Genomic DNA, 68,377 nt, shown 5'->3' on the forward strand with positions numbered 1-68,377 from the left:
ATGGACAATAATGGTGAAAAAAAGAGAAAGGAATTTTACTTCTCAGAACAATGACTACCCCCATTTTGTCTTTATTTCGTCTATTTTTTTGGAAGGGAGGGGCACACACACAAGAGCAACAGGAGAGAAAATAGCACAATTATCCTACACTGCCCAGGCTGATCCATTGATCAGAGCCAACATATCTTCAAGTTTTGATTAGGAACTTATTTCTTTTAAAGAATTCTTTTCTTAGATTCTATGCAGAATGGATAGGTTCTGCATTAGCTGTTGACTCAGGCGTCCTTGGTCCTGGTTCTTTAAGACGTTTCCACTTTTTGAACACTTACGCCAATATGAGGCCGGAGAAATTGCAGAATGACAATGCCATACTGGTATATTACAAATTCCCGTGCAGAAAGGCTTGAAGCAAGAAGAGGGACAAGTTCTCCAGATTTAGGAATCACCTGAAGGTCCAGTATATCCTGGAAAGAATTGTCAGTATCTGCCAGAAAATGAAAGCAGGCACTATATTCATTTCTGTTCAATTTAAAAAAATAAAAATAAAATATTTTTAAAATTTATTTATTTATTTATCTATTTGAACTTATTGGCCACCCAACTCCAGTGGACTCTGGAGCACCTATAGTACATTAGCACTCAGCAAACTCAACTCTCTCCTAAAATCCTCTACTTTATGATGATCATTGCATATCTTCACTTCACAAAATAAATCTTGGTGCATGGAGATCAGATAGTTCCCAGTTTAACCCAAAGCCTAAACTCTTTCCAGATGAAATTAAAAGAAGTGTTAAATCCAGCGGTATCTGTAGGATAGGGTAAGAAAAGTTAAGATGGTGGTCACGATGTTGCCATCACAGCTCTGCCCTGTGATTGCACCATTGTTGCTACCATTTTTACTTTTTTGACCACACCCTATGGACACTTCTGGTTAAACCTAAGTCCATTGGGTTCATACACTGTATTTCTTTCTGGCTTGACTACCAATTTATTTTGGAGGCAACAGAATCTAAAACTGAGTATGTTTCACCTTCAGGGTCCCTCCTAGTCCACAAAGGATCCAAAACTAGTAGAAAATAAAAGCAAAATAAAACATGATGTTGGAAAAATAAGACACATATTAGGTGTCAATGCGTAGTCCAGCTTGCTCCTCTGGGTTTTGAGAAGACAGACTGGCTGAGGGGAAAGGGATGGAGGTAGAACAAGCTGAAGAGAAACTGTGACTTGTATCCCCATGAAAGGACCAGGCGTTCCTGCTAGAGAAGACAATGTCTGTGATGCTGCTGACTGTAGGTCTTTGCAGATAAGAAGTAAACTAGAGGGAGAAAGCAATGAAATGAAGTCACCACATTCTTGATGGTGGGTGTCTTGAAGTCCCAGGTTTACAGCATACTTTTGGAAGTAGCCATTCACATCTTTCAGAAGAGTCAACAGCTGAGAGGAGGTTATATTGCTGACTTCATCATCATCTACACAGTAAGGAACAAAACGCATGTGTTGTGTTGGTTAGCTGTGACTCACAAAAGGTAATGTTAAAAAATAAAAACAATCTCTGGAATGCAGACAGATGTCCAGTCTGTTGGTACCTGGCCCCTAAGACATGGACTACTCTGGAATCCTTACCAAACTGAAGTGGTCTGAAATGGGGGTTCAGGAGAATGAGTCTTAAGGTCACCAGCAATTCAGTTTGCTTCAGGATCTTGGTCTCTGGAATGCAGAAGCATTCATCTAAATTTATATGATAACAGGCAGAAAAATAGCTACTTGTACTAGCTCTGTTCACATATCTGCTTATCTGGATCTACTTCTGGGCGGGCTAAGAGTGTGGCATGAGCTCTCTAACTTGCACAAATAAGCTGCTTATCTAATCCAAGGGGGTTAGATTTAATCCCAAACTGACCAGGTTTGTTTGAGGCTAAACTAACTTCCCTTACTTCCTTGTGTCAGAATCCTCGCAAGATTTTATAATAGATTATTAGATGGCTAGTTTAAAAAGAAAAAAAAATGGTTTTTTACATGCTGCGGTTCTACCATTGTAAAAGGGGGGGGGAAGTAGGGATGAGAAACCGTTAAAAAGCAGATGGCTCCTTATCACAAGCTCTGGCATGCTCAAGGTCATACCAGCAAGAGAATCAGAGGACCAAGAACTAAGGGCGATGTAGGGGGGGGGGGGAAGTAAGAAAAACAGCTTTTGGTGCGCTTTTGATCAGTCTTAGCAATGCTTTGGATCTGTACACTTATTCTCAATAAATGAACTTTCTTTTGAATCAATATTGGTTGCAAGGAAAGTTGCTGGATTTGGGATCAACAGGTGGCAGCTCGTTACACCTTGTTTGTATAGGAACTACTTATGGAGTTCGTTGATTCTTCTCATTCCTGAAATAGGTGAAGTCTCTAAAGGAACACCCCATACATGTTTCCTTGACAATTCCCCCCTGCAGTGAAACATGGGAGAGGGGTGGGCTAAAAAGGAGTCTGAAAGGGGGTGAATCTGTCCATGGGGGCACCAGTCCTGGTCACTAGAGATTTGGGGGAGGAGAAATATAAAAGCAGGATGGAGAGAGAAAATTGGCAGTCTCCACATCTCCTTTGCAGTGGTTGGAAGACTGAACAAAGAGCTGCAGACTCATCCCTTCTGTGTTTGCGCAGGGGTGAGTTTATTTCCTATATTATGAGAGAGCTGGATCATTCATTCAAATGGCTTCTGATGAAGCCATCGTAATTCCTCCCATCTGGGATGGAAGAGATGGTTCTGTAGCTCTAGGTAGAGCCCAACGTGGCCACGTAGGCTTAGCTTTTGCTCAGTTCCTCTTGCTATGGATATTGCTAGGACAGGATGTCCTTGGATGTAACTATCAGGAGGTTCACAGATAAGTGAGAATATCTTCTTGATTTATGCTACCAAAATACACCTTGCCTACCATCACTGTATATTATTACACTGGGTCATAAAGGCATGCCAAATTAACTTTGCAAGGAGACCTACTTTCTGCCAAGAGGGAAAGAACTCTGTCTTCTGCCAGGCTGGATTTGTCTTGTCCCTGTGAAGAGGAAACCTCAGAAATCAGAGAAATCAGGTGGATTGAAGCTTGTGGTCTTCTTCTCCTCCAACCTCCCACTAAGTCTACCCAAATCTTGATCGCCTTGCTCAAGAAGATCACGGTTTTGTCAAGCTCTCTCATCACTTGCTAATAATAAGAAAGAACATGGGTATCACATGTGTGATGCTTGTAAAAAGGGGACTGGGGTTTGATCATGGCCACCAACTTGATTTTTCTTACTCTGCTCGCCACGGACACTCCAGATTCTGTCTTTCAGGAAAGGGCTGGACATAAAGAATTGTACACAAAGATAGACAGTGGAACATTAATACAAAGATATATTGTCTAAGAACATTTCACTATGCAGAAGAACAGTATCTTGTCTTCTCCAGTCCTACCTGGAGCAGACGGGAATCTTCTGAAGAGTCTTCTCTTGTGTTTTGGCCAGTTGGAAGCAACGTTTTTAGCTGCTCTGCCAACTGTTTGATTTTCTGTTGCCTAAATTCCTGGAGGTTGTTTGCTATTCGGTAAGTATCGTCTGGATCCTGCAGAATCATATGTTTGAGGTGGGCAGCCATATACAGTGAACAAACAAAGTAGCATTGAGTAGCAACCAAAGTGAGGAAAACTAGAGTATAAAAAGGAGGCAGGGATGTACAACAGCCAAGAATTTAGAAATACTAACCACTGACAGATCTCTCAGCTCACAGCAAATATTTTCCCTTCAGTTTTGAACTCTGTGACTTTCAGCAGAAGATATATGGGACACTTTCAGGGGAGAAAGAGGTTTATTGGCCCCTTCTATTTGGATATCAGCCTTCGAATTGTTTCAGACATTGTATTAAGCTAGAGTTGGGTTGACTCATACCTGGCATGAGCCATAAACCGTGTGTATGATCTATAGAGGCTAGGTTCTAGCTAACCCTAAACAAGATTGCATTGGTTGCACACAGTGTGTGAACCCAGGCCACAACTAAATGCCTTATCAAACCTGTAACCTGACTGATGTGCTTTTGGATTATAATAAGGCAATTTTCATCCTCTTGTTCTTCACAGCCTTCAGGATCCTGTTTGAGACCGCGTTGCCAATTTCTGTTGCACAGAGCACAATTTCTCCCCACTGGAATTTTGTGGGAATAGGATGCTCCATCTCTGGCCAAAGTGTGTGTGTGTGTGTGTGTGTGTGTGTGTGTGTGTGAACTAGAGAGAGATTGCATGCATCAACAGCCAAAGGAGATTCATTGATTACTGTGGGGCTGCTAGAAATACAGCAGTGTTGTGTTTCTAGCAGCACTAGGAATGCTATGTCTGTGAAATAATGTGTGTTCTTGTCTATCACAGATTTCTCCGAGAGTGAAATGGTTTGATTCATTGATAAGGTCTCTGTGACAGCATCCATCACTCTCAGCTCAAATGTTTTATACAAAACAGTATATATTTTAAAAAGAAATTTCCCTTCCTCCCCAAAAAGCAGATGCTCAAGGACACAGTGGACCGAAAAGGCATCTAGGGAGCAAGTTAAAATCAGTATTTGTTAGGGAAAACTGCAGATCTCATTCCACTTATTGGGGGGGGGGGGTTGCATTTAAACTGCATCCACAAGGAATATTGTAGAGAAAATGGCCTAGGAGAAGAAGGTGGAGTTTTCTCAGTTTAGAAAAATGCAAAAAGTTGGAGAGAGGGGAATCCTAAGTGACTAAATAGGACCCTAACATGATCTGAAGTTTGATGGATTTGCACTTCTCTACGCTTGCTTGCAGTAAGGTGGAACTCCAATCTCTGATCTGTCGGTTCACACTCACCTCCCTGGAGGACTCCGCTTTCAGCAACCGGACCATCTCCCGGAACTGCCTCTCTTTCAGCTGCAGCATCAGGGTGGCTTGCTGAAGCTCCTGCAGGGAGTCCTCCCACTCCTTCCTCCCCTTCAGCAGGTGGAGGATAGTTTCCATATCCTCAGCCAGCAGGACCTGCAGCACAACAAGGACGCTCTGCATTACAAAGCTACCGTCAGAAGAACCCAGCCTTGCTTGGCTCCATCAGCTGAAGGCCTCTGGGAAGATGTGACAGTGACTTCCTTCCCTTGTCATGGTCCCCAACATCCAGGGATAGACTGCCTCTGATCATGGAAACTCCATATTGTTATGTTTTAGTTAAGTGGCATTCCTGGAGGTGTTAATGGAGAGGTACAGTCAATCTCTGACTCCCCAGGGGAGAGCTGGCTTGAGTTATGATTATTCCAGTATGGTGCATGATCACAGAGGGATTGTGGCTTTGGGATTAGCAAAAATTTATGGAAATCCCATAATCTGAACAGGCTACCTTGAGCAGGCCTAATGTATTCCCAGTGACCAGCCGACCCTTGTCTTTTTCACAGAATTCCTTCTTGACACTCTTTTTCTTAACCTAGATATCTTTTAAAGACTCCCTTTAAAGGGGACATACATGTTCTGTTGGCCACAGCAACCCCTTCCATCAAGTTAGCATCGCCCAGAGTTCTTACATCCGTCTGGGGGACTTTAAGGCCACCCTCCAGGAGCAGAACTGCTTGCCGTACATATCTTTGAGACAGGAGGAAAAACGTCACGTGTTCCACTGGAAATCCAGAGGGCAACTTGGCGGCTTCCTGAATTACTTCCATCTCTTTGGATTCCAGCTGCAGAGAGGGGGAAAAACAATTGAATCATTTTAAACCAGCCTTTCCCAGCCTAGCACTAGTCTAGCCATGCTGGACTACATATCCTATCCCTCCCAGCCAGTGGGTGTGGATCCTGAACTTTGAGAAGATTGTTTGATAGATGTAGGCCAGCTCTTGTACCTTCTCCTCTATCTGCACCTGCAGTTCTGTTCGGATCTGGGCCTGCCATTCCATCAGTTCAGCTTCCTCTGTTTCTTTGAAAGGAAGGGTCAGGTCTCCATCCAGGTGGGACTTCAGGAGAAAAGACTCGGCTTCCTCCACTTGATGCCTTTCAGCCCAGTGGAGAACATCCTGGCTCACAGTTTCCCCCATGATAGCGTAGGGTAGCCGCTCCAGAGCTTGTAGGACATCTCTGGGGCAAGATTGTTTCTTAGGACAGAAAGCAGAGAAACGTGCATCAGCATTCATGGTGATGGCGTCCCCTGGCTGAGCTGCAAAAAAGGCAGCAGCGATGAAATACCACGGTTCATTCAGTCAAGGAAGAAAGAGATGCTGGGGCAGGTGGGAACCCACATGTACCTGCAGGCTGATGTAAGCATCCAGGACCTGGTAAACCCGCAGGAGTTTCAGAGCTTCTTCCTTCACTATCTTGACTGCTGTGGCTTGAATCTTCTGAGCTACTGGGTCTGTGCAGAGCTTGGCCTCTGACCTGGGGGCTTCCTGCCAAGCCAAGGAGGGAATGAAGTTCAGTGAGTAGGAAGCTGCTCTGAGTGGTGAGTGGTGAGAAATCCAAGCCCATCAACATTTAATTGGAGGGTTCAGTCCACCACAGGGCTTAGCGTGTCTAGAAGCTTTTCCACTCTTAAAATTCAGGACTTCAGGTAGTCCTGGTAGTTCAAAGCCCAGGACATCTCATGGAAGGAATTAAAATGAGACACGATTACGATTACCTATACAGGTCTAGCAACAGAGGCTGAAGTTCATTGAATAAGCAAGTCGGCCAGGTTCAACTGTCACTCCATGCCATAAATCGTTTTAACCTACAAGGGCTGGGTTCACAGAGCTCACTAAGCCAATGACAAACAAACCATAAAGTAGCTTAGCAGGATATGTGAAATCTCCTATAGGTGCATTAAGTCACAGTTTAGTTAAATCATGTTTTACAATCACACTCTGGAGCAGGGTGATCCGTGAATGCAGTCATAGGTTGGGCTCAAACCTTGCACCAGCCCAGAAATCAAAGCCATGGCTGATTTCCACTCATGGGCCAAATAGATTCCAGTTCACCACAGACTAACCCACATCATCTTCCCTGCAGTGACATGGCAGAGGCAGAGTAGGATGGAAGTAAGCATGTGTAGGGCTGGGAAACCTGCATGCCTCACTGAAGCTCACCACACTTCCTTTTGCAGATTCCTTTTGGGAAAGGGAACAGGCCTTTTGCAAATCAATACTGAGCAATGAAAAGCTCTGCAGGATGTCTTCAAGAGGAACTGAGGCACCATCTTTGAGGTTGACGTCTATGGGGCAGAGCCCTGCGTGTTTCACTGCTTCCCGCTGCAGCTGGCCAAGATCTCTTTCAGCGTGCTGGTGGTATTCAATGAGTTCCTTCAGAAGATGGTCCCACTCGCTGGCCAACTTCTGCTTCCCTTCCTTTCCCTGGAAAGAGAGTCCTTAATGTCTCCACAAAGCATCAGCCTAGCCTTACATCAAAAGAACTAATAGGAGTCGCCCTTGTTTTACAAAATGCCAACTTTCAAACAACAGTGGAAGAATGTTTCAGACTTGTTTTTCTTCCTAGAAAAAGATGGGAGTTTTGCCAAGGAGACCCAGAAATCGAATATTATTTAAGTGAGCATAGCCCTATTTCAGTCAGGACCCTGTGGCTGTAATTAAGAAAAGGATTATCAAAAGCATCTAAACCAGTGTTTCTCAACCTTGGGCACCTGAAGATGTGTGGACTTCAACTCCCATGGCTGGCTGGGGAATTCTGGGAGTTGAAATCCACACATCTTCAAGTGGCCAAGGTTGAGAAACACTGATCTAAACTAAGCATACATGTAATCTGATCTCTACCTCTTAAACGTTAAACCTATTCCAGTCCCTTTTCTCTCTACCAGAGTGTATATGTGTGCATCTCTGCTGATGGGCAATTTAAAATTTGGAGGGGACAATCTTTTCAGGGTCTAGGCCCCCAGATGTTTTAGGAGGGGAGAAGAGGGCCACAGCGTGGGTTATATAGTTGGGGGATGGAGGGGTTTTATGTTGTGGGGAGAGAAGGGGTGAGTTTTGCTTTGCTTCTTTAAAACTGTGTTAGGTTTATTTTAGGCTTATGTTAATGGTTTTTCATGCATTTCTGATCACAACATTGAGAGAAGGTAAAATGTGTTGATGCACTTTAGCGGGTTCAGACAGGCCCTAACCAGATTATGACAATTACTACAGTTGCTTTGATATTCAGAGATATTGATAATTTGCAAACATTTTATGAGCCTTGGAAAGTACTAGCTCTGGGCACCTTCATTTCTGCCACCATAAATCCACCGGTCTTTTTGACGTCACCAACCTTTTGTTCTTCCTGAAATGGTTTTATTTCACCTAATTCCAAAACCAGAGGGGGAAAAACTTTTCAAATGTCCGGGACATCTGGACGACCCCCAGTCCATATTTACAGCATCTAAGTTTTGCAAAAACGAGGGGAGTCTAAAAATGAACCCTCTTTGTTATGCGGAATTCTCTTCCTCACCTGTTTTGTCTTCAGTTGGGATGATTCCCAGAAGCAAGAGATCATGTGGATTTCCTCACCCATCAAGGACAGTTCAAGCTGCACCATTTCTCTGGCGTGCTTCTCCAAGAAGACCCTGCCCAAACAAGAACACGGACAGATTGGGGTGGTGGTGGTGCTGGTAGACCTCTTCCTTAAGAAGAAGAGAAACAAAATCTTCCAGCTACCAAGGAAGTGAAATAAAAAGATGGCAGCCAAGACCTAGTCTACCATGTGTCTTCTCCAAGCCCTCCTTTTCCTCATCTTCCATAGTCTCTTGCTTCCTCCAAACTCCCTATGGGCTTGGAAAGAATTAGACCGTCTCATTTTACTTAGGAACTGGCAGCTCAGCGCTGTTTCCAGCCATTCAGTTTCAAGCCAAGCTTGGACAAAGTCCCCATCTCCACAACTCACCTAGTCTGGATTTCTTGCAGTAGCTGGGATTTATTCATCGCAGGGCGATGCAGCAGCACTGGCGATGGGGCAGCAGCAGGAACCCTAACCTGCCTTGGTTCAGCCCGGAGTGTTTTCCCGGGAGCCCCAGACACCTTCAGTGCGCTTCTGGATGTGTAACCTTCTGAAGAAACCAGAAGCTACTTTTAAACTGTTATGCAGAGGTCACCTATAAACACAGTTCATGCCAAAAATACACACCAGCGTTAGAGAGATTTAAAGAATGTAATGTCCTTATCTTGTTTTCCAAAGAAATCCAGCCAGAAAATATAAAATATCTGGTTGTTTATTGAGAAAAATGCAAAACTACATAAAATACAAGTTTCATGCAAAAACATAGAAAAAAATCACTTCTTCTCATATATCCAAGACTTATCCACTACACAAGTTTAACAAAGTCTCTAGCCAAAAACTCTCAGAGAAGAGGTACACTACTTAGTTATTAGTTACTACTACATAACCCATAAAACTGATTACATGATGGCTGAAATTCTGAGTAGCTGGGCATGTAATCCTCCCGTTTTATTGCCACCCCTTGAGTAACTAGCATACAGACGCCAATAGGTGGCAGTAAAGAGCAGTCTACGTGCACACTAACAATCATAATTGCACATGACTTGCTTTTCTAGCCTAAACAATATTTTGAAGATAGCGAGATGCATTTCTTCCCATGAGAAAGTCCTAACATAAACATCTGAAGGATTCTGGACATGGGTCCTCTTTGCTTGGTGCCACAAATATAGTGTATGGATAAATAAAAAGGGTTCATAGAGTATATATGTTGGTTGCTGGAAACTGATTGCCAACAGAAGGTACCAGTCTTGCTTTCCTTCTGCTGTGGGTCTCCAGCTGGGTGGGCAGGTCATCTTTTGATAGCTGAGGGATTCAGTTGGAGGGGCAATGTTGTAGAAGCGGGGGAGGCTACATCAGGTGTGTTGTGAAGATGAGGTTTTTCATTTCCCTTGTTTATTTGAGGGCGTACAGAGTTGATATTATTACCCCTAAAAGTCAAGGCTTTCAAAGGAATAGACATTAAGTGTTTCCTGTTCCCTGTTTCAAAATGGCAGGAAACCACACTGCCAGGTTTTTACAACTGGAGTTGGAGGATTTGCCAACTTATTTTTGTGGTGCAAACTTGGGGGATTTTGGGAACCATAAAAACAAGGTTGGGGGACCTCAGGTATCTCATGGTGTGCTCAACCTTGGCCTAAAGGTAGGATTGGTAATCAATCCAATTAATAAATTGGAGACATTTTCTGTCCCCATAGTTTAGTGTATTTGCTTAACAAACATTGCAAGCACAAAATGGCCTCGTTTACCTCCTGATTCCAGGCCTTCCTCAGGAGATGAGGAACCTCTTTTGTTCTCTTCCAGGGTCTGGGCCACAGATTTGAGCAAGGGGATCAATTTTCTGTTGATGACCTCCCAACTTCCACAGGGAACAGCAGCCATGCTGTAGAACCTTGCACCTGGGTAGTTCATAAAGCATTGAGAAGATCCAGAGAGACGGTCCTGAGACAGAGAGAAGAGGTTATGTTTCTGCAAAATATGGCCTGTTTTTGCATTTTCCTTCTGGACCATCTCCTGATAGAAGAATCACTAGTGGGAATAAGCTCACAAGGAGAAATAGAGTCTTGTGCATGAGCTTTGGTCTGGGGAGATACTGATTTTCATAAGGGATGGTTCATCTTGGATGAACATCTTACTATCCCTGGTGAATGGCTGATTCCAGGTTGTCATCCCCAGTCTGACTGAGGAACATCATACCTTTGTCTGGAAGGCCACAATGTCTGACAAGAATCGCAGATATTCTAGTCTGCAATATTCAGTCTCCACTCTGGTCTGCTGTTTTGCAATGTGGTCCTGGAGTTCTGCCAAGAGATGCAGTTTTGCCTGGAAAAAAATTCAGTACGCTTCTGTCTCGTTTATAGTAGTCATGTCTACATTTTTCATTCACACACTTAGAATGTGCATCTCTTTCTGGAAGATGCATTCCCTGATCGTTTATAATAAGTAAGTGGCTGTTCCACTTTGCATTATTATTTAATAAATAATAATAATAATTTATTATTAAAGAATTAAAGAATTATTTAATCCACTTTATGGATTATCCTACCACTGAAGTGACTGAATAAACTGAAGAGAAGTCATGTATGAAAAGGCATACTTGAACATCTTTTGAGATACTATGCATCAAACCCAGATCCCCATAGATCAGGTTGCAGATCACCTTTCTGAACTTCTCTTTGATGGCTTCCTGGGCGCAGAAGTTCCTGCTCCAATGTCGCTCTGCTTCCTTCAGTTGCATCTGGATCCGCCCTTCTTCCAGCTGCACTTTCCGAATAAACTGCACCAATTTTTCCAGAGTCCTCCTGAGCAAAAGCTGGACTCTGGCCTCCTGGTCTTTTTCATCCTTGTCAACTAGAGCCACCAAACTCAGCATTAGGAGGAGGGTGAGTTTAAATCCATCTCCTGGACTTATGGCAGGAGTGGAACTCTAGACAGGAACTGAGACCAACCTCTTTACCATCAGTTCTTCTTGAAAATCCCCACATACAATATGTAATATGGGAATTTTCAAACCCACTGGAATGGAGGACCCCAGGAAATGTCTATCTCTTTAAAACCATGGAAATTGTGTCCATCTTGGGGGTAAAATCTAGACTTTACATTAACTCCATGAATGCTGTATTTATAACTATAATTGTATCACTTGGGTCCCCAAGTGTGAAAACACCACCGTTGATGAGCTTCTACACACCCACCCACGCACACACATATGAATTTTTAAAATGAGAAGTTGGAATGTTGCAAAATGATGTGACTACCTCCAGTAGCACTTTCATTTTCAGGGATTCCTCTATGCTCCAAATGGGACCCCTAATTTTCTTAAAAAATTAGAATATGGCATTGCCCCAGCCCAGGATTTGGGGAAGGGGCCCATTGATCCAGAAAAAGGGTAAATATGTATCGGGGCAGTAGGGAAAATTCTGGATGATGGGGCTAGAAGAGCTGGCAGGATAAAAGAAAGTCTCCCTTGAGCTCAACTCATGGTGACTTACATGGAAGAATCTGTAATTTTCTTGGAACACCACAGAAGTGGTTTGTTGTTATCCCTTCAGTCTAGTCTAGAGCCTATCCCATCCAAATATTGACCACACCTGACCCGGCTTAGTTTTCTTCCCCAAGGAAATGATAAATGAGCGCTGGGTAGTGAGATCCCTCTTCCATGGCTACTATTTTAAGAATATGCAAAGGTCTCTCCAACCATTATTTTGCAACAGCACCCACAGCACGTTCTCAAATTTCCAAATGTGTCCACCGGTTCTGAAAGGCTGTGGCCTCCTGCTATTTGACACAACGCTGAAATATCATTTAAACATCATGGAAGTTGCGTGAATGTTGTGTATATTTTGTAAAGAAAGGCCCAGAGGGAGTTAGGTGCATTGAAGTGGGACAGAAGAGGAGAAGAAGTGAAAAGGTTAATTTTTCATTCCCTGGTTGTGGTCCCTAAGTGACCCCCACCAACCCACCAGCTCTAACTGGCACAGAAATTAAGCCATCATTTGATCATGATCTCCTCTCCTCACTCCCTAGGTTTCAGTGTTGCTCTGATCCAGTGTTTCTCAACCTTGGCAACCTTAAGATGTGTGGACTTCAACTCCCATGGCTGGCTGGGGAATTCTGGGCATTGAAGTCCACACATCTTCAAGTTGCTAAGGTTGAAAAACGCTGCTCTGATCTAATCACGCAACTCAGTTTCATTTGTACAATTGAATCAGCCTCCAGTTCTGCTCCAAGTCTGCACAATGCATGCAAACAATTCCCAAAATGTTCCTTTCTTTCTTTCATCAAGGCACAAAGCCTATAAAAAGAAGCCTTCAACGGTCCAAGTCCCTGCAAATGCTCCACCTCATTTATGTAGAATTCCTTCCTTACCTCTTGACCATAAAGACTGTTCAGGGTTTCCCAAGGCAGTCAGGTCTCGATCGGCTTGCCTTTGACTTTCTTGGGCTGAAGACAATTCCAGGAGGCGGCAGATTTTGTCAGCGGGTTTTAATTTGTCCCTGAACTTTAATGGCAGGGGAGGAAAATAAAGGAAGAGAAAATGGTTGCTGAGACCGGCCTGGGTAGATAGCACAGAACAGCCAGAGCTCTGAGGTCAAGCTTCTGCCTGAAATACTAAAGTTGCCTGTACACCAGCATCTGCAGGTGGAGTCAGGAGAAATCTTCCTCTGAAATCTGGAGGGCTGCTGTTACTCAGATGTGTTTTATCACAACAGTCTTTTTTATCCTGGATTTTGGAGACTTTGTATGTCTTCTGCCTAGAGAAAGCCCTTGTCCTATACTAAATAACCTAATGAATAATTGCACTCACCTGTTCCATCTATACCAGTGTTTCTCAATCTTAGCAACTTTAAGAGGAGCGGACTTCAACTCCCAGAATTCCCTAGCCAGCCATGCTGGCTAGGGAATTCTGGGAGTTGAAGTCCACTCCTCTTAAAGTTGCCAAGGTTGAGAAACATTGGTCTATCCTCTCTAGCTAGTGTGGGGAGGGGAGGGATTGTAATCCAGGGTAAGGGAGGGTATATGGTTGGGGAAAACTGGACAGCAAGTGCTTAAGTCTTCCTAGCAATCGACATCACAAGAAGAGCCCAGCCGCACCTCTCTCATTTTTCCTTCTCCGGCAGCATCTAGCATATCACGGCACAGGCAATTCACCTCCTTAAAGAACTCCTGTTCTTTCTCTCTTTGGGACCGCCAATAAACTCGCCGGGCCATTCGCTCCTTGGCCAGGGCGGCCAGCTGTAAAGATGGTGCATGTTAGAAAGCGGTTGGGGGAATCCATACGAGAAATCTCTCTTTCTTAAGAGGGTAGGAGAGCATTACCAAATCTGGGTCTACATTTTCTCTTGGCAAGCTTCCTTGGGACTGGACCGCAGGAAGGACTGCCTTCGTCCAAGGGTTGATCTGAGCTCCAATCACAGGACCCATCTCCCCTGTTATGGGGTCAATGGCTCTGAAGCCTATTGTGATTGGAACCAGGCCTACAAGTGGTGCAAAGAACAGAAATCAACACTGGTGAGTTTTATAAATGCAAGGTTAGGCATTTCAATAGCAGTTTTAAAAAATATATACTTGAAGTTGGTAGATTTCCACTTCTCTCCTTTCAGATTGAGATTTCAACCACAAAGGCGCTCAATTTCCTTTCTCACATTCACCACTTAATTACTCCATTTCCTCTTAGGCAGTTGTGAAAGTAGGAAATCTTTTGCAATACCCATTTCTTCTCATCCTTCACTATTCCTCCCCCCGCCACTTTTTTTAAAAGAAAGTCAGTCAGTTACAATACAGTTAAGATGGGTTTTCTGGGTATGTATAATGTGTTCTTCACAACTGGTTGTAGCTTGGCCCAACACAATACATTTACACATTATGTTTACTGTGGTTTCCTTGGTTTTGAGTTAAGGTGTGGTATGAGCTCAGCCTATTGTGGTTTATTGAACAATAAAAGTTAGCAAAACCAAGGCTTTAACACAATAGGTGAACCAATCGTGCGGCCCAATCAAATGTGTTTGCTCAATGAATTTAGAGGAGAATAGTGTGGACCTGTATTTCTCAACCTTGGCCACCTGAAGATGTGTGGACTTCAACTCCCAGATTCCCTAGGCAGAATCCCCCACGCTGGCTGGGGATTTCTGGGAATTGAAGTTCACACATCTTAAAATTCCCAAGTTTGAAAAACACCGACCTAAACCCACCTCTTCAGGGACCTTTGAAGCTAAGCTGAGGGCCACCTAAAATTGGGCCAAGAGTTCATGATGGAATATGAGATGTGAAGTCATGACTCAACAAAACATGGTGAATCGTGAGAACCTTGCATTCCACTATTTAAATCTTAGAGCAATGCTCCAAAAGCAATGGCCCTAGCAGGTTTTACCTTTTCCGTCAGCATCTTCTGTCACTCCAGCTAGTGGCATTGGCTGTCCTGTTTTCCAGTCACACTCCACTCCAAGGATGGGAACCATCAACTCTGAACCTCCAGGGTCTGGAATTTTCATCCCAAACACAGCAGGGATCCAAAGTTCTGTGCCGGGATACTTGATCATTCCTAATTTGATTATAATAAAGACAAGGCACACAACCAAATCAGAACTGCATGAAGGCCAGCGAATGACCAAGTTTTTGAGAACCCACCTGGGATGCATATTTGTGGTTAGGTTCTTTCTTTCTTTCTTTCTTTCCTTCCTTCCTTCCTTCCTTCCTTCCTTCCTTCCTTCCTTCCTTCCTTCCTTCCTTCCTTCCTTCCTTCCTTCTCATATTCTACTACACCAAATCTATATTTGTTTCACACTGGCTTTCTGCAATGTACAAAACCAGCTATTGTGGTTCATAAACAAAGATCTATGAATAAGATCTATGAATAAGAGATGAAGCGCAGATTGTATTTAACTGTTGTATTTTAAGTTGATGAATAGATGAGTGCACCATTGGAAGACCTGAAAGACCAGGTTAGGAGTAGATCCTCATGGAAAAAATCTATGTGGATACTAGGAGTCGACAATGACTTCATGGAACATAATCAGTCAATCAATCAATCAACCTTAGATTGTTCCAAAAAGGCAGAATAGCAACTATTCAGTTATAGAAGAAGAAGAAATAGACTTGGGCACCCAGCTGGGGGGAGAGGTGAGCTTTCCTTCCTGCTTCCCACCCCCACTGACCAGTGAGTCCATGCCAAACTCAGTAGCTCCTCCCATCAACAACTTAATCCATCCCAACACCTACCCAGCTTTCCACCAGTTCTCTTGACACTGGAAGCGCTGTCTCGTTGCTTCTCCAAGTTTTGTAGCTGGTACATCAAATAATCAAGCTTCTGAGCCAATGCCATTTTCATGGCTTCTTCTGCCCCGTTGAGAACTTTCTGCAAAGTGCCCATAGGGCATAGATCCTTGCAAATGGAGTCTTTATATTCTTGGAGGGCTTTCACCATGAGGATCTGAGCGATGAGAACATTGGCCTCCAACAGTACCTGGTAGCTGCCTGCGTGAGGCACTACTTTGTCTTGCTGAAGAGAGAGACCTTGCATGCGAGCCATCTTCCCACTCAGGGGCTCCACAAAGGGATCTCCAGGAAGCAAAATGTCTCCAGAAGGGCCTTGTACTCCTCCTATTGGAACAATGATTCCTGTGTTCAGAGGACAGCAAGAAAAGATGAGTCAGTCTCAGCTTCATTTTTGACTTCAGTGGTTTTTTGAGTGGGTGAGTGAACTGATGATAGATGTTTTCACTTCTATTTCCACACATGATAAATCATACAAGTCACAACAGGGAGTCAACTGACGTGGACTGTTGTATTGTGTGAAATGGGCCTCAGTTCACCTGGAACTGGAATAAAGGAGGACTCATTAGATTTTGGGGTGCCTCCATTTAGTCAGTATCATAGAGCTGATTGAATTTTCAGAAAATCATAAGGAGGTTGATTTTCATTTTTAAAAACCAAACAGAATCAGAGCTTAGAAGACTGAAGCACACCTTTTTTAAATGCCTTGTTTATTATATTTATTGATTTGATAAACTACTTTCTGAGAGAGTCAAAGCAGCCATGACAGCTGACTTAATGAATAGAATCGTTTTGTTACTTTTCATTACTTTCTTCAAAGTAATCTATTATATTGTTAATTTCATTCTCCCTCTCTTGAAGCTGGATTTGACAAAGCAGGAGATGTTGCTGATTTTTTCCTTTAGCTTCTGAAATGATATTTTGAAAAATCCATGGCTTTTCTCTGTGGTCTTTGAGCGTAGGCCATGGCCCATGTAAAGGTCTACATCTTAAGCATCTGGACTTATCATCAAAACTTGGGGACTTTTAAGTTCCCTTGAAAGGGGTGTCTTGTTTCCCCTTGTCCTTGCTTGTCCACTATTGCCAAACCATAAAGGTTAAACGAGTAATTAAGGAAGAACTCAAAATGTGAATAAACTAAATCCTCAGTGGGAAACACCTGGAGATCAGTACCACTGTAGCGCAAGAAAAACAATTCAGAATTCCTGGAAAATTGGTCTTTGGGCAGAAAGTTGGACCAGAAGGTTTTCATGCACCCTCCCAGCCCTTCCATTCTATGGTTGCAAGACTAGCAGTGAACCTCCAAGATTTCAGGTGGAGGCTAGAGTTTCCAATTCCATGCAACCAATTATTTGGAGGCATCAAGGAACAAATTAAGAGTTTCCTCCTTGCATGCCATGTACAGGAAAGGTGTGTCCTAGTTTATAGTCCTCTAACTCCATGGGTGCCCAGTTCTGATCGCAGAATTTTCCATTGGACAGAAAGACCAGTCCACCCAGTTTAAAGATAAGAAGCCCTTAGGAGGAGAACAAGACTCCTGGAACTGCTAACTCCCAGGTAAGTGACTGAACCACAGACACACAGGTAAGCTGCTCTTTGTCTTTCCCACAACAGGAAAACGGAAGGTGGTATTTTAAGTTTACTGCAGCTGTATATCTTAGCATATATCAATTAGATGGTATTTTCTGGAAATGAAGCTGCTCCCTTTTTCAGGGACCATCTCTTCCCACCAAGACATGCCCTCTCCTCCCATTTCTTTCTCGCACAGGGAAAGCTAGGCGAACAATCGAGCCTTTTCTCTACCTGTATTATTATCCAAACTGACGCCAAGGATAGGAATGATTTTTCCACTCTCTTCTGCTTTCATGGGCCCTCCAATTTCGAGCGGGGCCACCATCCCTGTGAGAGGATTCAGGTACGTCCCACCCAAGGTCAGCTGTTGGCCAGTTTGGGGATGAGCTGTGATGGCAAGGATTGGCACCTCCATTCCAGTAACTGGATCTTGCATCAGGCCTCCTAACTTAAATACCTTCTCAGGCTGCAGAACAGGTAAGTTAACTCTTCCTGGAAGGCCAGTTTCAGGACAAACAGGATATGGAACAAAGGGGAAGATCGGGAGCTCCGAGTGATGTTGAATCTCTCCTAAGGAGAAACCCCAAAAGTGAAACAGAGCAAACAAGAGCGACTTTGGATAAAGCATTGGAGGGGATCATGATGTATTAGTTGGTGTTAAAACATGCTGTTCCAACAGTGGTTGTCCCCAGCTTGGTACCCTCCAGATGCAACATGGCCGATGGGTTTGGAATTCTAGGACTGGAAGTCCAATGCACCTGTAGAGCACCAAACTGGAAAGGCTGTCCTATAGCAAGAATGATCATGGCGATGGACAGTAAAAGGCAGTTAGATCTGACCAAGAGTGATGAAGAATTCAAACTGCAGTTTAAAAACAGAAGATATTAAATAAAATTAGCGCAATGATAGGAGTCCTTGAAACACCCTGGAGCAACTGAAGTGCAAGAACATTAAGAGGCCAGAGAGAATAAAAGGATTTTGGCTTAGAGAGGTTTTGATGTAGAGGTCTGCTGGTAGTATGCACAGCACCCGCTAAAAAAGGTTTAGAGAAAAGAGAATTTGGGAGGATAATTGTGCTTAAAGGTCTATCTTAGTCTGAATGTACAAAATTAGGCATTTTTGCATTATGAATGTAAACTGAATGACCTTCCCCCTACCCTCCGCTTCCAACTCCCCATAAAAAGGTGAGCAATGAGTTTAAAAGGACCATGAAGGCATATTCTTACCAGATACTAAATCAACCACAGGGATCAGCTTGGATCTGATTGGATCAAAGCCAACATTCCCAGCTATTGGGAGCAATTTTCCTGTCTCAGGATGCAGGAAGAGATTTGGAGATGCAGACCTCATGGACTGATTGGCTAAAAGCATGGCGGCATCTTCGCTGGGCATTATCAGTCCCGTGACAACATCCTGATGCAGAATCTCACCTGTCTTCAAAGAGCCACCTGGTTCTAGAGACAGCGAAGAAGACAGTGAAAAAACACAAATCCTCCGTGGCTCAGACATTTCATTTCCAAATCCAGTCTTCAATTCGGTCTGATGTCCATCAGGAATACTGATGAAGAACTGAACTTTTGCAACTTTCCTGGCCAGTTGGCTTTCACTTAAAAAAATGAATTGTTTGTTAACCTTGTAAATCATGTCTTCCTACTAACATGTTTTAACATGACTTAAGAACACCAGAGCAAAGACCAGAATATCCAAGACTCAGCACTACTTAGTTTCTGAACCCAGACAAGATTATCAGATTCTGCCACTATCCCAACAAATCCCTTGCAAAGAATTATGTTCCTAGGGTTCTTGGAGAAAGACATCATACACACTGTGTGTGTGTCTGTGTCTTCTCTTTCAAATGGATAATGCACTGTGCAGAAAGGCCCTTATCAGCTAAAGTTCTAATGACAGCAACATTGATAAAGCAAGTCCCACTTTTTTATTAAATCAAACTTTTAAGGGGTTCACTTTTACCAACAAGCTTCTCCTTGGTGAGCACCATGGTTTTCTCTTTGTTAAGAAGGCCAGCTCCTGTTCCTTCTCCAAGAATGCCCCACTGCATAAGCCGATGGCTCTCCTTTATCACAATGTGGGTGAGCTTCTCACTTGTAGCATCTATGAGGCTTAATAACCTGGAAGCATCATGAGATGAAGACAGCAAACCTGTCACCCAGACAGTCTCCCCAAACAAGTAACGTTTCAAAGAGGGTCCCCCCCAAAGTCTTGCTATTGACCTTACTGGCTAGAAATTACAAGCAATATGGTCAAGCAGACAAGGAGGAATTGGGTTGGTGCAGGCAATTGTTTAAGCATTGTTCTTACCCCTGATGGTCAGGTTTAGAATTTGAGCCAAGGTCTTCTCTAGAGAGCACATCTTCTAACATCTCCACCTGCCTCACAGCTTCCTGGAGAGCAGAATTAAAGGCCACCCAGTGTTCCTCCTCATGCTTCAGATAGTGAGTCAATAAGTCGATCTGTCTGTTCAAACTCTCTTCATATTCTGCTGCCCGGTGCCTTCTGCACCCAATTTCCTCCTCTGCCTAATTGCAACATAAAATAGGGGCATTTATCATCTGGGACCATCATTTCCAACATTCAATCCTTTTGATACACTCTGTTTTGGTGGAAAATATGGCTAAGTCTAGAGGAAGGAGGAAAATGAGAACTCTAAGCTCCCTGCAGGATGTGCGATCTTCTGGTTTCTTGTCTGGATGAAAAAAAAGAAAAAAGCAAATGTTGGTCCTTTCTAGCTAGTCTGTTACAGCCAGCAGGGTGTTTTGTAATTTTGGAGCACTCCAACTAATGTATGCCTATAGACCAAGTCCAAGGAGCCAAGAGAGAGCCTTTTGCCAGGCAACCAGACATAGACAAAAACTACATTTAAAGATGTAAAGGAACTTCCTACCAGTTCAGAGGTAGTGAAAACACTAATCCTCAAAAATATCAAGGATCAACCTTTCACTTCTGATTTCAGCTGGCATCTGTGGCTGAAGTGTGTTTTGAGTGTGTCAAAAAGTCAAGATATGTCCGCAGCCACATGGTTGAAGCTCTCCTTTTCAACCTGTGGAAAGGATTAAGGCTGTTCCTGCCCCACCTGTTTCTGCTTGGGATCATGGGAAGTGAAAATCAAAATGTCCACAAAGCCAAAGTGCCTGAGGATTGTCTACAGAATGAAAATGGGCTTTTCTGGGACATCATCTTTGGGAAAAGGTTGGTGGTCCCCCAGATGACACTGCTAACCAGGCTGTTTAGGGCTAAATTAACCCCTAGGGGAAAACTGGGGATAATTGGCCAGGTCACCCCCCACCCCCGAGCTCATAAAGGGCCCTTTGATTCTCCTACCTGTTCTTTTGCTTCCATGTAATCGCCCATTAGAGTATCATTGCAAAGTTCTCCTCCATCAGGAATGCACATTTTTGCTACCCAAAGATCTCGGAGGGAGGCTGTTTCCTCCAGCAGTTTGAAGTATATGGTTTTCACCTACAAAAGAAATGAGTGTAGAGAAGAGGAGAAAAAACAGGTTCAGTTTTCCAGTTCTCTGAGGGAACAGCAATATCCTTGAATGCAATATTTCAGTGACCTTGAAGAATATAATTTGAAAGTAGGTAAATTCAAGGAAAAAGGCAAGACAGTCCTTTAAAGCAAGATAGTGAACCTTCAGCCACCTTCCTTCCTTATCCTACACCCCTGCAACCATGGGGCCTCTTTTTCAAGGAGATATGCAAGTGAACTCTTTCTACTTTCTCATTGATCTGCTGGTGCACATTTATAACCCACCTTTGTAAAAAAAAAATATTCCAGGGCTTACAGAAGGCGATCAGGGCTTCTCCATTGGAGAGAAGAATATTAACTCTTCCTTCCTCTACATCTCACACACACACAATCATTTGCTGCTTGGACATGAGTCTTTAGGGAGAAAAACTCTAATTTCTGCATGGGAGACATTCACAGCTGCAAAGAGCTGAGTAGCTCTGGAATTCCTTGATGTGCACATCGCGATAGCTCACCTCTTCTTTAAATTGACTCAGTTTGGTTGTCACGGCCAGAGACTGTGTCAGCAGAATTTCAAAAAACACATTGGTGTTGAATGAGTCTAGGTCTATACGCTCTTCAGAGTCCCATATTTTGCACTGGTCTAAGAAGAGAGTCACACTTAATGCACACTTCTTAGGGCAAATAGTAATAGTGGTGACAGAGTATGCTGTGAGATGTAGGCTTCTTAGTACAAACAGTAATCATGGCTATAGTAATAAGAACAGAAAGCTAGAGGTGTAGAGATAAAGAGAGACAGACTCAATCTATGGTTAGTATATGACAGTATTAAGTCCACATGCCTTAAAGTTGCCAAGGTTGAGAAATACTGGTCTATAACCTGGCTTAACAATGTCAATTAACTACATGTTTATTTGCTCAAGTCCCATGAGAAGCCTAAGCATGGCTAAAACTGAAGATTAAATTACTACTCTCATACCCTAAGGCTGAAATATAATGATTGAGAGAAGCCAAAAGCCATCCGTTAAATACATGACTAAGAAAAGGGCTTTGGGTCCAAGTCTTTGTAGTTAAGTTACAACAAGCCAACCACTGGATCACACCAGCTTTCTCATATGATTCAGCAGATATCCTCCAGTCTGTGCTAATTTCAAAGTGAGCTATTTGCAGGGCGATAATTACAGTGCATTTTGTCTAGCAGCATTCAGTGGAAGCGTCCATCCAAGCAAATCCTTTGCCAACGTGCAAAGTATTTTTAATCACATCTTTTTCCCCTTTCCTTTTTTTAAAATAATGTATACCTTCTCTCCTTTCCACGTGGTTGGAATTTTTCTCCAAACATCCCCTTGCCTGCATGCCCAATTGATGTTTCTGGATGACCACAACCTTGGATTCTCTGGAAGCGTATTGATCCAGATTGTATTTCAACTGCAACTTTCGGAATCGAGGAGAGGAACTTTCCTTCCCTGCCCAGCCGAACGCTTGGCAAAGAATCTGCAAAATTTGGGGAGGAAAGGGCTTACAGAAGCAAGAAAATGTCTAAGAAAACGTACGCACAGAGACTTGTTGACATTGATGGTGGTGGTCCTCATTGTTCTGAACTTACAATCAGTACGAGATAGGTGAGAACGAGAAAGATGAGGGCGATTATTATTCCAACGATCGCTGGCCAGTCGGGTTTGAGAACTAGGTCTGAGATCTTTGCAATGCCTACTTGGACAACATAACCAGGAGTTGTTGGGTAGAATGGTCCTTCTTCATAACATTGTCCACCGAATGGCAGGATTCGGACATACTTCCCAAAATGAGCACACAGACAGGAAAAACCAAGTCAGACTGGAGGTTCTATGTCGTTATATGCTCTAGTAATTACTTTATCTCTGCTCCTATTCTTTCATGTTTAGTTTTACCTTGTAATGCTTTGGGCCCTTAAATAAATGAATTAAAAATTATACATATCCCTTAAGAGGTCCCTCGTGAAAGGTGCTGCTACAAACTCTATCAATGAAGAATTGAATCATTACAACGTTGGATAACTCGCCTGCCCCACGGTAGGCATGATAACATGCTCATCCCAGGTGCTCCCTCGGTACTGAAAACCAGCATGCTGTGACCTGAAACCCACCATTTTTTTGTGCTGGTTGCTACTCAGCCTCAAGACATAAGTGCCAGGGTCATGAAACTGGTAAAAGAAGAGGAAAACGTTGGTAGAGCTGGAAGCCAATTGCATTTCCTCTGCTAGTTTCCGGAAAGTTCCCCAGTCAAAGTCTCGGTTTGTGTTGTATAAATTATTGCTAGGAAGAAGCACAAGATAAAGTGACCAGCTGTGCAGAAGACCTCCAGCCCCGAAAGGAATTTTCTGTAATGTTGGATCTCCAATGCCATCCTAGAATGATGCATCAGTCAATGCAACAAAACCCCAGGGTGGCTTTAGGTCCAGGGTGGTGGGAGTTGAGCAGCGTTTCTGAAAGGAAGTCTTCTGTTCTGGAGAAGTTGAAAAGGCCACGGGTCCCAGAAATGGGCGGCTGATTGTTTGACACTGAGTCGGCAGTGACTTATTTTAGCAACTGCTAGCAAAATTAGCCAGAATTGTTAATCTATAAATGTCACCATTTCTTTTAAATAGCACGTGAGAAAGACTCACTGCCAACGCATTTCTCATTGCAAAGCACCGAAAAGCAAGGGGACCTAAATTGGCAGATAGGAAAACACACCTCACATCGGTTCAGAACCGGTACTTACACATCATAAACAGGATAATGATCTTTAGAAACAACGAACATGAGAATCTCATGCCTTTTGAGGCACGTGGTTGGGTTAAGGATGCCAGTAAATGTGTTCCTCTGTGTAGAGTTGTCAGGTTCTGGCTGATAAAATCTAGATCCATCTTTGGCAGAAGTCCCTGTGAGAACAAAAAAACCTGATTGAAGTAGGGCTGCATTAGTCCACACATGGACAGAGCATCTTTTTATTTATTTATTTATTTATTTATTTATTTATTTATTTATTCATTCATTATTTTATTAGTAATAATAATGTTATTATTGTTCATTAGAGTTTCGCATTGTGGCTCCCCTTGCAAAAAGGAGCAGCAAGGGCATATTCCACTATAAGGAGAGGCAATGCGAGGTCTCCGGTGGCCTCCAAGCCCCTCTTTTCACAGACCGCCCCCCGCAAACATGACTGCTGAAAACTGGTGATATGGTTTGCTGCCAGTCCAAGGTGGAAAATGCGCAAAACGCATCATGTAAACCTGAAGATAGGTGTAATACAGTGAAGTTAGGGCTGTGCGGCGCTGTGGAGTGAAAGGCTAGTGCATGGAAGCACACAATCCTCGTCGGCAACTCCTTCAGACAGCTGCACCTTCTCCTGGAGTTGCACAGCAGGGCAGCTGATCATTCTGGGAAAAAGTTGCACTTGGTTTAAGGAGCGGTAGACAGGCGCAACATTTGCACTCCTGTATGCCCTGAGGCACCTTTTTGCCTACAAACCCAAGCATTGCACAACCCCCTTAAAAATACAAAAACATCCCTGAAACTTTCCCCAAAATGTGGTGGTGGGGGGAGAGACCTACCTGTGGCTATGGGTGTGATGGGGTCCTGTTCACTTTGCATAATTACTCCACCCACTTTGACCCTCCCCAAAATGTTAAGTCTGTCTTCTCACCGCCAAAGAGTTGCCACCTCTGATGTACACATCTACAAGGGCACAAACAAGAGGCCTACATACATGAAGTATCCGAGGACTTTGCAGACCATGGTACATCTTGGGAAGCCGGTGGGATCTGGCTTTGGGCAAAGAAGTGTTGTAGCACCTCTGGCTCAGGATCGTACACCCCTAAAAATCCTCTTCCTGAAATGATGCAGAAGAATTGGTCATCCCCATAATCTCTTAACCTAGATCCACGTTTCCTGCCTTATTCCAGCCTCCCCTTTGCTCTCTGGTGTTTCAAGGCCGATGGGTGAACCTCTCTTTAGAATCGAATCACGAAGCCAACCGAAGTTACCTGTATCCTCCAAAACAATAATGAGGATTGTTCTTCATTAAAGACAGATTGACTCCAATCAGGACAGTCTTTTTCAAAGGGGGTTGAAAGCTGTTTGCATTGATGTTCTGGAGGTCAAGGAGTTGGAAATGAAACCAGAGGGAAAAGCTGAAAAAAGATAAATATGGGCCATCTCTCTTCTTTGGTCCTTACCGTTTGCCTTTACCACGTAGACCGGCCGGGGGTCTTGGTTCTCTGGGGCACAACCATTCCAAGCATGGAAGTTGAGTCCTTGCAGAGAGGCTGCTAGCCCTTCCCAAAAGATATCAACCTAGGAAGAATGTGAAGACAAGGCATCCTTAATCCCAGATCCAGGTAGCAATGCCATCAGGAGCCTAAATCTGGGTTCAGACCTAGCAGGAAGACCTGCCTTCTCCGGGTTCAAACTTGCAAGAAAAGGAAGGATGTCACTGACCTCAGCAGGCCCTTTGGGAAGATGCTCAGCCAAGGCACCTCTGGCCTTCTGGCAAAACGAGCAGCTGGAAAAGGTCATCTTCCTTCTTGCTCTTCATTACCTGCCTACCATTTCTGTACATCAGGGAAAGTCGGGCTGGGCCTTGTTTGCAGAAGAATTTCAAAACGCCTCTCTGCCGTTGTCGACACGGGAGATTGCACATACTTTCCAGACTGCCCACTCGACAAAGGCAAAGCCCAAGAACTTTGTCATAACCTCGATAATCTTTGGAGACATCACAAACCTAGCCAGAAAAATAAGAAGAAAGTCAACGCTTCCTTGGATGAAAATTTACGCTGTAAAGAAGCATGCTAGAAGAGGCCTATTTGTAATGGGCAGAAGGAATAACCTTGAGGAACAGGTGGAAGAGTTGTAACCAAGGCAACGGTCAGATAAAAGAAACTCAACTCTGAGGCAGAAATGTAATTTGAGAAAGCGTCTCTGACTTGACCCTCCTTAGTTCTCACGAAGATAAAAGGAGGGAGGGGAAAGCTCATTCAGACTTGCAAGATTCTGTTACTGTAAGCTTATAATAAAATTATCACTAGCATGTTTGACTTTGGTTTCCTAGCCTGGTCTACCTCAAAGGGCTGATACTACTGCATGCTGGGAGGGCAGGACAACACTGTTTTTCTATTTGGGTAAATGTTGACTCCATGGTTTAATGGGCTGTCAGAGAAACTTTGTTCAACATGAGCAGGTTGGCTCAAACAGAAAGCCTTGGAAGAGCTCAGATCAGAGCTGTGCCTCCCTTCAGATTTGGGGGGCTAATCCCCAAGGGAGCTACAGCAACTGCAAAACATGCTATGAGTTGGATGATCTTTAGCAAAGTTTAGCTCATGAGACATTTGAGAGCCGCTTGGTTAGGACCCTTTGAGCGAATGAAGGAAAATGCTATCCCACTGGAAGGCCAGTTACCAAAATGGGGGCCGAAAAGCCAGTTGGACCAGCCCCAAACCATGGTAGACTTCTCACACAATACTCCTTCACCTGGTCTGAACAGTAGCGAGGCCATTCCTCCTTCGTTAAGCACCGGCCATCTTGGTTCCGGACAGCATCATCCCTACAAATATCATATGTGTCTTTGACACAATCCCACCGTCTGTCTTCTGTAAGGCTTTTATACCCAGGAGCACACGGGCACTGAGCATCGCTGGGCTATAAAGAAAAGAAAATTAAATCCATTCTTTTGGAATTTCCACCCCAAATAAAGACATGACTCAAAGAATCAGAAGGGGGAAGGAAAAAGGGATGGTGAGAAGGTCCAACTAAGTTGAAAACTACTCTTCCAGGTTTGGATGAAGCAGAAAGAGAGAAGTTGGGGTAGGGTGTTTAAGGTTTCTGGAATGGGTGCTCCATGATGTGGCAACCTCCCTGAGTTTATAAGGATTTAAGGAGATTTGATCTTCCCATTGAGACAATGCTGCCATAGGACAGTGGAGCGCCTGGTCTTCCTTTAGGATCAGCAGGTTCACATGTGCTTAATGGCAACCATGCCCACTGATCATTTGAACACATGAATAGAAAAAATCCACATCCAGTACCTGGAAAACACGACCTTGTCGAAGGCACACGCAGGTGTTTTGACCCTCTTTTGGCTGCACTGCCTCAGAGCCACATGGCAAGCAAGCTACTTGGCCAATTTTAGCACTGAAGAAATCCGCAGGACAGGCCACGCAGGAAAGAGAAGAGGACAATCCCGCTGAACGGAAGGTGCCTTCCGGGCACGGGATGGGGGATGGACTACTATCTGGACAGAAAAAACCTTGAAAAGAAAAAAAACACGAGTGGAATCTATTGGCGTCTGGCGCTGCTGACTACAGAGGTGTTTGTCAGAAATGGACACTGAAAACGAAGTAAGCATTCACAAAATATCCAGCTGAAAATTCTTTTTGAAACATGAAAAAAGCCCTTTGACGCGGAAATGAGAGTTTGAAAGTGAAATTGCATTAAAAATACACATAAACTATACAATGTATTTACTCAAAACATGCATTTATATTACATTATGTGTTGGAAACCAATCTCTTTAAATTTCACAGAAGTATCAATATATTCAGCTACCATATCTGGGTTGCAAAACTTGAGAGGATCTTCTTTCCTTCAGCAGCCTGGAGCTGTGTAATCCAATATTGTAGCTTTAATCAAGAGATTGTACATACATGTCTACTCAATAAGTCCCACTGACTTCAGGACCACTTACTTACAGGAGTCTACACAGCCCAAGTTAACTGAATTTATATCTCATTGAAATCAACTGAATCCTTTAATCATATATCTGTATTTATCCAGTTCTAGTTCTGATTATTTCAGCCCTAGTTTAACTTAATATTATATTTCACATCATTCCAATGCTTTGATTCCTGTCGTTTACTCTTTGTAGCAAGGTTGATTTAAACACCTTAATTTTCACAGATGATTCAACCTTCCACAATCTCCACAATCCGTAGAATTTCCAGAGCCTTTCATGTCTTTAAGATCATCGGTACTAAGTAGTATCTGTTCACTATTAAGCATCATGTTCTGCTTAATCTATATAAATAACAAGAAGTCGCTATCCATACAAGAAGGCATTTACATTGCAACCACTATATGGTATTTGTTTTCTTTTAAATTAGGAAGTTCAATTAATCAACCATCTAAAGAAATGTTCAGCCAATGCAGAAAACAACTGCAGATCGAAAAGCCCATGAATTGGGGGTTAATACATTTTGGAACCCTTCCTTGTACCTGCAGGGCACACAGATGTGTTCTCTTGTCTTCTCGTACAGTTCAATCCATTTTTGCATCCGTCTTTCTGCAGAGGTGAATCACCTGCAAGGCAAGCTGTGAAAGCAGAGAAGAGAAAGAGGAAGACAAACATAGCTCTAGATTCGAGGATGAGCACTGTTCAGTCCTTGAAGTGTTCCCGGATACACGGATTCACTTCCATTTTTAAATATTTCATCACTAGGGAGTGAAAATGCAGCCACAGGCCACCGGATCCCTTTGTTTTGGTCTGAGGTTCAGATAACACAAGGGAACGGCAATGGAAGATCAAGGTGAACCCAGAGCCGGGATGTTCATGTGAAACCAATTTGTGGAATTCGTATCCTAGCTGCTTTGCGTTTCTCTGGAGCCCCGAAGCCGTGCACGTGCAAATTCCTGGATGCTTCCCCCCCCGATTTTTTCTACCCTCTCTGCTCCCATTCCCCCCCCCCCCCCCCCCACGTTTCCTGGCCTTGCTGTCTCTATTTCTACAACTTCAAGAATTGCACAGAAGGAAAGTTTCCTCAGCCTCCCATTTTCTTGCTGGGAGAGCGCTGTCTGTCCAAAAAGTCAAAATGGCAGGTGTGTCTGTGTGAACAAAGCCCTGGCCCCCTTTTTTTACCCGTGTGTCACGCTTAGGTTCTCTAGAGGTGACACCTGAGCAATGTGCTTGAGAGACTGGCAAATTCAAAACCAAAGCGTGTGTCTCTGGCTACCGCTGCAGGGAAAAAACAGCACCCCAAAACCCAGCTATCAGGCCTGTGCCTTGTCCAACTGAGAAGTGGGTGGTTTCACTTTCCGATGTGAAAAGCACACTCACATTCCCCAGGTTAGATTTTTTTACCCATCCCAAATGGAAAGTGCCCTTTTCTTCCCAGTAGGGGGCAGCACCGCTTCTTGTATGGCGAAAGGGAAAGTTTCTTTCAAGTGGAATTGGATTCCTGGTGACTGATGGACAAGCCCATTTGTTTTCTTGACAGTAATGCAGAAGTGGGTGGCATGGCTTTCTTCTGGCGTTTTTGTTTCCTTCCCGTGTGGGCTGACAGCACTGGGATTTCCTGATATTGACCAGGTTCCCCCCACCCCCCACCCCCCACCACCTCCAGCTTAGTGTTTGCAGATCAGCCACATTTGGTTTGGGAACTGCAGCCCATAATATTGTTGGGATAAATTCTCCTTGATTCTAACAGAAGCTTTTGACCAGCTCTTCTGCAACTGCCCAGAGGTGTGATCTCTTGGAAGGATACATCTGGCACCACGTTTTCCTTGCAGCTAAAGCTTGAATAAACTGGATTTGACTGGGAGAAAATTTCTACAGCCAAGCTGGCTTCGGGTCATAGAAGAGTTCACCAGGTTGGGGAAAATTAGCAATTCTAAGCAGGTCCCCTTTAAAGCCCTTTTAGTTACCCACCATTGCCATAAGTTGCTTGGAGAAATGTTTAATTATTTTTTTTCTAACTTGATGCAAGCATATCATTTTTACTCCTTCGTTTACTTTTTAAGCTTTCTTTTTCCTCTTTTCACACCAGTTTGCATCTTGGTTCATGTCTGCATAAATGAATTATAACATTCATAAACATTTTTATGTGCATTTCTGCTAACGTGTTTTCATCTTCACTTCTCTGATTTGCCACATGACACAAGCAGTTGGCTGTCTGGTATTTTTTTAACCATATTTTGATGAACATATGCATTTGGGGGGTGCCTTTCCCCAAATATATACCTTTCCATTTTTGAAAATGGCATTAGAAAATGCAGGAAAACATCAGTGTCACTGAATCTCATGTGACATTTCTGCTTTTCAAGAGCTCTGACTTACGTAAATCAGCCAGGCTTCTGGTCCTCATGGTTACAAAGCAGAGTGTGGAAATATGTAAACAAGTTAATGTGAACTGGTTTATCTACTCCTGTGGCTCCCTCTGCTTATCTGATTCACATCTTTCTAATTCGATTTCTTGTGTTTGTCATACAGTACCTCATTTCTTGACAACTGGTGCTGGGCCAGAAAGATAAGACTTCCCTGTTCTAAAATCAAATCTGGCAGATTAATTCTTCCTTGTGTTGCTAACAAACATATCAAGCTCCTTTTCCTCAGAATAATATCACTCATTCCAAACAATCATTCGGCAGCTGGTAAAATGAGATCCAGGCACTCCATTCCACTGAATCCTGTTTCCTTCACTGAGTTTTGCTTGTTTTGAGGCACTTCAGCGCCATCAGGTTTCTGGTCCTCCCGGTCCTCATGTTTGAAGGGAAGCACACAAGCCATTTCAAAAATGTCAGGTGCCTCCATAAGGGTGTTGTGGGGCACCAGGTTGGCTGCAAAAATACAGAGATGGCGATCAAGGCTCCACATGCTTTGCATTTCTCGAGGGTCGTTTCATGGTCTTCTGGATTTTGCAGCCCAGATATGGTAGCTCCAAACCTTCGCCTGTTGTCCAACTTGGGTCCAACTATGGCCGCTGTCCAAACGGGGTTGTGAGGTCTGGATGAGATGAACATTTCCCACTCCAGCCATTACGTCTGCTCCTCTGTGTTAGAAAAACTTGACTGGTTGTGCTCCTATCAAGTCATCCAGAAGTCTTACTGCTGCATAGAGACAAGAGACAGGTTCACATGAGTTGCTGAGCGAGGGGTGTCTCCAGAGTGTGGTCCAAAAAGTCAAGATGGTGGCCACCAATGCACATAAAAACCAGGTGAGCTTTGATCACACCATCACATGCCTATCCTGCAGGCCCCCCCTATGCTGAGTCCAAGTGGACCTTGCTTGATTTGGACTCAATTCAGGTTTTGTGGTCATCTATTCATGCATTCTCATTGTTGTCCTGAGAAACTTATACAGTAATACCTCGGTTCACGACCACTTCTGTTCATGAACAATTCGGTGAACAATTTTTGCTTCCGTTCGCGAACTCCGCATCGGGTGACAAATACGACCCACAGCCATTTCCCCTGCTCTGACACGTGGTCGTGGCTTCCTCTAGGTGAGATCGCGGTTGCAGACAGACACTTGCTATGAAGCTTTTTGGTGTCGCCTCAAGCAAGGTTAGCGTTCTCTCTCTTCATACTGTACTGTACTGTACTTTGCTTCATATTTTTGTGGTTAAAAAAAAAAATACATATGGTTCAGAATGGATTAACCTTATTTACATTGAACCTTATGGGAAAATTTGATTTGGTTTGTGACCAATTCGGTTGGCGACCATGTTCGTAGGGGTCAGAACGGATTAACTTTATTTACATTGAACCTTATGGGGAAATTTGATTCGGTTCGCGACCAATTCAGTTCGCGACCAGAATCGTGGAACGAATTAAGTTCGTGAACCGAGGTACCACTGTATACAGGTCAGGGAGCCACAGTCCAGACCAAACAGACTGGCCCCAGTTTGCAACAAGGCTATATAGTCTCCCCTTATTTATTCAACCTCTATGCTGAATATACTTTAAGGGAAGCTGGATTGGAAGAAGATGAGCATGGTTTTAAAATTGGAGGAAGAAACCTGCACTATGCTTATGACACTACCCTGATAGCCAAAAATGCAAAGGATCTTCCAGCTCTATTAATAAAAGTCAAGGAGCAAAGTGAAAAAAATGGGACTAAAATTAAATATAAAGAAGACCAAGCTAATGACAACAGGTAGAACAACCAGCCTTAGAATTGGCAATGAAGATATTGAAGTGGTGGAGAGCTTCTGCCTTTTAGGATCAACCATCAACAGTAAAGGAGTCAGCAGTGAAGGAAGATGCTGCAGACTAGCACTTGGTAGAGCAGCCATGAAAACCTTGGAAACATTATTCAAATGCCATGATGTGTCTACACCTACAAAGATCAGAATCGTGCAAGCCATGGGATTCCCTGTGACACACTATGGAAGCAAAGTTGGACTTTGAAGCAGGATAAGAAGAGTATTGATGCTTTTGAACTTTGGTGTTGGAGAAGACTCCTGAGAATACTGTGGACAGCCAAGAAAACAAATCAATGGATCATTGAACAAATCAACCCAGAGTTCTCACTTGAAGCACAAATGACCAAGCTCAAATTAGCCCACTTCGGACACATTATGGGAAGACCCAGCTCTCTGGAGAAGGTTCTGATGCTGGGAAAGATGGAAGGAAAGAGAAGAAGAGGATGACCAGCATTAAGGTTATAGTGGCGATGGGGATACTGTTGGAAGACCTGAAGGACCAGGTTAAAGACAGATCATCCTTGAGAAAACCTATCAATATAGGTGCTAAGAGTTGGCCCTGACGATGGCACATAATCAATCAATCAATCAATCAATCATTCAATCAATCAATCAATCAATTCAATTGCTATCCAGCCAAGCTATACAAGCCTCATAGAAGTCCATAATACTGGGAAAAGTGGAAGGAAAGAGAAGAAGAGGAGGACTAGCAGCAAGGTGGATGGACTCGGTTCCAGTGGCAATGGGGCACTGTTGGAAGACCTGAAGGACCAGGTTAGGGACAGATCATCCTGGAGAGAAGTTATCTATATGGTTGCTAAGAGATGATGCCAACTTGACAGCACATAATCAATTATCATGAAGACCTAGCTATCTTGAGAAGTTTATAACATTGAGAAAAGTGAAAGGAAGGAGAAGAGGACAACCAGCAGCAAGATGGATGGACTTAGCTACAGTGGCAATGAGTGCATCACTGGAAGACCTGAAGGACTAGGTTAGGGACAGATCATCATGGAGAAGATCTATCTATGTGGTCACTAAGACACATAATCAGTCAATCACTAGATCAGGTGCTGATATCAGCCTAGCAGCCTTTTCTTGGTTTGGAAGTTAACCAGGTTAATACTTGGATGCAAGTCCACCAAGGGATTGTATGGTTATAGACTGGGACGTAATACACACACACACACACACACAAACACACACACTTCTATACTGGTGCCAAGAAAGTGGCCTGGCCACATTTATGAAGGCCCCAAACTTGAGCAGGATGGGAAGGAGACTTGACTTTTTTACAACACCAGGGGAAAAAACCCATTTAATATTTCCCTTCTGCCCCTTCTTCAAAAACACCGGTGTGTCCCCTGCAGTCACAAGTCCTGAATGACCGGATGCAACACCCAGGACTGGCCAATCCTGAGTGGGGAGTTTCTTCATAGTCTATCTTCCCAATCCTGGGTTGTTTGGAGCAGACATTGAAGGCACCACCTGACCCTCTTATGAACAGCCCAGGGTTCTTTCCAGGCCACAAAAGAAACCTTTGAATGGTCTGCATCTGCATGTAGGAGCTGCCCCTTACTAGTAAATATGTTGATCTTTTTGCTGAACACAAAATAGTAAACCTTGCCTATCCCCACAAGGGGCATTATCTCCTCTGGAGTGGGCGCGGTTAGATCTCACACCTCTTCAACCAGATGAGTGTGGCCAAACTCACAGGACCCAGCATGTCTTAATCCACATTACTTAGAATTTCTGGATTTCACATAAATACTTTATCTAATGCATCATCAGACCGATGGATGCTTTTCCAAGTGAGTCATCCCAGCGCAAAGGTTCCTCTGTTTGTTTATGACTCAAACTCATGCATACACCAACGTGCGCCGCGAATCAGCCAGATTATTGCTTTGAAAGATATATCAGGAACCCCTGCATGGCTTTTGGGTGCATGGAAGCTGAAAAAGTCAGTGGCAACATTAGAAGCTGGGTGTTGGCACATGCACTTTGCTCTTGCACGCACAATTGAGGCAGCACATGTGAAAATTGATTGACAACATTAGATATGGCAACGGGCATATTCATTCTCCCGTCCCATGCCAGCCACCAAATCATGGTTGTGCAATTGGGGTAGATCTCACACAGATGCCCAAATGTATACGTTTTCTCTTGATTTAGGACAATGGTCCTGCCAACAGTGCCACTGAACCTTCATGGCTAGAAATTGGCAGCACGATCTCCCACTATTTTGAGAAGAGAAAGACACAAATGAAGTAGCGTAAGCATCAGAGGTTTCTCATTTTAGTATGCTAAGGCCCTTCTCCTCCCCAAAATACAGTCCCAAACCTACAGAAAACCTAAGCCCTCTAGCAGCTGTATCCCCTCCTCTGGCCCTTTGCAGCTCGTGGCCTCCAAATGTGGCTCAACTCTTCTCTGCCTCTTACAACTGCCATTATTTCTAGACAGTGTGTACCACACAGGCTGGCATTCACGAGGAGGTTGCACTCACAGCTCCAGGTCACCGATTTTGTGAAGGCTGAGTTGATTTAGAGACCTGGACATGCCTTTTATTTCTTTTGCCTGAGAGTTGTGCAGGAAGTACAAACAACCCACTACGGATGAAAGCAATCTGCGGTTGCCTTTTGTATCCTCTCTTCAAGGAGAACCAGCACACCGTTCGGACAGATGGCCAGCACACTGCAGGTGCTCTATGTGAGCCAAAAGGAATGCGCTGCGCCTGGCGAGAAAGGCCAGCTTCCTCTTTTGCAGATAGGAATCTGGGCTGGAAAGCATCTTCCAATGGTTTACTAGGATGCCTTCTGTGCTCTGGGTGCTGTTCAGTCCCTGATGGAGGTCCCTGATGGAGGTCCTGGCTCATGGAACATCTCCTAACACAACGGCAGAACAGACTTTGAGGCGCCTCCTGATGTGGCAGCTACACTCTTTGCTATTTTGTAAGATGACAAACCAAACTCCCCGGGAGAAGCATCCCCAGATCCTTCAAAGGCCTTTGAAAGGCCCTGACCAAGCAGAGCCCTTGAGATGGTTCTTCACTTGCCTTCAGATTCAGATGTGAGGGACTCAGACCTGTAAACCTGCAGATGAATCATCTGGGGATTAGAAAGCACGGCTTTTTTCACCACGCAGGTATAAAAAAGGCCAGCTGTAGCTATCTCTCTGAGAAAGACAAGGACTTCCCCTATAGACAGCCCTGATGAACAACAATCACTTACAGAAGTGAAGGGAAGTGAAACATGGATTAACTAGGCAACTCAATGAGATTCACAAACATTACCACTCGTGAAACTCAAACCTTCTTGTTATACATGAAATTAAAAGAAGGGGAAAAAATCCAAGGGATTTCGCTAGAAATTCTACATATTTATTGCCAATTCCTGGATAAGCTCTTGTTTTTTAACTGAACAATGTGTTGTTAGAATGGTATTGCTTCATATGTAGGAAACTCCAGAAGTGTCATAGAAACCAGCTGTTTAACAATCAAAGATTGCACAAAAGGATTCAGTCTGGAACTGGGAATTTGATCAAGCGGAGAAAGGAAGACAGGGGCAAATTGGATAGGTCTGAAGCGAATGTTTAAAGTACTGTCCGAAGCAGCTGTTTTTGCAAGGCAGCTGTTTCACGCTTGAAAGCACTGCTCGGAACTCGATACAAGGCATTTCCAATTAGAAAAGGTTTATTTTTATATTTATTTATCAAATTTATATGGCCGCCCATCTCATGAGAAGTGACTCTGGGCAGTGTACAACACAGTTATAAACAATAAACATATTAAAAAGCAGTCATTTTTTTAAAAAAAATTAAAAAACAAAGCATAAGAGAGGATAGACATTAACAGCTGTAATGGAGCCTTTTCGAGATCTCCCCGGTCCCCTGGGAGCTCCAGGCCTGATGGCATAACCAGGTCTTGAGGGACTTCTGGAAAATCAACAGGGAGGGGGCTAACCTCACTTTGGGGGGGAGAATGTTCCACAAGGCAGGGGCCACGGTAGAGAAGACCCACCTCCTGGGACCCGCCAAATGTAAGTCCCTGGCAGATGGGACCTGAAGCCCTCTCCTCCAGTTCTAATGGGACAGGCAGATGTGATTGGGGAGAGGCAGTCCCTCAGATAACCCGGCCCCATGCCATGGAGGGCTTTAAAGGTCAACTCCCCAACTTCTATCTTACTTGCACCTCTGGTTAAATTGAATTATAAAGTGTTTTTCCCCCTTCAAAAGCCTGTTTGACCAGCTGAAACTGAAAACCAAAGAAACACATTTGGGCACCAGGGGAAATGAAGCTTGGCTGCAATAAATGTAACGCTTTACAAAGGCTGGTTGCTAGCTGAAGTAGCCTTTCCTGGACATGTGAATCAGGTGGGCCCAAGACTAAAAGAAAAGCAGGGCTGGGTGCTCTGCTATGATGCAGCTTGCTTGGCTTGTAGTTGGTGCACAGACTGAATTAGCTCATAAACTGTAGCTCATAAACTACAGCTCGTAGTTTAATGCAAAGTATGAACCAGATTACTAGAGTGCGTGCATTCAACAAAACATGGTTTAGCACGTGCGTGGAGCCACAAGTCATAGTTTAGAACAAAGGACAACCCGTGCTGATATGGACTTGTGGTGCTGGATGTGCCTAGATGACCACTGCTGGTGCTGTTTGGTGTTTGGGAAACAAAGGGTGGTGTAGTGGTTAAAGCCTTGGAGGCAGGTTTGAGCCCATCTTCAGAAGCTCCTGGTTGACCTGGCCAGCTGTTTCCTCAATCTGACCTTTCCCCCATTTGTGGGAAAACCTGAAGGAAGGACACTCTGTAGGACATGGATGACTCTTGGGAAAAAGCAGCATATAAATCTAACCAATGAGTATTAAAAAAAAACAAAAAACACAGGTGAGAACTTGGGGGGACCCCAACATATTTCCTGAGAGTGTGTATCTGCCCTAAAGCTCTTACCTTGGAAGGTCTGCAATGCTGCTAAAACTGAAGAACCAATTCCCAGCCATAATGTGCTTAACCAGCTTGGGGAATGACTACCAGTGGCCGTCACACCACAGGCTGAACTTGGTCAATGTTAATCTTGGGTAGCTTTGAAGTCATTCAGTATAAATCCAGTTCATTTGTACATATTGTGCAGTCTCAGTAACCGAGGTCTCTGAATGCAGATGCCTAGAATTTTACTACCTTTCCAGGTGTGGAAGTGACCTGGGACATCCTGGAATAGGGCGTGTGTTTGTTTTTTAATCCTTTATTCTATTCTAATATTTCCAGGTCTTGGTGGCTGCTGTTGGGCTTGGCAGGCAATAAATCAAGGGCGCAGGTCTACAATAAATACGTTCATTGCCAGAATTACAACTGCCAACTAAATTTGCAGACCCCGCTTCTATTAAATTCAAGATTTAGTCTTTGCGTTCCCTTTGCCCGCTCGTGCAGTGGTGCTGCCATCTAGAAGCCTCCTGACTTGGGTGGGTGGGAAGGTTTTGCTGTGGTAGCAGATGACTCTGGTTTCAGTGCGTCTTTCTTTAGCTGAATAGAAATATGTTAATTTCCCCATCAAGACATCCTGTGGCTGACCAATGAAAACCACACAGAACAATAACAACAACAGACGTGTCTGCAGGATCAAAGGCTTTTCTCAGAATGAAAGAAAGCATCATCACCCAACCTAGGGCAAGGCAAGACCAGCTCTGCCTCTTTTCATATGCATGCAATGTTGCAACATGTATGCAAGATGGGTGGTGCCCGCATCATGCCTCCTTTGCCTTCTGCCCCTGAGTGATACCTCTGGAGGTTAAGCTGGTTTTCCTTAAGCACTTCTTATCATTGTCCCCTCTAACAGTCTATGACCAGGACTACATTCTCATGTCGTTTATGGCAACTGAGGACAGAAGGGAGTTGATAAAAGGCGTCAAGATTCAGTCTGCAAGAATTCCATGGAAAACGTTATCAAGATTAGTCAATTTTACAACTCTTCCATAATTATAGTTCCCGATTCATTGAAACCCCATTTGTCACATACACTCCGATAGCCTCCGATAGCCTTTGAACGTATCAGTGAAGTAAGCATTTCGACTCGGCTAGAAACAAATGCTCAGGTCAAGGTCTTTGCTGTATTTACTACAGGCTCATCCCAGAGTTATATGATTGAATCATTTGGTGGATATAGGGAGGTGCTCGATTTTACTTGGACTACATTTTCCTATGGATAATATTGTTGAAATTACTCTTTGTTAGTGTCAGGGCTGCACCAGGCCGTTTTTTTCCAAAAGGCCAGCCCTGCCGTTGGGCAGAATGAGACCGCTTCCTTAAGGGGATGCTGAAAAGGGATTGTGAGATGTTGCAGCAGGTCCATCATATGATCTGAACAAGCTTCAAATCCTGGATGAGATGCTGTCTCATCCCAGGCATTGAAGTAACATTCATCTGCCACTGAGTTTTTGAACGTAGAGCATGGGGCTCATCAAGCAAGATGGCTCTGTCTTTATCAAGGCCTATAAATGCCATTCATTTGAAACAACATGGCACCTCCTCAGAGACCATGGTCCCAACAGAAACGTCTTACAGCCCCTTCCCTGAACGATGGCTCTCTTCTGAATGGCTGCATTTAGCCCCGCTTTCTCACACTTGTTTCCTGCCAGACCATACTGATTGGGGATGATGGGAGTTCTTATCTTACGCCTTCTTATTCAAACCATGGGTCATTCATTGTGATCTCCTTCAAGAGGTCTTTCCAGCTGAGTCCTAATGTTTTACCGCTCCAGAGACTTACTGCCTCTTCTTCTACTGTTCTCTCTCCATTGCTTAGTGCAAAGAGGATCCCTTGATTTTCAAAGCCCACGGACATTGAGTCCTGGCTATACAATGCCAGCTAATCAAAGCTCTGGGGTGGACAAGTGCAACCATTTTCTCTTTACAGATTCCCTTTAGGGAACTGGTCCAAAAAGCCTGACCATGCAGCTGGTGGAAACTCCTGGTCACCTCCTTGCAAATAGAGAAGAGCTGCTTCATCCAGGCCTGTGGGGGACGCGGAGCCCTGTAAAAAAAAAAAAAAAAAAAGACATTTTCAAAGCAATCAAGTCCAATTGTAACTTCAGTTGTAAGGATGTCAGCCTTTGCTTTGGAAACCAAAGTAGTTGTGCTTGCTTGGTGTGCAGAACTAGTGTGCATAAGGGTGTTTGCTGACCAAGCCACAATTGGTTAGGCTCACACAACAATCTAAATCAGTGTTTCTCAACCTTAACAACTTTAAGAGAAGTGGACGTCAACTCCCAAAATTCTGGGAGTTGAAGTCCACACATCTTACCGTCGCTAAGGTTGAGAAACACTGCTCTAAACCAACATCAACAAGTCACATGAATGCTTAGCACATGGTGTCTTTCCAGCCATAGAAACACAAGAGATGCCCCAGGGGTGCGTCTTTGGCAGGGCACCTTACCCTGCTGTGCATGAACTCAGGTGCCCTGCTTTGAGCAGGAAAATATCTTGGGAAGGCCCTGGAGGGAGGATGGATAGGGAAGCAGAGAAAAGGCAAAGCAGAAAAGAGACAGGTCTAGGTACCCCTTTATCCTGCAGGTGGCTGTGAGGGAGCAAACGGTTACCTGGTCCTGCAGATCAGCCTCCATTTGCATCAGGCAACAGATGCCGGCGAAGATCTGCTCCTTTCGCAGAGTGAGCGCTTTGCGCATCTCGGGGCTGAGGCCCGGTTTTGCCAGGTGCAGAACAAGAGTGGAATGAGCCAAGGTGGCACACTGCAACGCTGTCCGTCCTGCAGGGAGAAGCCCCAGAAGGCATTCGGCAGAAGGAAGGAAGGGAGCCAGCGAAACAGGGAGGCGAAGCCTGCCTGCAGAGGCCGGCTGGGTGGAAGGGGCATGAAGGGGCAGCGGGGAGAAAGGAGTTTGCCCCCACTTGGGCGCTGTTGCATACCTTACATCAGCGTTTCTCAACCTTAGCCACTTTAAGCTGTGTGGACTTCAATTCCCAGAATTCCCCAGCCAGCCATGCTGGCTGGGGAATTCTGGGAGTTGAAGTCCACACAGCTTAAAGTGGCTAAGGTTGAGAAACGCTGCCTTGCATGCGAGAGGGCAGCGGTGTGATTTTACAAACTGTAGTGGCTGGTTTCCACATATTGCCGGACCAACTCAAGCGCCATTTGGTTTAACCCAACGTATGAGCTCAGGGCATGACGGCCGCCCTCTTTGCCCGCAGGGTTGTGCCAATCGGACACGGTGGGAGCTGCTGGCTGACGCCCATGGATGGGACCCCCCCCCGGCAAGCCTCTGCTCTAGGAACGCAAGGGAACTGCCTTCACGGCCCCTTCTGTGCCCACCTTGACTGTCGACGGCGCCCAGTTCAACATGGATACCGACGTGCCAGCAATTTTTCAAGACCTGCCGTAAAAAAAGAACAAGAAAGAGATTTGATCTCCTGTCCTGCGGTTGGCGCCCAAGAAGAGGGAAAAAGTCTCCAGAGTATGTTAAATGTGGAATGTTTGGAGTTAAAGCTGCTATTTTTTTTAAGGATTTGAGAAGCTTAAGTCAACCTAAATTTTTTTTTTTCTTGCCACCCACTCATTCATACCTTAAACTACTCAATCTCAACTCCTTTACCAAAGGAGCTTAATAGAGGTTGTGGCCTCAGAATAAGGCCACAACCTCTATTTATTTCAGAGGGTTACGCAAACCACAGCTGGAGCATAACCTGAATCTCAGCATGGCAAAATATGGAAACCAGCCAACCAGGTTATAGCTTAACCAGCTGGTTGGATTCAGAAAACATGGCTAGGAAAGGGTGGGTCCCTACAACATATTAATCACACACGGCCCAACCTCACATCTTAGCCTAGTCTAACATGGTGTGCAAACCTGGCCTGAACGTTTCTTCCTAAACAAGTCTTAGATTTGGTTAACACATCAAGCTTTGCTATGCCATGATTTATTTAACCATGGTATGCCTAGTAAGCCTATATATATATAAATCTTTTCTGCTGATCAGCCTGTCAATCCATGATCAGGCTTATTGAGGGAGTCAGTGTTACTCAACCCCTGAACATTCTGCAGCTTGGTTGCTATTCAGATGAAGGGTCTACAAAATCAGGGAGCGTTTAAGTCAGTGTTGTCCAAACTTGGCCACTTTAAGATGAGTGGACTGCAACTCCCAGAATTCCCCAGCCAGCATGGCTGGCTGGGGAATTCTGGGAGTTGAAGTCCACTCATCTTAAAGTGGCCAAGTTTGGACAAGTGGAAATGTGCCCACGGGACTTAATCTTGAAATCTGGCCCGGATCCCAAACCCCATGGTCTGGCTTTGCTTCCACCTTCAGGGAACCGAGTTAGGTACGCCGACAGCCGCCTTCTTCCAGATCCACTCACTTCTAGGATCCTCACGAAACCGTTCTGCGCGCAAAGGTGCAGTGGCGTCTTCTGGGCCCCGTCCCTCTCGTTGACGCTGGCTCCCAGGGAGACCAGATCCCCGAATATCATATGGTGGTTCTTCTGAGCTGCTATGTGCAATGCAGTCTTTAAAGGGTTAAAGGAAGAGATGGGGGGGGAGAAAAGACTCAGTTACGCTCAAATGCACATCCCTGAATGAGAAGTGAATTGGCTGCTTCTCTCCTATCATGCCCTTTTTAAAACTTTAGTATGAGTATTTATTTTCACTGCTGTATGAAATCTCACCCTTTGAGTTTTGACTTCAGCCTTCGCCTTAGTGCAAAGCTGAACGCCAGAGAGGAGGGAGGGATTGCAATGCCCCCAACTTCTGCCCCAAATTAAGCAGACCTGCTTGGCGCTGTCTCTCTCGTCAATTTTTCGCCGGTAAGCGAACCTCTGAGCCAACGCGAAGGCCAGGGCCCTTTTCCCCTGCCTTACAGCTTTGTGCAGAAGTCTGGGGAGAAAAGGAGAAAGAGGAGGGCGGTTGGCGGGTTTGTGTGCTGCAGAGACTCATCCTATGAAAAAACAAGAACCAGGAAAGAGGAGGAATTCTGAACTTCCCCCTTTTTTCCTGCACCCTTCGATCGGCCTGGCTAGCGAAAGCTAAGTTGTGCTGACCCGACACAAGCTCCACCTCACCGCCCTTGCACATGCGCTGTGATGTTGCACATCCATGCCCCGAGGGCAGAGGGTGCATTATAACAACACGAGACTGCTTTTTATTTTGATGGAAGCGGTGCATGGGGGCAAGTGACGTCACAGCAGTCATGATGTCGTTGTTCCTTATTTTGGATGTCTGTGCCCACCAATAACCCTGTGCACCATCTGAACATGGCCTACAACTTGCAATTCTTTGGCGTGTTCCCACTAGCCAGATTTCTTACTCTTCTCTTGGCTGTGTTTCGAACTCAGCCTTTGCCCAGAAGGACCCCCTTGCTGCTCCGTAGCAGCTCCTAATACAAGAACGGCACAAGGCGGTCCGGTCTTGTTATGCTCAGGCTGAAGAAGGAGAGAGAGAAGTTTTGGAAAGTAACACTTAACCTCCAGGTTTCCTTGACTCTGTGCTTATTCTGTTTGTGGGGACTCCAGCTGGAACAGAGCAGAACCCAGCCTGGGTTGGCCCGTGACGCTAAGCTGTAAGGTTGGTGCTTGGGTTTCAGCTGGGCGTGTCTTGTAAACCCAACTAATGTGGCTTGTAAAGCACTTATGGCTAAGCGTGAGTAAGGCATGATGGCTCGTTTGACCAACCATACTTTAAAGACACTGTGGCAAGACAAGATGAAACCAACTAGCTGTTGCAAAACTAAGCAGCTGCTACAAGTAGTGCCAGGCAGAACTCCGTGGTTACTAGTCACAATGGCAACTCTGTGGTGCCAGGGTCCATCAACCGCTAAGAAGAACACTGCTTTTAAGCCCTCCAAGTTTCTCAGGGGCATCTCTATGGCCTGGAGAAATATTGGCTGCAGGAAACCCTGACTTTGCTTTGATCAAACACAGTGATTCTCAATCTCAGCAACGTTATGCCATGTGGACTCCAACTCCCAGAATTCCCCAGCCAACATGCTTGGCCTTCAGCTGCCAGAATTCCTGGCTGGGGAATTCTGGGAGTTGAAGTCCACGCATGCCAGCTGGGGAATTCTGGGAGTTGGAGTCCACACGTCTTGAAGTTGCTGAGGCTGAGAAGCACCAATCTAGAGAATCTGCTCCTCTTATGGAAGAATTCTGGAACCAGTGGCCAGAAGGGGGAAATGAGACTGCAGGGTAGAAGCAATCCCCCCAGTTCACGGTCAGTTCTCCCTCCCTCTTGTGCCCATGTGCTGTGGGAAGCCTCCAGCCATTAAGCTGATTCAGACAGCCGCCCTACGGAGGAAAACTCATTTGTGGATGGGAAAGGCCCATTTAAGACTGACGCCCAAAGAAACATGCCAGCAAATGCTTTTGCGCATTCAGAAGAAAAGGAGTGGCCTGCTGTAGATTGCCTTTGGAAGGCAACACAGACCTTTTATCACTAGAAGAATAATAAAATAATAAAACTTGAGGATCTTCTTGTCTAAGGACTGGCTCAGAGCAATTCCATTCCGAACAAGGGTTAGAACTTTGCCAAGGAACAAATAATTGCTACTTAAACACGTTTAGTTCTTCTGAATTGCTCATCAAACAAGCCTCCTTTTTTAATTCCTGGGAATCAGCTGCTGGGCTTCCATTAAATGTGCTTCCTTTGTCCTTTTTATGTATTGCTCCTCCAATATTCTTACCGAGAGTTAAGAGGAACACTTCTAACCTGAGAGCACCAGGAACCATAATTTCATATCCATTTTAGGGCCTTAACTTGATTAGGTCACAATCTCACAATCAATCAATACCTAAACAGTTCCATTCCAGTTTGCTTAATTTGGCAAGAAGTCACAAAAAGCAGGGTTGGGCAAACATTTCAACAAAGAATTCCTAAGGACAGGGCAGAACATTCAAGCTAGTGGTGTAATTAAGAAAATGCTAGGGGCTTCCAAAAGTAAACTACGACAAATCTGGAGGTGGCCACCAATTCAGATATTTTTCAAAGGGGGATGGAAAAATTCAAGGAGGACTGGGCTATCAGAGGCTACAAGGCTAGACAGCTGTGCATTCTTTCCAGAATGAAGAGTAGCAGACCAAAAATGCTTGGCGCCATACTGGAAGAAGCTCAGCTTGGTGAGGATTCAATTCTTGAATGCTTCCTGCTGGGCTTCCTCCTGTCTGAGACAGGCCAGACTACAGTAAATCAACCTTTGGTCTGAACCATTCTTGGGTCCTTCCTCCCTCCCTCCCTCCCTCCCTTTTGGATTCATCCATTCTTACATTCTTGTAGCAGTATTTCTCAACCTTGGCAACTTTAAGACGTGTGGACTTCAACTCCCAGAATTCTCCAGCTGGCTGGCAAATTCTGGGTGTTGAAGTCCACATGCCTTAAAGTTGCCAAGGTTGAGAAACACTATCTTATAGGATAGTACCCTGACAAAATCTCCCTTCCTAAATAGAGTGCCTTGTCCTTCCTTGCCTCCTATCTTCAATTATCTCCAATGTCTAAAAGTGGGAGATGGATCCCCCAGGGCCTTAGCAGTGGAAAAAAGTGACAAAGGCAGATGTTTATACTATTATCTTGTCCAAAAGGAAACCAAACCACCTGTCTCCATTTTTATCTGGTACAAACAGTTTCTCCAGTGGGATCTTCCTTAGCCAACTCTCTTCATGGCGCAGCTGGAACTGAAAAAAAGAAAGAGTAGAGACCTCTTGTCTCCAGATTGCTCCAGGTCTTGCCTTCAAGCATCCTTCATTGTGCAAGACAGTTGTTGCTTTGTCTTCAACAGACATTGGCTCAATGAGTCCTGGTGGACAGAGGCAGGCAGAGGCAGTCTGGGAGTCTCTGGCAAGACTTTGGAAACTCTCCACTGAATAGCTGGCAGTGTCATTCCACTGACAGCTGTTGTTCTGCATACAAAGATTTGGAAACATGTTGATAGAACCTAGATATTGGTGCTTCATTCTGCAATCAGAATAGAGACTCTCTGAACCCAGATGTGATAATAGCTCTGAGTGAGATACGGAGCAGGGGGGCTGCAATCTGACTGATTCCCAGCTGCTTTCTGGCTGGAGACTGCTCTCAGCTTCCTCAAAAGGAGGCCAAACTTCTGGAAGCCCACCATGATGGCCCATTTCAGACAACCGTGTCTCTTGTTTGGCATGGCTCTGGTGTAGGTCCTCCTGAAGGATTTCAACTAGGATGTCCAGGTCCTCCACGCTTTTTAAGGCAGCTGGAGTCTGTTGCCTGTTCTTTAAAAAGAAAAGAGAGAAATAGTTGGATGAGGTCCACCAAGGGTTGGAGCAAGAAATGGAAGCTAAGGCCAAAAGTAATCACATACTTGCTTGTACTGGTTTTTGGAGCAAGCTCTCCTTTTGCCTGTTTGGGAAGAAGAGTAGAAAAAATTATTGAAGGATCAAAATGGTGGAAGCAAGATTCTGCATTGGTGGGAAGCCATATTATCTGCCACTTTCCCAAATAAATCAAGTCTGAGTTCCAGGGATTCATGGTCAGATCCATACAGTTTTCCCGGCAATCTTACAGAAGTGGTGAGAAGATTTTTCTGGTAAGTCCTTTGCTTTCTCAGAAGACTCTTCTGCTGCAGGTCATCTTTCTTAAAGAAAAGCAACATTTGCAAAGGGACCTCTTGTGGGAAACTGCTGGATTCGAATTGATCAGCATGTTGGATTTCACTTGTTTAGAGCTCAGCTGAGATCATGTTCTATCCTCTTAGCTAAGAGAGCCAATTTACATAACTGACTTGGGTGGGGGAATCATTGACTGAACTTTGCATTAATATGTCACTGTTGACATGTTGACCTTCTGCATTTCTCAAACTGTGTGAGACGTGTGTGTGTTGATAGATGATAGATGATAGATGATAGACAGACAGACAGACAGACAGACAGACAGACAGATGAGAGATAAATAGGATGGGGGTGTGTCCATCATTAGGGTACGGTAAAAAAAACCTCAAGATGGCCACAATGGTGCAATCAAAGATCTGCCTGTTTTTATGTGTGTTGCACATGAAAAGCAGGTGGAGCTTTCATCACACCTTTGTGGCCACCATCTTGACTTTTTAACCACACCTAGTGGATATTGCTGATGGAACATCTGGTTCATGCATCTGATAAAGAAAAGTCTTGTTCTGTTCTATCACAGGCACATGGGACTATACCCAACATAGAAAACTGCGTATTACTCCTACTCAGTAATCCACGGTCCCATCTGGAAGCCATGATGACCTTGGCAAAGGAGGTTTCAACTTTGGCACAAGTCACGTGCACATCTGCATGCTGATCTGCTGTGCCTCCCTCTTCCCAAGTGGCAGAATGGAGAACGGTGGGGCAGTTGCTGGGAAAAGGGCTCCCTTCATCCTCCGGGCCTGGTCAGCTGTCCAGCAGAAGCAAAGCTCTGTGGGGGAGAGATCCCCCTGCCATGCTAGTGAGAGGGGAGGGGGGCAGCAGGGAACGACACAGTAGCATCGAGGCGGGTCGAGGATGATTTGGGCAACACTGTGACATGATGAGGCTCGTTAAGCACCTACATGAAATAGACACAACTCATGAAGGTTAACGATGAAGAGAAGAGCCATTTAGAAGAAGAGGGGCATTTTTGCATGGGAGCTCTGCACCGCTCTCAGACTTCCTTCCTGGTTTGTTACCCGTGCCTGGCAGCTGAGCGGATTCATTTCTCGCTCAGCTGCAGCGGACTGAGAAACATAAAAGTGAAATTGTGCTTGCAGCACTGATGTTTTACCTGTTGTTCCTGAATTCTTTTTGGTGGCCACTCTTATAGATGTTTCCTAAGGAAACCCAATGAAATAACACATCTGAGACATTCCTCTTGACTCGATCAGTGACCAAGACACCCATCACCACAGCTGCCTGGGTAGGCGCACAATTACTATCATGCGCGCGCACACAAGCATTGCCAGGGGGAGGCACAGAACATGGCAGTCTCCAAATAAAGCGAATGAAGAGAAAGATGCACTACAAATAGTTCCAGTAAATATAATAATAAAGTAGTAATTTCACATGCCGATTAAGCAAATGAACCCAAGCTTGACCTGTCATCTAAAATCTGACGCAGGGAAATCAGTGAGGAACAGGGAGTGAATCGGGGTAAAGATAAATGGAAAGAATGTGCAATGAATTAATGGAATTGGCAGTCTTTCCATTCCTGGAACGGCCACTCCTTCTCTTTGCACATTTCTGTATTAGCGATTTCCGAGTCGCTCTGCCATCCCTGTGCTGATTTACAGCCTGTCTTCCTGAGTGAGGGGTCACCACCATGATGGAGGGGTCCAAAAAGATGAGAAGGCAGCTGTGACTGCACAATCCCAGCCTGCCCCCCCTTTTATGTGCATCCCATGGTTGCATCCACCATCTTGACTTTCCTGACCACCCCCATGGGTGCCCTGCAGTACTGGCTAAATGGGGCTATACATTGCTAGTGTAGGACGAACCCGATCCTATTTCTTGGTAGAGAAAGATTGTTCTACGTTCAGAAATAGCTTGGTGGGGAGGGGCCCCTTGCCTCACCTTGGCCTCCTTGGAATTCATCCCCCTGGAGACCCGTAGCTTCTTCAGCAATTCCCGCACGGGCATTCTTACTCTCACCCCCACATATTGCTTCTGGGGGGCACCGGTGCTCAGGGCTGGATCTGGACAAAATCAAAACATGAATCACTCCTTCAGAAGAAAGTACATTATTTTCATGCATCGACATGAGTCTCCTGCCTAGCATGCTTCTTTCCCAAAAATTTCGGGTCACCTGCAGTGCTGAATGGGGAGAGGAGTTGGGGTTCACCTCTGGGTTCAAAAATGCGCATCGAGAGCAGGGTGCCTGGGCCTTTGAGAACTCCTGAAAATGTGGAGAAATGACAACTGCCCTAGAGCTGCCAAGGAGAGAGGACTGGGTTGAAATATCACCGCCATGTGAATTTACCACAGAGCGTATAGATCAGGGGATCAAGAGGGTGGCCCACACCATGAGATCGAAGCCCTGCCGTCGCACATAATTAAGCGCAGGGCTTTGCTTGCATGTTCTTGGTCCCTGTCTGGACTGCATGACCCCCTCTCTACGGACTCCCCTGAGATCGATCCTATAAATGGACGTGGAGCCACGGCCTGCTTGCAGCATTCCCCCCTAGGCTGAGATGGAGTCTCCATCGGTTTCAATTAGGGCCCTGCTTTTAACGCTTGCTTCTGCGTGCGTTCACCGGCGCATATGTTCTAATGCAAACAGGGGCCCTTTTTGCCAAAGCGCAAAGAGTTACCACTTCCCAAAGAGAGGGGATCGTTCTCATGCTCTCAAAGACGTGGGGACCAGTGGGCGGGATGCAGCATTTCTTTCAGTCCTTCGCTTCAAATTCCGGCAACCAGTTTTTTTGAGGTGTGAATGGCAAGAGGTTCCACACCGATAAATGTGGATAGTGCAGAAATGTGGGGATAATAAAGGCTTCCTAGAATACAGGATGTTGGGACATTTATTTGTGCTGCACAGGTATGACATCCTTTGAATGCTATGCCTTTTCTGGATTGGGAGCCTTTGCTTGCAGTCACTCATGCCTTGGTCAGTTCCCCCTTGGATTACTGCAATGCACGGTCTATGGGGCTGCCCTTGAAGACTACCCAGAAACTGCAACTGGTTCAGAATGCAGCAGCTCAAATGGTTATGGGTGCTAATTAATCTGCTCATTTAACATCTTTGTTTTGAGAGCTGCAGTGGTGGCCAGTTTGTTTCCAGATGCAATTCCAGGTGCTGGTTGTCACCTTTAAAGCCCTTCATTGCTCAGGACCTGGGTGCCTGTAGGACCACCTTCTCTCAGTGGTATCTGCTCAGCCTTTGGGGTCTGGAACAAAGGGTTCCTCAGGTCTCTGATCCTCAGGGGCTGTCACCTGCAGGGATCCTGGGGTGGGGCCTTCTCAGCGGTTGCTCCCCTTTTCTGAAACATCATCCCCCCCCCAATATCATATGAGCCCCGACCCTGTTCGCTTTTTGCAAAGCCATGAAGACTGCTGGGGGGAGGGAAGGGAGGCCAAGGAATCCATTTCAGCCTCTCCTCCTTTTTTGTAATAATTTTATTAAAGTTTACAAATACAAAGATAAGAGTAATACAAACTAATGGGTGGGCTATATAAATGTGATAAATAAATAAATAGTGCAAAGAGAGAGAGAGAAAAGAAAGGAAGAAAAGAAGAAATATAAAAGAGACCCCCTCCCTCTAGCCAAGTATAAGCAACTCCCATAACTTAACACCTTCTCTAGTATTTCAATAATAAAAAAAAATCTCTTTTTCCCATAATTTATCTCTTACCAATAAACAAATTATAAAAACTCATCATTCAGTTCTATTCAGCAAAAGTCCATTACGAGCTACCAGAAATTATATACATATAATTCCTTGTGAGATGGGCAGTGTCTAAATTCGAAATATATATACTATATATCTATATCTATAACTATATCTATATAGATATATATTAACCTTAATGAAATAAATCAATTTTGTGCTCCAACTTATCACTTTCTCTAAGAAAAAAAAGCAAAAGAAACCTCTCCCCAGGTGTAAAAAAATCTTTAAAGCATCGTCATTCAGACCTAGTCATAAAGAAATTCCATTAGTCTCCTCTCAGGAACAGCTTTAATAGTTTAACACTTTTGTAAGCCCAAAATGAAAGAGCTATGCAAATCGCTCTTCTGATTTATTATTTGTATGTCCCCTTTAGTTATTAAAACATCAGCCAGTTTCATTTGAAAATCCACTGTGGCATCTTTTTCCATGTCACTCTTATAGTCGGTCATTTTAAAATCCATTTTCAAATCCACGCCATCTTCTTCCATGTCACTCTTGTGGTCTAGCATTTTTTAAAAATCCATTTTCAAATCCACATTCAAATCCGCCTCAGTCTCTATTTTATCCTGTAAAATCCGTTCCTGTTCTGTAACCTTTGTTATATCCGTTTTTATAGTGGCAGACAATCTTAAAGGTAATTTCTGAGTACCTTATTCCCAGACAGCCTTAATTTCTTCTGTAGTCAAATAATATTGCTCCACTGTATTAATAGGTCTCTTCTCCTTTAATTGCAATATTTAGTTCTCTCTGGTTCCCTCTAGTCAACCTTCAGAGTCCCCTCTTATCATATCTTTATTCTCCGGTCAGCAAAACTCCCATGGGAGGATTTCTTACAGTTAAATTCAAAATCTTTAGTACTTTTATAAAATTTTAATCAACCCATAGGAAATATTCTTTCAAGTCCATCTGGCCCCTTAACTTTCCAAAATCAACATTCTAGATGCTGTTTTGCTGTTTCCCCAAAATTAAATTTTTTTTATTTAATCTTTAAACTTACATAAAACTTCTTTCATCCAGGGTAGAAGGAAGTTCTCTTGGTGTGATGAAACCTGCCTAGAAGGTTCTTAATATCCAGAAGGTCGATAATAAGTACTTATGTAAAATAGTTAAGAGAGGAAGTGGGAGAACCCAGGGTCCATTTGAAGGCGCCGAACTGCAGCTTAAGCAAGATTATTTCCCCCCGGCTCCAGAGCTCTCAGACCCACAGATATTGCTGGTTTGCTATCTCTTCATGGGCGAGCCTCTGTATGGAGCGAACTTGTGGGTGATCTTAATACTCTCCTTGATCTGGAGAGGGGTTCCAAGGAGCTGATCCCTTCACCGTCTCCTCTTTCCGCTGTGGCCATCGGCTCCGCTCATGTGGAGCCGTCTTCAATCCACCATTGCTTCCCTGGGAGTCATCCATTTCATCCTCTCCTGATGTGGATGATGTTAGAGGTGTTCCTCAGCACATGGGATGTTATTCTATTGTGTGGTTCTGCTTAGATGGTTAGGTTTTACTTTCAATGCTATTACAAAGAGCTGGCCAGAGTCACCCACTGGGGGAGACGGGCGGCATACAAATTTAATAAATAAATAAATAAATAAATAAAAATATTGCTGTGGGAGGTCCTAAGCTGCTCAGAGTCCGACGTGACTGAAACAGCATAAAAGCTTGCAAAATAAAATAATGATATCCGCAAAAAAACTAGCCTACTTGGAGCAGCAGGGCAAAACCTCCATGATTTTTAGGTCCTTGGCCAGGACCCAAATCACTGGAGTCAACACCCAGTCAATTAGACTGTGATATTCATTTGGAGGATGATGATGAAGATAATGATGATGATGATGATGATGATGATGATATAGAATTACAAAGTTGGAAGGGGCTGTTGAGACCATGGAGTTCCCCCATTTGCTCAGTGTAGGAATCCAAGGTCAGGAATCCCTCTGCTTCAACCCATCCAGGCAAGGGGACTCATCACCTCTGTCCCCTGTTACTTGTTCTCCTAACATTTTCCTAACATTCCAATGGAAATGCATTTTTTGGTAATTTGATCCATTTCTGGTATGGATTTTATTTAATTATTTGTTTGTTTGTTAAATTTCTCCCTGCCCATCTCCCCCCAATGGGGGACTCTGGGCAGTTCACACAAAACATTAAAACCATAAATTCATATAAATGCATAAAACATAAACATTTCAAAATTTCAAAATGTTACTAAAAAAGAGGAAGAGAGTCCAAGAAGATGAAGGATCTGGGGCTGAAGACAGCAGGCCTCTATGGGGCTAGCCATCCCCACGCTTGAAGTATTCCTGTATCAATCCATTATTTCTTTCATGGCTGACCTTAACATTTCCAATAAACCTCTTTCCTCTTCCAGGATGACTATCAGGACAGTGCTGCCTTTATTACAAAGGACACTTCTCTCTTTCAGAAAGCTGTCCTTTAGATGTATTTATTTTTCAAAAATTCACTTTTGTCCTTTATTTTGGTCATTTAACTTTTACCGTACAAATGGTACCTGAGTGGGTTATCCAAAATATGGAAATTAAATTGTCTTTTTAAAATAAATGTACATATACGGTTTGATTTTAGATATTTTATTAGAATACGCGCTTGGGTAATGTTTTTTCTTGGTTTTGCTCTTGAATTTTCCTTTGTAAAACAACATTATAAACGTAAACAATTACATTTTTTATCTTTATGAACCTCTTTCAGAGCTGCCCCTTTTTCAGGTTTGTCTTTTATTTTTTCCAAGAAAAAACGGCTGCCGTAAGGTTGATGGGCTGTCCTTGGTGCGGGATACAGCAACGGAAGAACAGATTAACTTGCCTGCATTGTCCCTGCGGTGGGCCAAATCCAGCGGCAGAATGCAGACTTGAGAAAACTTTTCTGCATGAAACATTGGAGGTTAAGAACACATAAGAGCAGCTACCCACTTTGCTGACTTAAAGCCTCCTCTCCTCGTAGGCAGCTCAGAAACTAAATCTATTTCTCTGCAGATTGCAAGCGGCATTGTTAGAGAACGCACCGAAGGACTTGTTCTCACCTTTTGCAGCCAGCAACTCCTGGAGCTCAGCGGAAGATCGTTCCCAAGGCATGGAATCCGTCTCACTGAATTCAGTTAATCCACCGATAGGTAAAGAAGGGCTGTGTTGCAAAGAGTGTGGGGAGCTAGCTGTGTCCCCTGGAAGGGGAGATCCTTGTCCCCCACCGCAGCCACATGCTTCCTGGGCACATATCTTCGGGCCGGATGATGGCTGGAGTTTCAGATGCATCGTCTGCTGCAGCATTTCCATTGAAATCCACATCCCATTGCAACTTCCCACCAGCTGGGAGGAATCTGAGATGCTTCTGGTCACAGTCAGGTCGTCCGTTTCCCCAAAGTAGGAGCTGATAAATGCAGCATCTTCTCCCTTGGCTTGCTCAGTTAATCAGTGAAAAAATATTTATGGCATAAATCAATCAAGATTGCCTCCTGTCAGGTTGTGGATGTAGTTTCTGGGTGATTCCCAGCTGTTTCTCGGCTTGTTTTTCTTTTTTTTAATAGCAGGATAAAGCCAGAGACACGCCAGTTCTTAGGAAGAGACCACACCTTCCAGTTGAGAGAAAATTCGGGCAACACCAGGAAGCTCCACAAAGATTAAGTGACATTAAAACAATCATGTGGAGTTAACTGGCTTGAATATTAAACAGTGTGAAACCAGTGAATGAGGCTGAGCCAGTTGAGGTGAAGCAAGGTTGTGTGGATAAATAGGGGAGCCACGACTGGAGAGACACAATGGTGGAGCTGGGCAGATACTTCTTCCTGTTTTGCAAACCTCTTTTGGAGTAGGTTGGCTGAGCACACCAATGATGGCAGATCAGTGCAGATCGGTGCATTTTCTGCCTCTCTTTTCAAACTCCAGATTTCAGCAAGGGTGGCTGCAGGGCATGGTTGCCAAAGTCAAGATGGTGGCTGGGACACTGTGACTGAAGCGCTGCCCATTTTGTATGTGCGTGGCACATAAAAATAATAACAGAACTGGTGGAAAAACAGAGGAGGATTACCCATGGAGAATGCTATCTCTTTGTAGCTTCCAGATGACCATCTTCCAGCCCTTCTGATTCCAGGACCCCAAACCACTGAGATTGAGCTCTGGTGTTTTGTCCATGTGCAGAATATTCCCAGTCTTGCAGCTCTTCTGGCTCAGCCAAAATGAGCAGGGGCCACATCGATGAGACCTGTTACTCCTAGGCTTTGCCTCTCCATGTGGCTTGTCTTCTGAGGGAGGGTGATCCTCCACATCAATGGCTTTGATTGACAAGTTCACACCCCATGGAAACCACAGCGATATATTGAAGCTTTGAGCAAGTGTGAGCCTCTGGTCACGGCATCATTTGATCAGCCAGGAGTTCATCTTATGCTAAAGCTGGAACAGTGAATGAGGAGGGACAATTATACAATAGTTCCTTCCCCAGGGAAAAGCACCTTAAACTAAAAATAAATTCCTGAAGCACTGTAGCTTTTCTTTGTAAGAGCTTAGCTTCCGGTGCCAGCTGGTCGTGCTTGATTTTGGCTTTTCGTGATCTGCTGGATTCCTCAAGCTTTCTGAGAGAGGCCCTGGTCCATCCCGTGGATGGCTTGAAGCCAACGAGTCACGGCACAGAAGCTCCCTCACAAGACAGGTGTACCTCCACCTGCCCTGAGGTGCAAGACTGCTAGTGCATTTACGGTGCACCTTTTCTGAGCCTCGGTTGCCATGGTAACTTTCCAAGGATTGAATCCCGCAATTCAAGGAATTAGAGCTCCGTTTCCAACCTGCTCCACCACTTGAGTGAGAAGCTTTGCCAGCAGCCCCAGCTGTGTGAACGTGCTGGTTGCCAGGTCGGTGTCCATCTTGCTTAGGACCTCAAGAAGGGCCTTTTAGCGGACCACACCGAAGGACGTGGCCATCTGCAGGTTGGGCAAGAAACAAAATGGCAGCCCCAGTCATGTGACCAAAGCCCTGACCCTGTTTGACCCGCACCCCCTGCATGAAGCATGCAGAAAAGGGAACGGGCTTTGATCATGAGGTCTCTGCTACCATTCTGACTTTTTTGCTTCCCTCCTTGGATGCCCCAGTTGGAGGACTGACCTCTGGACCGTTGGCATGACGTGCTGTTGACCTGCACAGACCTATGACCATTTGGTATGGATGCAATTTTTTGGGTAGAGCCAAAGGTGCTCTGTACATGCTCCGAAACCACCTCTAACTTTCCCAATTGCTGAAGGCTGAAGGAGAAGTCAGAACTTAGCAGAAACTAAGCTTTAGAATCAGCATCATCCTTTTCATTGGGCCACTTTTAACTGTGGTGGCAGTAACAGAACTGCCAGTTTCATTTTGGTTAAGGGGCTCAGGACAGCCCTAACACTGCCTCTCCAGGCTGTCATGAAACTCATCAGCACAAGTCCCACTGGAAACAAAATCCAGCACCACACAGTGCAACGGAGAAGAGAGGCAATCTTGCAAGATGCTCATTTCCCTGCAAAGAGAAACCCGGCTGTTGTTCTTGGCTGAGAAAAGCTGCCATTTTGGTTGCAAGCAAGGGCTGTTGACCAATTCACTCCTTGGGTAGGGCTGGAGAAGGCAAGTGCCAACGTGAAGTGAAACAGGATTTAGGTGGATCTTCTGATGCCTTCTAGGAACCGTATTCTTCTCTGAGGCTCATCTTCTCACAAGATTAGCATCAAGGCAGCGTATTTTAATTACCCTGAGTGTCAAGCCGTCGACTTGCGTGCCAATTGCTTCCAAATGTAATTGCCTGTGTGGGCTTCTGAAAACAACCCGAAGCCCTTTTTTCTGACCTGTGAAAGTTCAGAGTGCCACCCTTATCTGCCAACATCTCCTTCCTTTCTCTGTTTTCTTAATAGCAGATAAACAGGACAATTTAGTCTCATTGCAAAATCTTTCGCAAGACATGAAAGGAAGGCCCAAGCTTTTCCACATGGCTGATTTCAGGGAGACACCCCCATTTTGCCCAGTGGGGAAGATTCAGGATTTCCACACCAACAAGTATGAACTATGTTGGGCAGAGCAAGCTTGACTCCTGTTTCTGTCAGAGGCATTTCTTGGCTGCTTTTAGACCGCAAGTTCCTGGTCTTGTGAGAAACCCACACCTCTCTTTGGTGGCTCATGTAACTGGAAGGACACAGCCTGTCTTGAGCTGTGCAAAGATTCCTTCTTGTTTCACAATGGTCTGACCTGATTCACACACATGGGACGCCCGCTGAGAAACGGGCCATCACGACATTATTTTGCAATTTGCTAAACCATACTACGGTAGTTTGGTTTTAGCTTGTGTGCGTTGTGTGAACCAGGCATTGCGGCTTAGAAGCCATGGTACCTTGCTTCTGTGCAAACCCAGCCAATTGTGGCTTATTTAATAAACAATCAATGAACCGATCATGGTTTAGCACAGCGTGTTGCTATATAAATTTATCTGGGTTTGCTGTCCCTGTCCTGCTTTTGTTGCTTCCAAACTGACTCACTGCCAGATGGAACTGACCCGACTTTGGGGTTGCAGCCGGTGATAAACAAAGCGACTGGTCGAGTCCCCTGGCTTCAATGTTCTCCCTTTCCTGCGCATCACCAGCCAGCCAAAACAAATCCACCAATCCCGGTGCTGCAGCAGGAATGGGACAAGTCACGGCAGAGCTCTGTTCATCATCCTTGGACTTACTCCTCCCATAGCTAATCTGCAGCTCCTTCTATACCTCACTTGATTGCTATCTCAGTTACATAAAATAAAATGATAAGAGTCGCAAAAGTAGCTGAATCGCAGGCAGCATTGTTAGTTAGGGATTTCTCTTCCCTTATGTTCCTTTCTTTACCTAGGCAACCAATACCGACTTCCAGATTTCTCTGCTATTTGGAGGAAACATCGGGAGCAGATGTTCCTGTCATTCCAAGCCTACACTAAACCATTAAGGGCCACAGCAATAAAACGCTTGTAATGCTGCTAGCTGAGCAGCCTGGTGCTATTGCGTCCGTCGGAGTTGGGTGGCTATAACAAATTTGAAGTAGTAGTAGTCGTAGTAATAACAACAATAATAATACCGTATTTATCGGCGTATAACACACACCTTAATTTTAAGAAGGAGGTTTGAGTAAAAAAACTTAAATTTAAAATAAATGACTTGGAAGCAAAATAAAGGGAGCTATGAACTTTTTGCTTATTGATACTTATACCACTTATAAGGTAAGTATGTAATAAGAAACAGAAAGGACCTCTTTGAACGAAGAAAACCGGCGCTCCCCATCGCTCGCACGAGCGCCTGAGCTTGCTCGCCTGCCACTCACCTCCTGCTCTGCGGAGCTCAGGCACTTGTGTGAGCGATGGGGAGCACCGGTTTTCGGTTTTTGCTCGCTTGCCCACCACTCACTTCCTGCTCTGTGGAGCTGCCCCGGTTACAGCCCTGGCTCAGATGAAGGCTCCACTCTCCCAGCCCTGCCACTTGAGTATCGGCGTATAACACGCAGCTAGGATATCAGCCCCAAATCATCGGCGTATAACACACAGCCAGGATTTTAAGGGAAAAAGTGCGTGTTATATGCCAATAAATACGGTAATATTGCATGATGGTGAGAAAACATCAGCAGAGTGAGCCTGACCAGGGGCAGGAGGAGACGGGGGCGTGGCTGCCCTGGCCTGAAACAGCCAATCAGCCCCTCTCAGATCCCACCCACTGCTGGTCACCTGACTTGGCCTGCAACATAACGGCGATGAAACGTAACCACTTGTTCACACCCGGTAGCTGTCACTGGATGCTGTTGGCTTAAGAGGGAAGCTCCAACTTGGACCCTGGTACAGCTCAGGAGGATGTATGCTTGGTGTCTCACACGTGGGTTGGGGATGGGTTGAAGGCAACTTCACATGGACTCAGCAGAGAAGAGACATTGCCAGGGTAGGTTTGTGCCAGGGGTAGATGCGAGTGGGGAAAGGTTCTTCCATTATGAGAAGCTCAAGCTGCTGGATCAAAGCAATCAAAAATCACCTCTATCTCCCAAGCTAAGAGAGCTTGCACCACGGATTCTCCCTAAAGCTGCTAGGATAAAGGAACAAAACAAAACAGAACAAAAATACAAACAAACCAGTAAATGGATCCCCTGGTATAAAAATCCAGCTATTACTTGGATCTGCTTCCAAGGGTGGCATAACCGGAAGAAAACAAGTCAGCATTGTTCAGGCCAGATGGAAGCTGAACATCAAAGATGGAAACTTGGACCTCTTTTTTTCATCCTTGCCAAATTATCCCAATCGTCCCACTTCTTCTGGTTTTCAAACTCCTGCTTGCAATGGCAGAAAAGATCTGACAGGGGGGTTTTTTGGGGGGGGGGGAGACATTCTCAAAGTCACCCGAGGTCACACCAAAAAACAAGAGGCAGCTGGAGAAAGAGATGGGATAGACAGGTTGCTTTACTACAGGTTGTTGAGGCAGGATGTTTTCACACCACACAATTAATCTGCTGATTGAATTAACCCTTTTTGTGGGCTCACACAGTTACACCAAATCAAAAACTAACGGAATGGGCTCGACCACACCTAAAGCGTGTGCATCTGTTTTTGTGGCCCTTGTTAAGTGTGGTATGTGAACACAATCATGGATCTTTAAAGGTGGGAGATTTCAAATCACACATTAGGATTGCCCTCTTTTTTAATTCATTCCCCCCCCCCCAAATCTTTTCTACAGTGGCCTGTTAGGAATTCCACAGGAGAAGCTCTTCCTAATAGCTAAAATTAAATAGTTTATAATTTAACTATTATAGTTTAACTATAATAGCTAAAATAAATAATTTAAATAGTGAAAATAGTTAAAAGTGCTTCCTAATTGTTAAAAGTAAAAGGAAGGAATATAAAGTTGGTTTATTTGATCAAGGTTAAAATAGTGTAGATATGTTGTTATTTCTGGTAACCCTTAATGCACTTTTGCTGATCGGGACTGAGACAACAAGGTTTTTAAGGATTTGTATATAAATAAGAGATGGGATATGGGAAGAAGAGATCATTTGCTGTATTTTAAGAGAAGGTGATAAGGGACTAAAATTGTTTATACTTGTGATGAAGTAATTTCTTTATTTTCTTTTTCTTTACTCTATTTTTATCTTTCTTTCCTATTTTTCTTTCTATTCTTTCTTTCTGTTCTTTTTTTTAGTTGTACTAGTTTTTATCTTTTTAATTGTAATTTTTAATAAAATTACTGTGAAAATAACTAATAGGAGAGACGCGATGGGTAGAGTTTGCTTCCTTAGCATGTTAAGCTGCTTTCAGCGGCACTTTTCCTAGAGTTTCCTAGACACAAAGTCTTCCGCAAGGAGTCAGGTTATGGCGGTGCTTTGACGATTCAACACTGACCCCGCGTGGCTCACGGCAGCACAGCTACAACGGAATTGTTGCAAGCTCAGTGAAAGTCTCTCTCAAGCTGAGTTCGATGACTGGTGACTTACATGGAAACATCCGTGCAGTCCTCTTGGCATAACGCAGAAATGGTTTCCCACTGCTTCCTTCTGCCAATGTCTCCTATTTCCCAGGTGGTCTCCCATCCAAGAAACCACCAAGGGAAGTCTGCTTAGCCAAGACTGCAGGGGTGTCCGCGGTGTCAGGGGAAAACCCCATCTAACCCGAGAGACAGACACACCAGAACACAGACCAAAGTTCCAAAGTATTTATTAAATGTTAATTCAATAAGCAAGTATAGTTCAATACATAGACCTTAGCTCAAACAACAAAACATAACATGCTGACTTAAGATCCCATTGCAATGAGGTCCAGCACGGTCAAGCGGTCAGGTAGACAGCTTAGCCAGTGTGGCCCCTCCCAACAATCCTTTTTATTCTTCAAAACCATAAACCACAATTATGACACCCAGAATGAGCTACCGTCCTTGGTGCTAATTTTACCACACTTACAGTTCCTTTCTCTTGCCACATTCTCCTTCCATCAGCACTTACTATGTCCATCTGCTCACCGACTTCCTGTCTATGTCCGAAAACTTTAGTCTACATGGCATTTTTATTGCTTAATTAGCTTGCTTTATTTGGTGTTAGCACTTACTGCTGTATAGCTAATTTTATTAGCATGTTTCAGGTTATTCAAGCTTTAATAAATCAGGTTTTTCCTTTCATGGCGGCGTATGGTGTGAGACTAGGCTGAAGCTGCCATAACCTAAAGATGAAGCAGGCACGTAAGCAGAGAGGACAAAAGCCAGGAAACTTATCTATGGGATCTTTTCGGGGAGGTAGATAAGAAGGAAGCAAGTCCTTAAGGAAAAAAACAAAGGACCTGAACCAGACAGAGGAAGTTGGGCCTGAGCACATGGAAGCCCTCACCCCAATCCCACCAACTTGTAAATCAACCCAGCAAGGACTTTTGGGGATAAAAGGGGTCCCAAAGCCCGCCCACTCGGAGTCGTCTGAGTCACCCTTGGATCCAGACTTGGCGGCTTCCGTCCCTCTAGCTAGTGCCTGGCAGCCTAGTTGGGAAGGACGTGGGTAAGTGTGGATGAGTGTGGATGAGAAAGAGCAAATGCACCTTGCAACCAGCAAAGTTTTGCTGTTACTTTAAATTCACTGGGTCTCCGTGTATTACAAAGAACCTCTCGTGCCCCAGTGTTCGGTGGGAAGTGATTTGTGTGTACCCCTAATTATTTCCAGGCCGTTGACCAGGGCAGTGTGTCTGTCTGCTCCAGCCGCACCGATCTGGAAAACCCAGGCAGAAAGCAAGAGGGGCTGACAAGATCCGCGTGCCTCGACAGGCTGTGAGTGTGTGAGTGAGTGGCCATAAGCCGAACCTGGGAGCAGCATGTGTAACAATGGTCAAGAGAGTCAAAATGGCAGCCGCCATCGTGCAATTGAAGCTCTGCCTGTTTTTATGTGCACCGTGACAAAATTCACACGTTGATGCGCAGACGAAACGGAGCAACTGAGCAAAGTCTCACATGTAACTGCATCTCCCCGTCCTTTTCCTCGGCCACTTTGCCCCAATTTAGATTCTACATCAGTTGAGCCATTCCGGGCATCTGATGACATCAGCTGTATCTTACGAAAGCTGATGCCTTTTAATAAAATGTGTTCATTGGCAAAGGTGCTACCAGATTCCTCCTGATTTTTGGCTACCCGAGAACAGTGTTTTTCAAACCTGGCCACTTTAAGACGCGTGGATTTCAACTCCCAGATTTCCCCAGCCAGCATCTTAAAGTGGCCAAGTTTGAAAAACACTGCCCTAGGCTAGTGTTTCTCAACCTTGGCGGCTTGAAGATGTGTGGACTTCAATTCCCAGAATTCCCCAGCCAGCATGCTGGCTGGGGAATTCTGGGAATTGAAGTCCACACATCTTCAAGCCGCCAAGGTTGAGAAATACTGCCCTAAACTAACCCAGCTCTCCCCTTGTATTGTCATCCAGTAGATGGTGCTGCGAAGCCAAAGAAACTAGTAAACATTGACCTAACATTGAACACAACTCCCGATTAAAATAGCAAAAATAAACAGAGAATGCCAATTGTGCAGGAAAATATGGGTAGATACAGGCTCAGATCCTCCAATCGCTGACTCTGAAGCCATCCTGTGATGTATTATGGCTGCTGCTGGCTTTTGGAATATGATCCAGCCAAAGTGCATGGCCTTTGCCTTCCACGTTAACATTTCCTTCAGCATCTGGGCATGAACGTTTGTTCCAGCCCCAGCAGGGCAGAGAATTAAAAGGTTACCTAGCAGAGGATGATTTATTTATTTATTTATTTACTTTTGCTGTCGTTGCTTATTCTATCTCCCATTTTTAGTGGTTCCGTCTGTAGATCTTTCTCCTACGAATCTTTGCAGCTCCAAACGTTTTTGGGCGTCAGTCATTCTCTTCTCTATGTCTCCCATCTGACAGCAGACACAACTTTTCCAGCCTAGAGTCCCCGAGCGGATGCCTCTTTTCCTTTTCAACAGATTGGCCTTTTGCTTCCCTACCAGAGCTGCAGTATTTATCAATATTCCACGGCTCTCCCTCTTCCCCCAAGTCAGAATGTTTGTAAACATCCCGTGACATTACAGCATTTGGCCGAATGCAGGGAAATATCAGGCGTCAGTGCGAACTCACCTCTTCAAATTCAAATTTGTTCAGGAAAGTTAGAAACTTCCTTCGTTACTCCATCTCTTTCCGTAAATTCATGCCATGATAAACGCATCTGACTCACCTTGGCATGACGCAAGGCGTTTGCTGATGTTTTTGTTTTGAAGGGAGCCGTGCTGAGAGATGAACATGTGGAACCAGAAAGCAGTTCTAGGAGCCAAGGGTTTTGTTTGTGTTTTTAACAACTTGCATTAAGTGTCCTCTGTCACATTGAGCAAAGCTTAAGAAAAGACAAAGGGCTCACTGAGCTTCAGGGAGTACCGGACAAGTGGTTCAGATCAAGCCTGATGAGATCTTAGATCCATTATCTTAAGCCAAGATTGATTGATTGATTGATTGATTGGACTGAATGAAACAAGCAAGATGATCAAAAAGTTGTACAGTTCAGGGATTCTTCTTTTTCGCAAAGGTAGAAGAAACACTGAAAAGGATTCAAGAGGCATTCTATAAGCATCCTCAAGATTGCTCTTCTTATTTGCTAGTAAACTTAATTATATGTTGTAAGAATTTTCAGGAACTTTATAAAAAAGTCAGAGAGACAGTTTCAAGAAGTTCACAAAGGTAGGACAAGTTCCTCTGCAAACTGGCCGTGATCACACAACTCACGGTTGAATGAATGATGGCTTACTGAAATAACCCTCCTGCTGGGGTTCACACAATGGAATGAACCACAAACTAACCATTAGGTTGAATTTACACACTACGTTGATCTACAGGCCTATCACCTTTTAGCCTAGTGTGTTTTGTGAACCCAGCCCTTTTATTTCATATACCACTCAAACATATTGTAGTTTGCAATATGGTTTGAAGCCAGAAAGGCTACTTTTGGGGTGACAAAAGTGAGAAATCATCACTGGCTGGTGTGCCTGGCTCACCAAACATTGTTTGCGTCTAAACCACATGACATGCGTGCCACTCATGGGCATGAACTTGGGTGCATTGGGTTTTGCAGAACATTTAAGCCCATGCACAACCAGGAGCAACTAATTCCTATTATTTTCTTCCTGTTTCATCTCTTCTTCTTCAGAGGGGTACATAAGACTCCTGTGAACTGAGCAAAACCATTAAATGAGCTTGCAGTTATTGGAGAAGGGCAGAACCAACATATAAATTAGTGTCGACTTCACTAAAAATAGTTCATGCCTCTTGATGGAGAAACAGAAAGGTCTGGTAACAAAGGCTGATAATCTGGGGATATGTTTCACGGTTTTGGCTCTCGCCAAGAAGGATCGTAATGTTCTATTCCTTCTACACTTGGCAGCAATGTTGTATTCCCTCCCCAGTATTGCAGAGGATCATCTGTGTGAAAGGGTGCAAATTTCATCTCACCATCTTGGTGCTGGAGTTGGGAAACCAAACTCCCATGACAAGTGAAAGGTGATGAGCAAATCAGGGGAAAAAAATGAAGGAAGTTCCTTGTAGCCTTTGGAAATCAGTGGTGACTGTTCTTGCCTGATCTTGGAAGCCAAATATGATCAAGCTGGATTAGGACTTAGATGGGAGCTGGCTGGGGAATAAGGGTGCTGTGGGCTTCTGTCCCCTTGAGATTCTGCAGGAAAGCTGGGATATAAAACTAAAATAAATAAAGTCTGTGGTCTTTTAGGAAAATTCTCAGTGGCCAGCTGACCGGCAGGAATACCCCTGTAGCAGTAAGAGCAGAAACAGGCACCCATTCATTTGTAGTCTAACGCAGGGTTTCTCAACCTAGGCTGCTTTAAGATGTGTGGACTTCAACTCCCAGAATTCATAGCTGGCCCGGGAATTCTGGGAGTTGAAGTCCACACGTCTTAAAGTTGCTGAGGTTGAGAAACACTGGCTCTATGGCTATTGCTGGACAAAAAAGCTTTTATGTTGAACTTCCTCTACTCAGAAAGCTGGGGGGGAAGAGGATGATGACGTGATGAAAAAGCCGGTGTGCTCAGTTCTGCAGGGCTCCCCAATGGTGGTGGGGGGCAGAAGTCCAGACAACGGTCAGACGGCAGCCGCAGGAAACCCCTTTTGCAGGACCGCCAGCTGAAAGGTAGCCAGGAGGAGGAGGAGGCAAGTCCTCTGAGGTTGTGCAGATGGCCGTGAGGGGCTGAGCCAGGAGTTGAGCGAGTCAGAAACGCGGGTCAATTTGCCAGCAACGCCTTTGTCTGCTCCTAGCACCACCCGTAAAACTGTCTGCATAAGATTCTGTGGAAGGTTGCCAACGGCTTTGTTTGTTTAAGGCTGCGTAAGAGGCCCAAATAATTGTGACATCTGCTATTTATCTTTTTTATTTTTTTTTTATTTTTTGAAAAGGTGGTTAAAGCCTAATTAATCGGCAAGTGGAGAAAGGGTTTGGCTACCTTTTGTTCTCTTTGCAGCCAGATGAACTCATTCCCAAGAACTCTGGGCATGCAAAGGGGTCTGTGTGTGTGTGTGTGTGTGTGTGTGTGTGTGTGCGCACACGCGTGTATCATCAAAGACTGCCACGTTGCCCATTAGTGCTCAGGCTGAGTAGCTCCATTCAGTCAAGCATCTTGGCTGCTGAACAGACTTGGATCAGGTTTCCCGAAGACAGGGGTGTCCACAGGGAGGGAGTCAAAAAGGTCAAGCCACCACCCTGAGATCAACATTTTGCCCCTAGTTACATGTGTTGTAATGTTAAAAACCCACAGGGCTTTGATTGCAGGGTTGTGGCCCCCAGTCTGTGAACACGCCTGCCTGAGGAAGTGGAAGTAGTTGTTTTTTTAAAAACATCATTTTGATTAGAAATGTTCACATCTGCTTTTAGGATCTCTTGATCGCTCATCCTCTTCCCCTGCACTTTGCTTCCTTCCCTCGGTTTTCTTTGCCGGCCTCTAGGAGTCATTTGGGCTTCTTAGAGCAATGCCCCTCTCTTAAATCCAGCACTACCACTTGTTAAAAAGCACTGAAATTAATATTTCTCTGACCGAAAGTGGCCAATGCAAGTGACCTACTTGGGTCTCTCCAGGATGCAAAAGGAGACTTCATTATACGTTGGGATAGGCAGGGAGCTGGCTGCAAATCTCAGAATTGCTTTGTTACCCACTATTTTGGAATTCCGTGGCTAATAATGCCTGGAAGTTTTATATCTGAATGCTTCTCTTCTCTTCTCTTCTCTTCTCTTCTCTTCTCTTCTCTTCTCTTCTCTTCTCTTCTCTTCTCTTCTCTTCTCTTCTCTTCTCTTCTCTTCTCTTCTCTTCTCTTCTCTTCTCTCCTCCCTCCTTCCTTCCTTCCCCCCTTCCCCTCCCCTCTCCTCCTCTCCAGATTCCAAATTGGAGCCAGTTTTTCTCCACAATTGCTGAGTTTGGTTTCTTGTCACATTGTTTTTCTCTCAGACGTGAGTTCACACACACACACACACACACACATACACACACGCTGCACAAACCAACCTCTCTCCTGGTGGAGAATGAAGGCCACATTGTCATAAATCACCCAACAACCCCTGGCTACAGTCTTCAGTGTGCAATATAAATCTGGCCAGGGAAAGAAAGACGCAGACGTCCCTCTGCTCGGGCCAGTGGGCATCCTCTCTCTTGACTTGAAAATGGGTGCAGTGCTTCAGTTGCACAAGACCACCGTGCTCTCTTTCATCAAAGGGTTCTGCCCTTCAGGTAGTTTGGAAAATGGAGCAAGTACCCCAAGAGGCAAAGGTGCAGAACCAGCCGGGATGCTGTTGGTACACCTACTGGAGCTGTCCTAAGAGCAAAACATCCATTCCCGCGTTGTATTTGCCGTAGGGATATTAGGGGAGGGGGGTGGCACATATTTTGCATGCACGCCTCAGCTCTGGTTTCATACATGGTCATCATGGTGAGCTATCAAGTCTGCTATCAGTTGGTTTTGCTGAAGCCCACAGCAAGATCTGATCCTGCACATATAGGGTCGTCTTGATGTTAGCTTGGACCTTCAGATCCCCTTGTGCCTTTTCCAGGACAGGCCATGATCCTGCCAATAATTTCCCCATAATTGATCCAATGCCTATTTCTGACTGTGCAAGACTGTGGCCTGAAGCAAAAGTTCAAAGCCAACACAGTTTGGACTTGGACAAACATCAAAGGAACATGAAGGGAGGCAACATAACTTTGACTGCAGTTTGGTGGGATGGCTGGAACCAGAGATCCAATTATCCCTGTGATCTACTGCAGGGTTCCTCAACCTTGGCAAGTTTAAGACGGGTGGACTTCAACTCCCAGAATTCCCCAGCCAGCCTGGCTTTGATCTTTTGCTTCAGGCCACAGTCTTGCACAGTCAGAAATAGGCATTGGATCAATTATGGGGAAATTATTGGCAGGATCATGGCCTGTCCTGGAAAAGGCACAAGGGGATTTGAAGGTCCAAGCTAACATCAAGACGACCCTATTTGTGCAGGATCGGATCTTGCTGTGGGCTTCAGCAAAACCAACTGATAGCAGACTTGATAGCTCACCATGATGACCATGTATGAAACCAGAGCTGAGGCATGCATGCAAAATATGTGCCCCTTGCTGGCTGGGGAATTCTGGGAGTTGAAGTCCGCCCGTCTTAAACTTGCCAAGGTTGAGGAACCCTGATCTACTGGATTTGCAAAAAGCAAGAGTTTGTCAAATTTGGAAAACTACACCCTGAGAACTGGCCTTTGTGTGGCCCCCTAAACTCTGCATATCTCCAGTTGAGGACTGGCTGTAGTTGCCTCTTGAGAGCTATGATGGTCAGGCATTTAATGAGGAAAGCCCTGGCTTGTTCTCCTGCTGTGCAACCCAGTATTTAACTTTACCAAAGGTGAGTTTGCATAGGGAAATGAGAGCGGGTAGCATGCACAGGTGTCGGCTGGAGTCAGCTCTTCTTATTCCAGAGCCACGGGGCTGATTAAAACCCAGCTCAAAGCAAAGGGCAGGGAGGGGTCAACAACCCACCCTTCCAAATGATCAAATATTTACTCGACTCAAGAAAGCAGGACTACTGAGTTAATAAGCCATTTGCGGTTCCTTATCACCGTCCCAGCAGTTGGCAAGAATAGCCCCATCCAGAAGGGGCAGTAAAAACCTGGTTTAGGCCCACACCTGTGCAAAGACAGGATGTGTCGGTAGGTGTTTGAGTGTGCAGTCCTGTGGACACACAGACACAAAACAGAGGCTCTGACCGGAGGGAGGAGGGGTTTCCCTCTTGATAAATAATAGGAAATTGGGACTTTGGGGCTTGGAAGCTCAGAATTTTCTCCTTAAGCCTGAGCTGAGCACAGTGATCTCTTAAGTGTTTGTGCAGCTCCAGTTTGCTTCTGAAGCAATGGGTTTTTCCTGCAGCGATGCCTTCCGAATGGGGTGTCCAGCACCCCATGTTGCAAAATAGCAAGACGCTCACCCGGCCCAGCTGGGATGGCTTTACGGAACGAAAACCAGACATGCTCCACTAGAACCAGATCTATGTGCAAGGCACATAAAAACAGGCAGAGCTTCAGTTGCACCGCAGGACCTACCATCTTACCATCTGGGATCACACCCTGCAGGCGCTCCTGATTCACACCGTTAAAAAAAAAAAAAATCCATGGCAGTTAGAAATGTGGCCACATTTGGAAAAGAAGGGGGGAAAAACCCTGTGTGTGTGTGTGTGTGTGTACGAACAATTCCTGTGATTGGATCACCAATGGGTTTTTATTTATAAACTGAGAACCAGCCCAAGTCTGTCCTTAAGCCACACAATTGTGGTCCCCAAGGATGCAGCCCTGCCCTCCCTGGGAAGAACAAACAAGCAGCCAGAGCAGGTTGTGGGGAGTTATCGCTCTGAGCTGGGAACGATTGTATCAGCTGCCCTCTGTTCTCTGGCCAGAACAAAAGTGAGATTATCCCCAGAGAAAGGAGCCCAGCCTTGCAAGCTTCGCCACCGGGGACGGGGCAGGCTTCCTGTCTCGGCTGAGCTGAAAAGGGGCAGCGGAGCGCCAGTCTCTCCGCGCCTGTGGGTGAAAACTGGCTTGGTAGCCGCAGCTGAACCTGTTGGATTGGACAGAATGGTCCCTCCAAAGGAGGAGAGCCCGTGTCGGACCAAGGGCGCATTTGGGATTTCGAAAAGCTGGGCAACTTCGCTGTGCCAAATTCCTCTGCAGCTTTTAAAAAAATAAAAAGAATTGCGTGGGGCGGGAGCTTGGTGGATGCCAAGGAAAGTCCCTCCAGGCCCACTTTTGCTGTGGGCATCTTGTTATCTGCCTCTAGATGCGTCTAGATGGAGGACAGCGATGGTGCACTGATTCCACCTTTTCGTCCTTAAATGGAAAGAAAGAAGAAGGCTGAAGCGGTGAAAAAATGCAGAAAAGTTAACATGAATGAGGCAGGGCCCTTCTGGACTAAAGTATGTGTCCAGCAGTAAAAGTTAAATAAATAAGAATAAAGTCTCCTCCAAATTAACGCTTTTTAACGAGATGGGCGATGGCAAATTTGATATATAAATAAATTTTTAAAAAAGATCAATTCGATCTGGGTCAATTTCATGGATATGTTCCATGTAATTTTCTTGACAACAGTAAGGAAGTGTTTGGCCACTGCTGCCTTCTGGAGGGTGGGTTTGACTTCCCAGTTTACTTTATAAACCCTAGGATCTCCTGGTGGTCTCCCTTCTGAAATCAAATCACTCAGAACCTACTTAACGTCCAAGCCCAGACAAGATCAGCCTGCTGCTGCCCCTGTTAGCCGACTCAGTGTGTCTGGAAAACATTATGGTAGAAGGGTCTAACTTTTTGTTTCTGAGAGCAACACGGACTATGCTTTGGAAAGGCACAGGCAACGTGGGTCAGGTCCTGCTGCTAAAGGGGGAAAGCTGCTGGGAAAACAAATTAGTACCAAATAAATTTCCAAGAGCTCCATCCCCCAAATTATTAACCAAGTCCAAAACAAACAGTGTATGTGTTTTAAAAGTAAGGCCGCTGGGTTTGCTGCCAAATGTTACATCAGTGCCATGATGAAGGCATTTCAGCAGCCACAAAATGGTGGCTTGGAGGCGAAATGTGGCCTGCAAGTTGCTGCCTCTGCTTTACAAGAACATAAGGGAACCTCTCCTGGATCAAAGCCTATCCGGTTCAGTGTCACAGGCAACAGGGCAAGCAAGGTCCCGCAGGATTGAATTCTGGCTACCTGTTCCTACCCTTCTCCACCATCTCCAGAACCACCTTTAAAATGGGAATTTCAAAAACGAGATCATGGCCCAGTAGCCCTGAATGAACTAAAAAGTGAAAG

The 68,377-nt window shown here is 44.8% G+C and overlaps 2 protein-coding genes across 2 annotated transcripts; both read right to left on the reverse strand.

The window, feature by feature from the left end:
* Window positions 1-283: 283 nt before the first annotated feature.
* Window positions 284-25,509, reverse strand: LOC148216188 (uncharacterized). Its single transcript, XM_088138786.1, has 31 exons — window positions 25,462-25,509; window positions 24,996-25,113; window positions 23,540-23,699; window positions 22,923-23,091; window positions 22,099-22,291; window positions 21,313-21,440; window positions 20,648-20,785; window positions 19,628-19,845; window positions 19,274-19,437; window positions 18,535-18,756; window positions 17,540-17,878; window positions 15,683-16,081; window positions 14,835-15,005; window positions 13,784-13,941; window positions 13,535-13,699; window positions 12,833-12,965; window positions 11,124-11,314; window positions 10,661-10,786; window positions 10,213-10,405; window positions 8,855-9,017; window positions 8,423-8,537; window positions 7,623-7,637; window positions 7,072-7,314; window positions 6,256-6,396; window positions 5,857-6,105; window positions 5,500-5,694; window positions 4,844-5,008; window positions 3,440-3,586; window positions 2,987-3,041; window positions 1,624-1,707; window positions 284-484 (listed from the first exon to the last, which is right to left on the reverse strand). The coding sequence occupies exons 1-31, from the start codon at window positions 25,507-25,509 to the stop codon at window positions 300-302; spliced, it is 5,190 nt and encodes a 1,729-aa protein (XP_087994912.1). The 3' UTR covers window positions 284-299.
* A 4,654-nt stretch (window positions 25,510-30,163) lies between these two features.
* LOC148216189 (uncharacterized) lies at window positions 30,164-52,327 on the reverse strand. Its single transcript, XM_088138787.1, has 11 exons — window positions 52,099-52,327; window positions 51,882-51,941; window positions 47,250-47,371; window positions 44,825-44,954; window positions 44,308-44,509; window positions 41,496-41,601; window positions 41,088-41,234; window positions 40,047-40,107; window positions 39,319-39,485; window positions 38,699-38,753; window positions 30,164-30,363 (listed from the first exon to the last, which is right to left on the reverse strand). Exons 1-11 carry the CDS (start codon window positions 52,325-52,327, stop codon window positions 30,164-30,166), a joined length of 1,479 nt encoding a protein of 492 aa, XP_087994913.1.
* Between the last annotated feature and the right edge of the window lie 16,050 nt (window positions 52,328-68,377).

The sequence above is a fragment of the Python bivittatus genome, unplaced genomic scaffold (assembly GCF_059951505.1).
Source record: "Python bivittatus isolate LINGU-HERP-01145 unplaced genomic scaffold, Pbiv_v1 ctg000320_np1212, whole genome shotgun sequence".
NCBI lineage: Eukaryota > Metazoa > Chordata > Lepidosauria > Squamata > Pythonidae > Python > Python bivittatus.

Bases quoted from the DNA above. Each gene is read 5' to 3' on its own strand.
- LOC148216188 (XM_088138786.1), bottom strand. From the start codon at position 25,509: ATGACAAAGTTCTTGGGCTTTGCCTTTGTCGAGTGGGCAGTCTGGAAA. The intron at 16,082-17,539 runs GTAGAGAAAAGG...CTCTGAACACAG, and splicing joins CAGTTTGGATAATAATACAG to GAATCATTGTTCCAATAGGA. The intron at 10,406-10,660 runs GTATGATGTTCC...TCTCTGTCTCAG, and splicing joins TTGTGGCCTTCCAGACAAAG to GACCGTCTCTCTGGATCTTC.
- LOC148216189 (XM_088138787.1), bottom strand. From the start codon at position 52,327: ATGCATCTGAAACTCCAGCCATCATCCGGCCCGAAGATATGTGCCCAG. The intron at 41,235-41,495 runs GTCTGCTTAATT...AACCCTTTAAAG, and splicing joins AGAGAGACAGCGCCAAGCAG to ACTGCATTGCACATAGCAGC. The intron at 38,754-39,318 runs GTAACCGTTTGC...TTTTTTTTACAG, and splicing joins AGGCTGATCTGCAGGACCAG to GGCTCCGCGTCCCCCACAGG.